A 72,089-nucleotide genomic window follows, 5' to 3' on the forward strand; every position below is an offset into this window, starting at 1 on the left:
CTATTTGTACGTATAAATTGGTCGTGAATTTAATATATATATATATATATGCTCATCTAGTCATCTGGCTAAAAGTTTTTATAATAATTGAAACCAGTTAACTTGTATATATAAACAATAGCGATTGAATAATAATAATAACACTAATATATTTTTTCTTTGATTAATTAGTAGCTTGAGTCACCATGTATATGCAAATTAAACAGATACTTTCTATATGGAGTGTTTGACGTTTGAGTTTAGACCGTGTCTTACCTTTGAAACAATCACATGAATCTTTCCTTCCAATTAGTCGTTGGTTAATTAATAAGCATGTCGACCAAGTATATACTATTCATGGATATTGTAGGGGTATGGTACTAAACTCGGTTTTACGACCCTAAATTTATTATGTTTGGCTTATTTTATTATATGGACTAATACAATGTTATTGGGCTGAGGGGGTTTTGTGGAGGTAACCCTAACTGGGCTAGGCCCATTAGGGTACCATGATGGTGGCCATGAGACTCTCTATATAAGGAGGTCTCCACCTCCTTATTAAGGGGTCATGCTCAATAAGAGCCACCACCACTTTTTTGTGTCTGTAAACAAGAGATCTTAGGATTTCTTAGCAGTCACCTCCACACCCCCGAAAAACCATTGCAGGTCTCAAGCAGCTGGAGAAGAAGATCAAGACGTGGTTCGTTCATCTCGAAAATCCGTGGAAACATCGTCATGGATCAGGTCAGATTTATTTCGTGCTTCGACATTGGCGCCATCCGTGGGACGGCAACGAACTACCCTCCGATCTTCATCTCGGCTGTCAGATCTCTCCCAGGAAAAACCCAGATCTGGAAGTTTACAGAAAAAGGCTTCAAGGCTTGTTCTATTAAAGCTCAAAAAGATCCATAGATCTAAAGGAGGCTTCTAGATCTGTGCAAAAAGAAACTGCCGGACTCGAATGATCAAATCTCCGGATCTGTGATGGTTTTAAATCTGCTCCGAGCTGCAGATCTATCTAGATCTGATTTACAGATCTAGATCTAGATACCAGACCTGGATTTTAGGTTTAAAATTGCAGGTCTAACTCTTAAATTGCAGATCCAAAATTTACCAGACTTCCGCCGCCATGTACGCGCGCCCGCGGATTCTCATTCCGCAGTCGTGCATGTGCCACCGCGGAAACCACCATGTGGGTTTTGCGCAAGAGACCTCCGCCATGCACGCGCACTCGCGAGTCACCACTCCATCGCCGTGCATGCGCGCATCAGGCCTCACGCCAAACTTCAAGGTTGGGAATCCTCATAATATCCCATATGGCTACGCGCCAAACTTCAAGGTTGGGAATCCACATAATATCCCATATGGCTACGCGCCAAACTTCAAGGTTGGGAATCCTCATAATATCCCATATGGCTACGCGCCAAACTTAAAGGATGGGAATCCTCATAATATCCCATATGGACACGCACCAAACTTAAGGGTTGGGAATCCTCATACCACATGCTCACGCATCACATATGCTCACGCATATTACACATGCTTACGCCTCACATGCTCACACATATCACAGTCTACGCGCACGCGCATGCAACATCTGCGCGCGACGCGGGACATAAAGCCTACGCGCACGCGCATGCAACATCTGCGCGTGGCGCATAACACAAAACCAAAGTCTACGCGCACGCGCATGCAACATCTGCGCGTGGCGCGGGACATAAAGTAGCTCGTAAGCCGCCTCACGCGCAAGCTCCACTATTATTACAGCTCATCAGACGCCTCGCGCGCAAGCTGTTATTATTCTTATAGCTCATAAGACGCCTCGCGCGCAAGCTTTTATTATTCATACAGCTCATAAGACGCCTCGCGCGCAAGCTGTTATTATTCTTATAGCTCGTAAGTCGCCTCGCGCGCAAGCTTTATTATTCATACAGCTCATAAGACGCCTCGCGCGCAAGCTGTTATTATTCTTAGAGCTCGTAAGACGCCTCGCGCGCAAGCTTTATTATTCATACAGCCCATAAGACGCCTCGCGCGCAAGTTGTTATTATTCTTATGGCTCGTAAGTCGCCTCGCGCGCAAGCTTTATTATTCATACAGCTCATAAGACGCCTCGCGCGCAAGCTGTTATTATTCTTATGGCTCGTAAGACGCCTCGCGCGCAAGCTGTTACTATTCATACAGCTCGTAAGACGCCTCGCGCGCAAGCTGTTATTGTTCTTAGAGCTCGTAAGACGCCTCGCGCGCAAGCTGTTACTATTCATACAGCTCGTAAGACGCCTCGCGCGCAGGCTGTTATTATTCTTACAGCTCGTAAGACGCCTCGCGCGCAAGCTTTTACTATTCATACAGCTCATAAGACGCCTCGCGCGCAGGCTGTTATTATTCTTATAGCTCGTAAGTCTCCTCGCGCGCAAGCTTTATTATTCATACAGCTCATAAGACGCCTCGCGCGCAGGCTGTTATTATTCTTATAGCTCGTAAGCCGCCATGCGCGCAGGCTTCATTATTCTTATAGCTCATAAGACGCCTCGCGCGCAGGCTTCATTATTATTACAGCTAATAAGTCGCCTCGCGCGCAAGCTTTATTATTATTACAGCTCATAAGTCGCCTCGCGCGCAAGCTTCATTATTCTTATAGCTCGTAAGTCGCCTCACGCGCAAGCTTTGTGTTTCTTACAGCTCATAAGTCGCCTCGCGCGCAAGCTTCATTATTATTATAGCTCGTAAGCCGCAACTCGCGCCAGCTTCATTATTATTACAGCTCATAAGTCGCCTCGCGCACAAGCTTTATTATTATCACAGCTCATAAGTCGCATCGCGCGCAAGCTTTATTATTATCACAGCTCATAAGTCGCCTCGCGCGCAAGCTTTATTATTCTTATAGCTCGTAAGTCGCCTTACGCGCAGGCTTTATTATTCTCATAGATCCGTAAGTCGCCTCGCGCGCAGGCTTTATTATTCTCATAACTCTCAAGCTGCCTCGCGCGCAAGTTATGTTACATTATTGCCAAGTTGCGCGCTCCATCTTTTATCAGGCCTCGCGCCACTATGATGCGTGCTATATCTTATTTATGCCAGGGCACCATCATTATCACAAGGACCGCAACATGTCACCATCATGGGGAAAACCTCCCAAAACTCAAAGATAATAAAGACAAGGCCGAAGGAAAGGGAAAAAACCGCCCCATGACCTAACACACCTCATAAAGTCCAGCGCTCCACCTAGACGCTTGCGCGCCCAGGAGCAACGCTGGACTTGGGGGGCTTGTAGGGGTATGGTACTAAACCCGGTTTTACGACCCTAAATTTATTATGTTTGGCTTATTTTATTATATGGACTAATACAATGTTATTGGGCTGAGGGGGTTTTGTGGAGGTAACCCTAACTGGGCTAGGCCCATTAGGGTACCATGATGGTGGCCATGAGACTCTCTATATAAGGAGGTCTCCACCTCCTTATTAAGGGGTCATGCTCAATAAGAGCCACCACCACTTTTTTGTGTCTGTAAACAAGAGATCTTAGGATTTCTTAGCAGTCACCTCCACACCCCCGAAAAACCATTGCAGGTCTCAAGCAGCTGGAGAAGAAGATCAAGACGTGGTTCGTTCATCTCGAAAATCCGTGGAAACATCGTCATGGATCAGGTCAGATTCATTTCGTGCTTCGACAGATATATTTGGCATTAATATATTTTAACTTATTCCTGGCTATAATTTAAAATTTGGGTTGAGTGATTTTATAAAGGGTAGCAAAAATGTGAAGGATGAGAAGCTATAGTTGATTGTTATGTGTCAACTGTTAAGTGGGGATCAAAATAAGAAGTGCAAAAGAGGAAAAAACACATATTTTCTCTAGTCACATGCTAAGCACATATCAATTCCTCCATCATTTTGAAACGCTTATAATATTTTCGTACAAACATTTCCTTTTTTTTTTAAGTTCACCTTAATAATAAACGTTTTTTATCTTTAATATGAATATGGCTTTGTTTTATAAAATAAAAATTACGTCATTGTGTCTTTCTGTTTATCATTGTGTCTTATGTTCATCTTTGTGTCTCTCTATTTATTATTGTGTCTTTATGCTTATCATTGTGTTTTTTTTTCAAGAGTGATGAAATCTGAAAATTGTAATTGTGAATAACACTGTTGTGTAATTTTAATACGTAAATATAATGATAAAATAACAACCATATGTAATACATAAAACACAATGATTAATGCATATTATACAATAACATACAACTTAAAACACAATGGTGAATACATATATTACACAATGATCTGAAACGTAAAACACAATGGTAAATGCATAATACACAACGAACTTGACATAATACATAATTAACGTAATACACAATGATGAGTATAAAGACACAATAACGAACAACGGACAAAATGATGAGCATAAATACACAATGACGTACATTTTGTTTTAAATTTAATCTTTAATATGTGTATCGATTGAAAAACACAATAACCATAACCTATAACACAATATAGAAAACTCAATTAAAAAAACACAATGACAAACTAATAACACAATGTATAAAAACCCATTAATTTTTTTTTATTTTTTACAACAATATGTGTACTCATATTAAAGATAAAAAAACGCTTGTTATTATGGTGAATTTACTTTTTAAAAAAAATTGTCGTATGAAAAGTTTATTGACGTTTTAAAATGATGATGAAATTGACATATGCATTGCATGTGTAGAGAGAAAGTTAACAAATATGGACTATTCATATATGCCCTTTCTATCATTTCTTTTATTCTCAAATTAATCACAACAATTTAAATCAAAGATCAATATACTAGATTACTTCTCACACTTTTGATTATTTATTTACTTTTACTGCATTCTAAAGTTTTTTATTTAAGGGTTTGAAAAAAAAAGATAAGAAAATTTTTCTTTTTTCATTCTTCAGTTTTTTCGTTAAAAGAAAAGAAAGAGAATGAAAAGAAAAATTATGATTTTTTTCCTCCAAAACTTTTCAGCCAAATATGGCCTGATTATGAAGTATTGTACAATATTACTAATTTATCATATCTTTTTCTTCCTATCTAACCCAATAATGAGGACATGATTGTAATGTTATAATTTTTTTCTTATCTAACTCAAGAATGTAATTAACACTTTTTTTTCTATTCTTTTATTTTAACTCGAGAATATATTTTAAATATGTAATTTCTTTTCCTTTCTTCCCATATTCAATCTTATCATTTCTTTTCCTTGAATTTTAAACCCGAGAATGCAGTGTTTGTATTTTAACCTAACCCTTAAAATTTAGCTTTATATATATATATATATATATATAGGAGAGATATTTTGAGAACCTTGTTGAGTTTTAAGAACTTAAGAGCTCCATTCTTGGCCACACATTTAATTAAATGAATTGGATTACGTGGTTGAGATTAAATCTGATTAAAAAATTAAATATAAGAGAAAATAAAGATGTAAGTAATTACACTAATTTTTACGTCCGTTACACATATGTAAAAAGTCGACTCGGTGCGTAAAAAATTCTGTAATTTTTTTAGGTATATGTAACCTACATATATTACGCATGCGTAAAAAAAATCAAAAAAAAAATTGTTACATCGAGTTCTTTCAAGTTCTTAAAACTCAAAGTGGTTCTCATTTGAAATCTCCCCCAATATATATATATATATATATATATATATATATATATATAGGCAAAGTATAAAATAAAAACCCACTTGAGTTGTGAAAACTCTAGAAACCCATTCTCAACCATATATTTTTAATTAATGTTTAAATCTTGTGGTTCACAATTAAAGTGAATAAAAAATGTAAATATAAATATAACATTTTCTCTCTCCTGAAAACATATATAAAAATTAGTAAAAAATGTTAAAAAATAGCAAAATATTTTTTTTTATGTTTCGATGTTTTTTATTAAATTTTACAACATATATTACATAACAAACTATTTTAAATATGTACGCATCTTTCTTGAAAACCCATTACCTGTTTTCTCCCAACAGTCTACTTTTTAGAGTAAGATCAACTTACTCTCAACTATGTTGTACATGGACGGCATCCTTGCGTCAATGATGTTAGGTCATTTTTCATATTCGTTATAGTAGATTCTGGCCTAGTAACTAGTAGGCTCAGTATATTCCACTTATAGCACTTTCTCATTTTGTCATACTTCATGCGAAATCAGTATTTCTCAGGCTCTTGACAAATTCTACTAGACCATCATGTTTGGTGTTACAACCGATTATTGTATAATCTCAGTTTCCAGCTCGATCAACAACTCTTTATTGTAATGATAGGTTAAACCTTGGGTAGGATAATTTGTGGATCTTGGATCTCCTCGACATCCATGTCAATACGGTTTCTTGTTAGCCTATCATGAGAACAAGTTTCTTTTTTAGAAAATCATCTGTGATTTGCAATACTTCATTTCATCAAGGCTAAAGAAATTGTAATAGTAAGGGATATGCGGCCTCAGGGAACTCAGAAGCATTCATTTGAATGCAAAGCAAATGACAAATTTAAAAAAAAGTGTTAAAATGGAACAAACACAGAAGGTGGTGCATAAAAAATATATTACTGAAACAACATTTGACATCTGCGAATTCCGATCCCATCAAGCATATATCAACTAATATAAACAATAACTGTGTAAGACTAAGCGAGTAGTGTAAATTCAACTTGCACCACATACTCATTAAGAGGATCATGCAAGCATGGGAAATTTAGATACTTTATCATGACGTTTGCATATACTAACCACTTTGATGTCCAGTATAACAGGAATAACTTAATGCTACTCAATTGTCGACTAACAATCTATCACACAAAACTGTAATTAAAAATTAAAATTCTTACAGGAACAACCTAATCCACTGAATCAAATTCATTTTACAACTTGTTTTCTTTAGTGAATCTCTTTAAAATACATCTACTAATTTCCGAGCTCAGACATATGTTAACAAACATTTGTTGGATTGCTACCTAGACATAGACTTCACCAAACATTAGCCATACAAAAAGAATCAACAATTTCCTTTAAACTGAGTTCATTTGCTTCATTCAATGTCGTAATCTGACTATACATAATCATAGAAAATTTTATAAAAGTAGTAAATTTGGAAGAAAAGCAAAACCTTCTTTCATTCTTACTTATAATTTTTATAAATTATAATACATTTAAAGGTTAGAATGGCTTACGTACCATACCGAATGTAACATGTTGATGACCTGCAATCCCTTTCGTGTTCCTGCTGTGCCAAATAACACAAAGATCATAGTAATTAAACATGTTATATTTTGTCTGATCTCATCCAAATTCGTTCAAAAACTGTCGAGGAAGAGGGCAACAGACTATGCAATTAAGAAAGATGGGAAAATACATACTCGAGAGGAAGAGAGTGCAGAGAGCTCGGCCATTGAAATTAACCTGCTTGCAAATCAACGCCAATCTCAAACATGGACTTGAAACCCAAAGCTGACAATGATATGAAAAAGGGAGGAATCGGAAATAGTGAACGCAATAAAACGAAATTAAATAAAGAAGAAACAAACCTGCGGGCGAAACAATCATACTTTGATTTAACAAAAACAGAAAAAACTATACTTGTCGACGGTGTTGGAAGAAGTGATGCCGGCGATTCTTGACCGGAGAAGACATTAGGGTTAACAGTGGTGTTCGTAGTATCAGGCGACGGCCAGGGCTAATCCACAACAGCAGATGGGATCGATTTAGGGTTCTTGATTAGGATACACAATGAAGACAAACGCTTGGTATTGCATCTAGCTTAGCACGCGTGTATGACACGTATTCATGTTACAGCAGGAAGATAGAGTAACTGAGAAAGTGATAAACAAAGCAGAAGAGGAGGTAATAAAAAGGGAAAATAGCCCAAAATAGCTCTTTTTTCCGAATTTGGACTTTCAGGACGCTTAGGGAAAAGATAATAATATAGGAGTAGCAGACCAAATTTCTAAAGAAAGTAAGGGAGAAGACCAGATTTGGAAAAATAATGAAGGAAAAGTCCAAATCTTTTTGAAATCTTGAAGTAAAAGTTAAGATTTTTACTAAACTTTTTTTCTCAAAAAAACCGTTTTGAGACACTGTTTTTTTATATTTCCTACCTTTCCCGTCCATATTTTCAAATTCTAGAAAAAAGAGATTTTGAAATCTCGTCTTGAGAGACGAGATTCTACCACCACCACTCCCACCCACCGTTCGCCTTCTACCACTGCCACTACCCGCCACCATCCACCACCACCCACCGTTCTCCACCACCACCATCATCATCATAATAACAACCAAACCTAATACTTATTAAAGGCATCCAAACCGGCCACCGTTACACCACTGTTCATCATCTCCGGCGACCACCGTTACACCTGTAATATACGAAAATTCGAAAGAAAAAAAAAAACCCTAATATAATAAATACGATAAAGTATTGCGACAATAGTTATATCGGATCTTTAATGTTTCGAATGTTAGACGGTTGATATTAAATCTAGAGTCTAAATGATACACTAATGATAACAATAAACAAATATAAAACTTTAAGGTGTGACAAGTAAATAAAATATTTGAATTTGTTTCAATTAATTAAATCAATATGGAATGAAGAGACTTCATAGACAGCCGACATAATAATAATAATAATAATAATAATAATAATAATAATAAAAGGAAAGAATTAATATGGAATTGATTTCTCAATTTTCCTCATCATTGTTGTTCCTTCCAAAAACTCCCGATGGTTTGTGACACGGCCTTCTTTAATAAAACCTTAACAACGCAAATCACGGGATTTGAATCTTTCTTTCCAAGAATCACTTGATCATATGAATGAATAGTTTCCAAACCGATTTACACCCCATAAAACCTTTCCAAAAAGTTTATTTATTCTCTTCTCTCACCACCCTCTGTTCATCTTCAAGACAACCGGAGAAACCGCCGCCAACGTTAGCTGCTGTTGCCGGAGACAACCATAGCCAGCCAGAGTCACCGCCGCCACTGTAGTAACAGACCGCTGCTCGATAACCGCTTTCCGCGCCACCGGGAAGGTAACAAGTTTACAAACGATATTCATGTTCTTTGTTTTGTTTCTATTGATTTGAACCACGAGTTGATAGAAATCTGACTAATTAATCGGTTAAGGGAGGAAGTGAAAGATATGTTTAAAGTTTTGGAAAAACTAACTCCATGGTTATTTCTCTGGTCATGTGCTCTTGAAAAGAAAACTAAATCACTCTTTTGCAAAACAAAAAGATATTTCTTGGAAATGAGTTGTGGGTGGGGCCTTTTCCATGAATCATAAGAGTGGTGTTTGACCAGTGTACCACACCATAAGTTTACTTGCAGATTTGCCTTTCTCTGTTTTATTTTCCAAGTCATATTCTTTATTTCAAAAATTATAATTAATGTTTTAAAGAGTTTTTGAAACTTGAAACAGAATCAAGGATAATTTAAATATAGAAGGATGTTTTATATGAACTAAAAGTACTTAAATAAAGCTTTAAATAAATAGCTTGAAAGCACTGTTAGATAATCGATAAATTAAAGTGTAAATTATTAAAACACTTAAATGTGGGTACATACTTATTAGATAATGAATGCCATCAAATCTTAAAGCAATGCAAGAATACTGAATATACCGAATAAGTAAATAATCCATCTTACAATAAATATTTGTAGGTTCGTGTGCGACTTAAGGACTACTAATACCTATCGTATTTTTGCTCATCGAAAAAAGTACGGATTCTGTGGTATTTAAATTATAGCGTAAATATTGTTTTCATCGATCTCATAGTGTATGGGTTTCGTGGCCTTACACTGGTAGCGTCATATTATGTCCTTGTTTTCGTAATATATCGTTTCTTGAGTTGTCAGTCGTATCATAGTTTTGATCCGTTTCATAGTATCGTGTCACTGCCATCCTTATTAAGTCGTTTCTTTATATATTGCAAATTGTTAGATTGTATTGTTGAATTGATAACTGAAATGCATGCAATATAGTTTTGATCCGTTTCATAGTATCGTGTCACTGCCATCCTTATTAAGTCGTTTCTTTATATATTGCAAATTGTTAGATTGTATTGTTGAATTGATAACTGAAATGCATGCAATAGAATATATATTTTATTGCGATCATTATTGCATGTTCCAAATAGACCATTGTACATTGACTTATTGTTATTGAGACATATTATATTGATATTGGCCATTGTTAGTGTCTTTTATTTGACCTCAATACCCGAGCATTTATCCACCTATGGGGACATAGGGCATCAATAGAGGCACCTTCGACGTACTCTATCCGTGGCGGAGCGATTAGTCCACAGCGTCTTTATATTATTGTGCGACGAGAGCACTTATTGATTTACTGATTACTGAGAGGCGTATGGATCGATCCTAGATAAACTGTTAGTGGAGTGAGATGGTTAGGTGTGTGTGCCCACATTCCTATCTCACTTAAATTATTGGTGCATTAGTCTGCAGCTAATGTGCATACTGTTACTGTTACTGGCTCACATGGGTATTTCCATAGATGTATTGTTATTGTATTGATTCATAACTGATCGTTCAGCGTATTGTTACTGGCTCGCGTACTTTATTGGCTTCTCATTTGATCGTTCATTGTATCGTATTGTTCTTCATCGTCTATTGTTATTGCTATTGTTCCTCCGTTACTTGCCAATTTTTGGCTCAGCTGTGTTTCTTTGTTTTGTGTTTTCTTTTATTTGTTACATGTACTCATGGGAATCAGGGGAATGTATGATAAGAGAGTAAAAGTAAAAGGCTAGAAATGGGAAATCGAAGAACTTAATAAAATTTCTTTTGAGTTAAAGAACTTTATTTTTGTCGAGCAATTTAATTTGAATGTTTTTGGACCGTTGTGCGATTTTAAACTAGGGTTAAGACTTTAATGAAAACATTTTTAATGTCTATAAATACCGTATCGAGTGACACGTCAGCCCTAACCGGGCTGGGGTGTTACAACACCATTGTTCTTCATCATCATCATCAGAATTGTGCTGTCTGTTTGTACGAATTTGTCGCCGGAGATGAGGTCCGGCAGCTGATGAACTGCGGCATGTGTTTCACCGGAGCTGTGTGGACCAGTGGATGGACCATGGTATGAAGACGTGTCCGCTGTGCCGGACGCCGTTTGTTGGTGATGATTTGCAGGAGTCGTTTAATGAACGGCTGTGGGCTGCCTCCGGCATTGGTGGTTATTACGGCGAGTCTCCGGTGAGTACTTGAAACAATGAGTGGCGGGATTGGAATATTATAATTATTTAATTGTTTTCTTATTTTATTTTTTAGTATAGAAAGACTGGTGACGAATGATGATATTTTATTATATAGATTTGTATAGTGTATATGTAATATATTTTAGTAGCAACAAGGAAATGAAAATCCATCATCATCATAATAACCAGTGGTGTAACGATGGCCGGTTTGGATTGCTTTAATAAGTATTAGGTTTGGTTGTTATTATGATGATGATGATGGTGGTGGTGGCAAACGGTGGGTGGTGGTGGTGGATGGTGGCGGTAGTGGTGGTGTAGAAAGCGAACGGTGGGTGGTGGTGGTGGTAGAATCTCGTCTCTCAAGACGAGATTTCAAAATCCCTTTATCCTAGAATTTGAAAATATGGACGGGAAATGTAGGAAACATAAAAAAACAGTCTCTTAAGACGGTTTTTTTGAGAAAAAAAGTTTAGTAAAAATCTGAACTTTTACTCCAAGATTTCAAAAAAAATTGGACTTTCCCTTCATTATTTTCCCAAATCTGATCTCCTCCCTCACTTTTTTTAAAAATTTGGCCTGCTACTTCTATATTATTATCTTTTCCCAATGTGTCTGGAAAATCCAAATCTTAAAGAATTTTGAGGAAAAAAAAGGCTATTTTAGAGACTATCTCTTTAAAAAGGCTATTTTGGAAATTTTCCCTAATAAAAACCGTAGATAACCATGAGTCAAACCTACGTGTCATGCAGGAAACCACAAATTCCATGAACAGTTAATATTGTGAGATTGACACATTTTGGTTTTTAATATATATATAATAAATAAAAAATAATTCGAGCAAAACAAACCGAGCGACGCTTTGCTCGTGCTTGGCTTGTTTTTAAATAGAACCGAGCCGAATGGCTCACTTCCAAACCAAGCCAAAATCAAACAAGCATTTGTCAAGCAATTTTCAAGCGAGCGACAAACAAGCGGGGAACAGTTTGGCCAGTCCTACTCCCTTATTATATAAACCGTTTCTTTTTAATAATAATAAACTTTTAAAGAAAATACTTATTATACTAATAAAACATGTTTTTTTTTATTATTCTTTATTTTAGAAACTTTGAAATCTAATTATATAGATTTTGTTTTCTTTTTCAAATAATTAATGAAAGTCAAATTGGTTGTAACTAATGTATTCTTCGAACTCCAAATATACATTAATTTTTACATTAGATTTTTTTTTAAATCGTTTACATATGCAATAAATGTTTTTCGCATATAATAGGTACAAATGTTTAAGAATTTTATGTATTTTTTCTACTTCGTGTAATATTGGTATCTATGCTAATGTGTGTGTATATATAGGAGTGGGTTAAAATAAAAATAGATAGTTTTCTAAGAAAAGTAAGAATAAATCTAAGCCCTTAAATACCAAATAATTTCATAGGATTTAGTCTTCATAGTTTCTTAGATAGACTCAAATTCTTAACTTCAAATTCTATGTCATTCTTATTATTCCTAAGAAATTATTTATTTTTATTTTATATATATATATATATATATAAATTTTAAAGAGTGAGGGAGTACCAAAAGTATGGATGGGTAGAAAAGAAAGCGAGGGACTAGAGCTACTAATCTTTTTCTTATTTTTAGTACGGCGAGCCTTGGATATTAAGGATCACTCTAGTAATGGATCACTATTACATGAATATCAAAGATCACTCGAGTAATGGATCACTATTGCACCCGAAGAATAGAACGTGATGACTTGGGCCACCAATTCAGGAGCAATAAGACCTTAAATATCGGAAATTCTACAGCTGGTATTCATCCAAAATACTTACAAAAATACTTAAACTTAAAACAGTTCATTCCATTAAAACAACCAATTCAGAGTATAATTCAGCGGAAAACCATAATTAATAAAATAAGTTTCCAAAACCCGGGAATTATGCCCAAAACCAATTTAAATGTATTTGATAAAACTTTAAAAAGAAATGTTCAATATTTAAAACATCTGTCTACGTATGTCCTTCACCGTCCAAGTAGCTTCGTGCACGTCCAAGCGGTAATGCATCCTCCTCCTAACCTGAAACTCACACTAACATGCACCCAAAGTCAGCTTGAGCTGAGTGAGTTCAAGTTTTAATAAATAACATCAATAATAATAATCATAATAGTCATTCCAAGGGTTTTAAAATAAAACGGGATATAACAGTTAGGCTATCATCAACAACAAGTAATCATCATTATATATATACCTATATATATAAACATCCTTATAATTACATCCCTGTATATATCATCCAAATAATAACATCAGGGTCGAGCACACGTACAACCCAAACACGTAACATCTCATCCAACGTATGCAAACACAAAGCAGGCATACGTAAACATCTTTAGTCGATAACGACTAATAAACATCGCCAATTATTGGCCATACAATAATACATACAAACATACCATAATATCATCCCAAGGCCTACCCTATACAAGTAAGCCTATACAAAATAGTTTAAACAGTTCATCAAGCAAAATCGCTTAGGTGTGCATGCTAGCCCAAAAACTTAAAAAGGGGCATCATGAACTCACCTGACACAAGGCACGAGTTCACCACGAGCTAGAGAACTCCTAAGTATCCCCACAACTCAAACGCATGTCGGTTTACACACAATCATTACTAATGACATCGAAATGACTCGTTTATCCTACGAGACGTTCTAACATGGTTCGAGTTGCCTAAAGCCTCGACCTCATCAAACTCAATCATAACAGTCCCCTGGGGCCTTACATTCACCAACCCAACCCAAGGATACTCCCGGGGATAAAAAATTCCCAAATTGCCCCCGGAAGCACTAGGTGACACTAGCACGCGCGTTTAAGAGTTGTTTAGGGGATTAACATTCAACTCAGCCCCGTGTGGACCCAATATGATAAATTCACAGCCAATAAGTCCACACGACGCTACACAAGTCAAATGGGTCGGTAACTCGCAAGTATAACGCACCAACTATTCAATAAACACAAAAATGCGCGTTGTACCGACCCATTTGAGTAACCGACAACCAATTCAGCCCCATAACTTATAAAAATGATTTTTCCACAGCCCGTACCTCAAACCGAGTTCACCCGAGCTGAATTGGTCGTTAGTCACTTCAACCCTCGCGTAAACGCAACAATCTACAATTCTAGTCAACCGAACACTAGCATTCAAACTACAACTAGTTGACCAATCAAACGAACACCAATGAACATGATTTTAAAGCATGTTATAATAGACATACCTAAGAAGATTTTGGCGCAAAAACCTCAATCAAAACAGTTCCGGAAAGGTTAGAATTGACAGCCACCCGGTAAACCTACAACACGAAATTTAACGATCAATACACGTGATATAATGATCAATTAAGGTGTAAAAGACTTGGGGAAATATAGAACTAACCTTCAATTGAAGTTTTGGACCTTAACCTTGGCTTCACAAAAGAAAATCACGGGGGGGGGGGGGGGGGGGGGTTCTAGCTGCCGATCGGACTGCAATGGGGGCTAGGGTTTAGGTTTTTTTTTATGATATCATAAAACATGTTACACTCTAGCCCTTCTAATTTGAGGATATGACAACTTGAAAGGAAAGTTTAGATGATTTAACATATCGGGATGATGAGAAAGTTTCCGAGAGATGTCAGTTAAATCCCGAGAAACATACATACTTTACAAGCTTTGAATCTTGAACCGAAAATTAACGGGTGTTACATCCATCAGAGGTGGATCTAGAAATTTTCGCTACGAGGGGCAAAAAAATGGATCGGGTAAAAAAATGGGGACCGGGTCAAAAGGGACAAGGCCGGCCGCATCATTTTGTAGGTCAAAAGCAGAGTGAATTTTCAAAGCCGACCTTTTCTTAATTTCATCATTATAAGTGATCAACACTGCTATATAACAGAATAAAAAATAAGCACCTTGTTTTTGTTTTACTTGTAAAGATATCAATAATTCACTAAACGAGTAAATGACTAAACAGATAAAAGAAAATTTGACAAAAAAAAAAAGCAATATCGTGAATAAAGATTATGTAAAAACTCATAGAAGAAAAATAAAATTTGGACACACGTCGCACGGCTGAGTTGATATAAGTCTATAAATTCATCAAATATTTAACTAATTTGAGCCTTGAGCTTGAAGTTTTGTAGGTGGACAACTAAACTAAAATAAGAAAATTTGGTCGTTAACTATACTACGAATATGGGTTAGACGCCAGTACTTGAACTAAAATAAGAAAATTGGGTCTTCGAGCTTGGATTTTTGTAGGGTGGGCACTTGAACTAACATAAGAAAATATAGCTGTCATTCTGGTAACTACACCATAAATATGGGTTAGACACATATGAACGGTGGGCCATATTAAGCCTTGTGTCCACCTATGAAACCCAAAACTATGAAAATTCCATGGCTCAACCCAGAACAAATTGTTACATGCGAGGCTCGAACATGACTGGATCGTCTATAAGGCAGACCTGCTATAAAAAAAATGTCATGAGTACAGCTACTGTATCAAATCTAGATTGAAAGGGTAAAACCAAGTTTAGGACTTTCTCACCAAACCTAACGTTACGTGAATATTATATCAAATGTTCATAAATTCAACTTATAATTATTATGTAATGTAAAAGTCCATGGCGCTGACTATATGTTAATTTATATAAGTAACTTGATATGGTTGACATTGTGCTCGTCAAAGGGCTCGTTTAATGGTAAGGTTAAGAAATTTCAAAATGAGGAACAGTTCTTCGATGTGGAGCAACCGACAAATAACTATCGCCATAACTAAAAGGTAGTTGGTACAATTGGACTTTTCTTCTTTTATAAATAAAAATTTAATAACGTTTGATTTAAAAAATGTTAGGTTTTACATAAATCTCAATTTTGAATCAACAATTTGAAATTAACGCAACAAGTTTATGTAAAACACTAAACTGTGTTTAAATATGATGTATCAAGTTAATAACTTTAGTCTTTAGATATAACACAAGTGTAACACTACAAAATAAACGACAAAATGTTACCCATAAACACATTCATTGTAAGTCTATAAGTGAAAGTGTGAAATGTAATCCGTGAGCAATCTATAGACGCAACGGGATCAACAACGGAGAGTATCACTGTTCACCAATGGATTACCGACCATATCAACGAAGTCTTGTTTGGTCATTTGCCAACAGATTGCCATCAAAATATGTCAAAAATTTACTCATTTTAAAAGAATAATGTTAAGCTTATTCCAATTGCGTGCGCGCGCGCACACACACAAAGAATTATTATACAAAATCTAAACAAATTTCTTTGATAGAAGAGATAGCGCGCATGAGTTCATATTATTACTTTTTTTAATGACCAACAAAGTATACTGTTATAAAACTAGCAATGTGTTAGATACTCGAACTTACAAAAGTCATAAAGCCCGAGCCACGCGATATTTACCACCTGCTACACTTGTTTAATAAATTAAATTAAGATTTAAAGCATATCATCTCTCCCACGTTAATCCTGCCAACTTTGATCTACTATTCACCCACAAGAAACTTAATGCTTTTATCTCTCCAATCCCCCGTCCTAAACATGATGGCTTCTACTCAAATACCACCTCGTTCCTTGTTCGCCCAATACTCCAAATTGTTGTTAAACATACCGCATGGAAATCCTTCGCCATTCGCTTAGGAAGAGACGAAGACTTGCACAACTCAAGCAAATCCCAAGTTGAAAAAGCAAAAATTTCCGGGATACCTTACACCAAGTCGAGACAATACTCCATACCGGTATCCTTTCCATCTCCTTTTTCCACGCTCGGTTTAGGCATATGTTATGCGGTAACTAACTAATAAAACCCTATTATTTAACCAAAAAATAAAAAATAATAATAATCAACTCATGTATAGAAATTTCCTCGGTACACATAACGACTCTAATTGAACATTACAATTACCTGATGCACAAGAAAAAAAATAACTTATCACATGGCAATATTACTTACCCAATTATAGGAGACTTTTAAGTTAAAATTAGAGTGTTTGGATGTCTTACGGGGTTGGGATTCCTTATGAAAGTAGGAGACCTCCTAATGTTAGTAGTAAACTCTTTTATAAAGGATAGTGTGTCATTTCAACTAAATGTTGTAATAGTTTGGCAACTAAACGTACGGAAATCATTAGTCTACTTTCGGAACACTTTCATAAAAATTAAAAACTGATCATAAACTTAAATATACAAATATAATGTATTCAAGTATATCACTAGTAGCGTATTAATACTAGGAAATGTTAACACTTATTGATTCATATGTACGTTGAAATATTAACACTTATTGATTCATATGTAACTCTTTTGTAATATTATGCTACCGATAGATATTGCGTTTATAATATTCAACTTACAGCTGTACTGAAGATGCTAGCTACTATGATTCACATATATATTCTAGTTTGTGATAAATGGTGGCTACGTAAGGATGTATGTATTTTACATATATTTCTTTCTTTGCTAATAAAAGTGTGTTTTTAGGATATTCTTTCAACAAAAAGGGTTATAAATTGTGGGATATTGATTAAAAAAACGTGTTCTTTTCTAGGGATGTGAAATTTTATGAGTCTGTTTTTCTCTTTAAAGATAGTTCGTCACTACAAGATTTTGAAACTGTTTTTGACAAAACTGTAAACAATCTAAATTTTTTTGATTTGTATTGTGATATTGACAACCAAGGTGTTTTTAATAAAGTCCAAATGATGAAGGATGGAGTGTTTCATATGACATGTCAGTTGATCAGCCACCTAGTGGAAACTCAGGTGTTGAAAGGAGGGCTGGTGATCAGCAACCTTCAAAAACTATGGGGTCTACTAGTGAGGTGGGTCCTACTTGTTCAAATGATGAAACCAACCCAACTGAGGGCACAAATCTGAATGTTCCTTTTGATCCTAAAACTGTGAGGAGATCCATGAGGAATTCTAGTTTACCAAAAAGATTAGATGATTTTATTGTTGAAGGGAAGGACAGGTATGGTCTAGAAAAGGTGTTAAATTACTCTAAGTTGTCCAAAGAAAATTTCAGTTTTGTTTCTGTTTTAAATAAAAGTGTTGAACCTAGACATTTTAGGGAAGCTGTAACTGATAATAATTGGGTTATTGCTATGAATGAAGAGATGAGTGCTTTACATAGGAATAATACTTGGGATTTAGTTGATTTACCTGGTGGGAGAAAACCCATAGGGTGCAAATGGGTATATAAAATAAAATATAAATCCACCGGAGAAATAGAGAGATATAAGGCTAGGTTAGTTGCTAAGGGTTTTAATCAAACGGAAGGGGTTGATTTTGACGAAACTTTTTCTCCGGTAGTTAAAATGACTACTATTAGATGTGTTATTTGTTTAGCTGCACAAAATGAGTGGCCTTTGTTTCAATTAGATATTAATAATGCATTCCTCTATGGAGATTTATATGAGGATGTATACATGACTCTACCTGAGGAGATATTTTTTCAAAAAATGAAACTAAAGTGTGTAAATTAAATAAATCCTTGTATGGTCTAAAACAGGCACCAAGGATGTGGAATGAGAAACTTGTTAATGTGTTATTAAGTATAGGTTTTGTTCAAAGTTATAATGACTATTCTCTTTTTATCAAAAGTGACAAAGATGTGTTTGTTGTCATGTTAGTCTATGTAGATCGGATGAAATAGTTTTGACTGGTAATTGTTTAAGTGAAGTTGACAAAGTGAAAAGTTTGTTGAAAACTAAATTTCTTATTAAAGATTTAGGTTTTTTGAAATATTTTTTAGGAATAGAAGTTCTAAAAAGGGAGAAAGGTTACCGTCTTTCTCAAAGAAAGTATTATTTAGATTTACTGAAAGAGTTTGGCTTGACAGCGTGTAAACCTGTTAATGTTCCAATTGAACAAAATTATGTTATTAATGCTTTAAGTAAGAAGAGTGAAATTCCTTTGCAAAACATCACAAAATATCAAAAATTAATTGGGAAATTAATTAACTTGTCTCATACACGCCCAGATATTTCTTATTCTGTGCAACATCTAAGTCAGTTTGTGCATAATCCAACAAATGTTCATTTGAATCTTGCATTGAAATTAATAAGATATCTAAAGAAATCTCCTGGTGCTGGTGTATTGATAAGTAAAACTGGTGGACTAAATCCAGTTGCATACTCTGAATCTGACTGGGCCAAGTGTTTGGTCAGTCGGAGGTCAGTAACTGGTTATTGTGTTATGCTTGGCTCTTCCTTAGTGGCTTGGAAGAGTAAGAAGCAGCCTGTGGTTTCAAGGTCTTCAGCCGAGGTTGAATATCGGGCCATGTGTGATGCTTCTGGTGAAGTGACTTGGGTGGTAAAGTTGTTAAGGGAGTTGAAAGTAGATGTGCCTTTACCGGTACATTTGTATTGTGACAATTCAGCCGCAATATCTATTGCAGGAAATCTAGTATTCACGATGAACCAAACATTTTGAAGTGGACTTGTTTTACTTACGTGAAAAAATTGCTGCTGGTTCAATTAAAGTGGTACAAACAAAATCAAATGGTCAACTGGCTGACATATTCACGAAAGGTTTGTTTCCGACTCAACTCTCTGTTATTTGTGAAAAGTTAGGTTTAATAGATTGTTTTAAATATTGAATTGAGGGGGAGTGTTAAAAATGACATATATTTGTATCAATTCAATATTTTCTAATGTACTTTATTATTTGTGAGAGGTTAAATGGGCTAGCTTTACGTTTGGTTACTCAAGGCCCGTTTGGTTACTAAAGACCCGTTCGAGGGTGTGCATTGGAGATGTATAAAAGCCCATGACAGTTTGGTGTTATAAGGAAGAGAGAAGCTGGTTATTTTGATGGTTTGGTATATTTTTTTCTTTTGGGTCTTTCTGTTTGTTCTCTCAACCTTACATATCTAGATCTTAGGGATTGTTCTATTGTTTTGTTCTTGAGAGTTTGTTAGATAATCTGATCGTCTGTCTCTGATATTATTGGTGCTGTAAATTGGCGTATTTGATTGAAGATTCTTGATAGTTTTTTGGGCAATTGTTCTTGTTAATAAACAAAGTTAGATTTCTGACAAAACATTAACTTATATTTTCAGTTTGTTGTTACAATTAATGTCTTGTTACAATAAATAAACTTAGTCGCGCCATAACTTTTTATACTATTTACATATAAGTAATAGCAATTAAACCAATAGTCAAAGTAGCTGTCATTAATAATCAATTCACTAAATTTATATTCATTACAAGAATATCACTAATTATACGTATAAATTGGTTGTGAATTTAATATATATATATATATATATATATATATATATTGGCTAAGTATAAAATGAAAACTCACTTAAGTTATGAAAACTCTATAAACTCATTCTCAACCACATATTTTTAATTAATGCTTGAATCTTGTGGTCCACAATTAAAGTAAATAAAAAATGTAAATATAAATATAACTTTTTCTTTATCCTGATAACATATATAAAAATTAGTAAAAAAATGTTAAAAAATAGCAAAACATTTTTTTTTTGATGTTTCAATGTTTTGTATTAAATGTTACAACATATATTACATGTAACAAAAAAAAACGATGTTATATAGGGTTTTTGCGTGTTTTCACAACTCAAATGAGTTTTCATTTTAACTTTACCCTATATATATATATAGGGTAAGGATCCTAAGAGAACCATTGGCAAATTGAGAACTTTGAGAACCATTTTGGACCACTAAAAAAAACCTCTAAAAAAATATTTAAAAAATTATAAAACAAAAGAAACGAAAATTTTAAAAAAGTAAAAAAACCAAAATTCTTATAATTCATTCTGGTTTCATTAAAAAAACCCGGAATTTTTTTTTCTTTTAATCCGTATTATACCTATACATATATGTATACTTTCATTTAATCTCTAGTTACATAATGTACACATATGTACATTATCATTTACCTTAAATTATACATATGTGTATAGGAAAAAACATGTGTGTGCATATTATACATATATGTATAATAAAAAAAAACGATTTTTTTTCTTTTTAATTCGTATTATACCTATACACATATGTATACTTTCATTTAATCTCTAGTTACGTAATGTACACATATGTATATTATCATTTACCTTAAATTATACATATGTGTATAGGGAAAAAACATGTGCGTACATATTATACATATATGTACATGCATGATTTAGCTAAACCGAGAATTTTTTTTTTTTAGAAACCGGGATGATAAATAAGAACTTTGGTTTTTTTACTTTTTTTATTTTTGTGTTTTTTTTTTGTTTTATGGTTTTTTTTTATTTTTGGGTTTTTTTGTTGTTCAAAATGGTTCTCATAGTTCTCAATTCACAAAAAGTTCTCACATGATCCTGATCCTATATATATATAGAGTAAGGTTAAAATGAAAACCCATTTGAGTTGTGAAAACCCGCGAAAACTCTATGTAACATCGTTTTTTTTTTGTTACATTTAATACAAACATCGAAACATCAAAAAAAAATGTTTTGCTATTTTTTAACATTTTTTTACTAATTTTTATATATGTTTTCAGGATAAAGAAAAAGTTATATTTATATTTACATTTTTTATTCACTTTAATTGTGAACCACAAGATTCAAACATTAATTAAAAACATGTGATTGAGAATGAGTTTCTAGAGTTTTCACAACTCAAGTAGGTTTTCATTTTATGTTTAGCCTATATATATATATATATATATATATATATATATATATATATGCTCATCTAGTCATCTGACTAGAAATTTTTATAATAATTGAAAACAGTTCTTGTATATATAAACAATAGAGTTTGAATAATAATAATAATAATAATAATAATAATAATATATTTTCTCTTTGATTAATTAGTAGCTTGAGTTCACCATATATATGCAAATTAAACATATACTTTCTATATGGAGTGTTTGACGTTTGAGTTTAGACCGTGTCTTACCTTTGAAACAATCACATGAATTTTTCCTTTCAATTAGTCGTTGGTTAATTAAGCATGTCAACCAAGTATATACTATTCATGGATATATTTTGCATTAAAAATATTTTAACTTATTCCTAGCTATACCTTAAAATTTAGCTTTATACTGTTAGGGTTGTGCATGGTTTCGTTTGGGTCGGTTTTGGCTAAAACCAAACTAAAAAAACGAAACTTTGGTTTTTGGAGTTTTAAAACCGTTCGATTTCAGTTTTTTGATTTTCATTTTGTTTACGGCTTTTTCTATTTTTGCCATCTAAGCTTGAAAACGTTAGGCCTAAAAGAAAAGTTAGGCCGAAGATATTGAATTTATGTATAAATAATTTTATTAATTATTAACTAATTTATTATTATACATTTGGCCAAAAAATTTGAGTTACACATTTAATAAAGTCATAGATTATTTAAAATAAAAAATAAAAAATACAAAAAACAAAAATATAGATATTCGGTCCGGTTCGGTTCCGTTTTTTCGGTTTTTATTAATTCAAAACCAACACTGAACTGTAAGTTCGGTTTTACAAATACGTAAAACCAAGCCGCTGGTCTCTGTCTCGATTCAGTTTTTTCGGTTTGTATTTTTGTTTTTTTTTTTGTTTCGGGTCGGTTTTTCAGTTTCTTGCACAACCCGAGGCAGCGTTTGATACGCATGAATAACAGGTGGAATGGACTGGATTATTATGAGGGAATGAAAAAAAGGTTGTTTGGTTAGCCAATGCAATGGAACTATGGAATTAACGATTACACAAGATATATTATTCTATCAACACCATTTCATTTCTTTTTCACCTTATTTTCTAGACACCATCACCTGACCACCACCATCATCGCCGCCTTCGCTACCAGTACTGCCACAACCGTTGCCACCGCCACCGCCTCTGTGCCATTTTATTTTATTTATATTTTGCTAAATTTTCTTTATTTTAAGGTATTGGTATTTTTGTCACTATGGTTGACTTTGGCTGGTCTTGGCTTTATTTTCAGGTATGTCTTGGAATGGCAAATCTGTTACAATTATAGCATTGAGGACCCTTAGGCCGGTCTTGGCTTTATCCTGTACATCAGCCTTTGAATGAACCCCTCCCACGACCTCTACTGCCACTTACATTATCCCATTCTGAACAACGTGTAAAGCTTGTTCATCTAACTTTTATGGTGTTTTATTTGTTGATCTGCGATTTAATCTTTCCTTTTCGGTGAAAGGATCCAATCAGCTTAACATGAGTGAGAAGAGCCAGATCATGGGTCACTTTTATGGATGGCACAACGCAATCACACTTAGGAGTTAAACTTCTAAGTATCTTCTCCGACACTTTCTAATCTTCTATGGTCTCTCCATATATCTTTGTTGACTCATTATCCCCATCACCCTACAGAAATAGTCACCAATCATCTCTCATTCATTCATTTGTAGTTTTTCAAACTCCGTCCTTAAACCTTGAAGTCTTGCCTCTTTCATGAATATCACCTAGGAGTCTCCTTGGAACTCTACACAAAGAGTATCCCGTGTTTCTTTGGCAGCATTAACTGCTATTATGCGAGAGAAAAGACTATCATGAACTCCTTGTTGGATAAGAGCCATGGCTCTTGCATCTATCTTCTTTTCCTCTCGTAGCCTAGCTTGGCCAGCTTCCTTACATTGATCCCACAGTTCTTGAGATCTAAGAATGGTCTTCATCCTTATATTTCAATATTCGTATCCTTCACCTTTGAATATTGGAATCACTTGTGGGGTCGTTGGGGCTCTATACTTATCGGCCATTGAATGAAGAAGGTTTATAATAACTGGATTATGAAGGCTAGATATGAATTACCAAAGCTCTGACATGAATATGTTGGTATTTCAAACTAGGTAATGAATGAAAAATAAGGTAAATAAATAAAGAATTGTTTGAATAATAGAAACAAGAATGTTGGCCCAATCTTGATCTTTGATAATGAATTGATAAAGAAAATAGATGCACAATATGATATGAACAACAATCTATGATTGAAACTTGAACTTGATTGAATGATTTAAACGATCTGATGCTGCCCCTATTTACCAAAAGGCATGATATTTAGGGTTGCAGCCTTTCAAGAACCATAAGACTACATACACGTGTTTTTACAAGTTACAATAGACTTTACATAATTGCTCAAACAGGATCTAAACTTACATTCAACTATTTACACTACGACCCTTGTACTTCTTGATAACGAGTGATTAATGCTACAAAGAACAAGGGTAATTAGGGTTTATCAAATGCTTTACTGAATAGAGAATTGTCGCCTACATATAATTGAATTAATCACAAAGCTGCTTAATAGAAAATAGCAATAACTGACTAACTAGTCTTATGCATAACCAGGACGTACAACCGGTGACTAACGACTGTTTATTCAGACTTCAAATTTTAACATAACAAACTGCACATGCACACTCCATACAAAGCCATGATACCGTAAAGTTTGAGTTACAATTTCAACAATTCTAAGTTAATCCTTTGACCCAAATGTGTAGTAGTGAGTTGTTGAACACATGATAAATAATCATGTATGCTTGTATTGATTTCAAATGAGAACTTACAAAGAAGCTTTAAAAGGTCTCTGCAAGTGCTTTGTTATATAAGATTTTTAAGTATGTTGTCGAATGAGCAAATCTCATGTCCTATTCATATCTACCGGTAAAGTGTTGGTCCAGATGGTTCAAAGCTTGACACATCTAATTGTTGTGTATATGAATTTAGTCCAACATCTCTAACAAGATCTGATGATATCTAGAGACTAGACAGTCCTCCTTGAGTCTTCATGATTTTTCTATACTTGGACTAGATCCATGATTGTGTGGAGCGATCTAAACTCCAACCAACCATGATTTGTCTATATCGGCCTGGAAAGTCTAGATTTTGAGACCGATAATTAAAATTTGAGCGGGTCGTGACAGTATGGACCATTCTAATGCCAGAGCACTTTAGTCTCTCGTCTAGAAGTCTTGGAATTTCTATTTTCTCACAAATTATCTGAACCACTTCCAAATAAATCAAGGTTAGTTATATCGAATATAATGAACATGAAAATTAAGAATATCTTTCACTTGAAGAAATCATCTAAAATATTTAAAACAATTCCCGATTAACAATTCAATCTTTGATCTTATTTCATATAAAAACAAATCACTACATATTTCAATGCAAGTACATGCTATTAAAAACAACTTCTGAATTGTGTTAAACTGGCCAACCAACTTACCAACATTCTCATCAGTTGGTTGCAGTACATACTCTACGAATTTCACCTTGTCTCCTTGTTTTCACTTCAATATTACCCATCTTCACCATCGCTCTTCCAAACTCCGAGTTGAATCTCGAAGATTGCCCTCTTCCCCCTAGAAACCTTTGTACAAACCGTTGTGTCCTCCGGTCACTCCATAGTTTTGCATCGGATTCAATAACTCCCCGCCCATTCCTCAAATTTTCATAGAATGAATTCCCAAAGCTATTACTGCTTCCTGTATCAAGGGCTACACGCCTTAATGCGTCACCACCGTTGGGACAAAGTGCTCGGAGCTGTGGTAGGAATGCTTGGTTTATATCAGGGTCGGGTCCATTGGTATTGTTAAAGTTGTACAACCTATAGCTGAATAATGCACAAGCTGCTGTTCCAATTGTGTGTCCACCTGGTAAACAAAATACAGCAATTTAGTTAATAAATAAAGCAATAACATTTTATGTAATATGGTGCAATTTTTGTGTTCTACTTACCCACAAGAGTAACGAGATCTTGAGTGTTTAGACCTTTATCAGCAAATTTACTGATTTGGACACTGATAGGGTCATTAAAGGCAGGCAAATTTGCGGTATCCGATGCTTGTGAAACCAAACCATCTCTACGTCCTAATGGTACCTGCCAACTACGCCCGCCGGTCTGCAAAACATGTCATAAAAATGATTAAAGATGACGGCCTAGCGTATAACTACAATTTGTTAATTAATGTACAAACACTTACCAGGACCACAGAATCACGGGCGGCTAGGGCAACAATATCCGCACATGAGACCACTCCAGGGCAGGTGGTTTCGAGCTGGGACTTCGCAGCATCAATAACTTCAAATCCTCGCAACAGAGAGTTTGGCCCTGCTGTCTTCTCGGTTGATGTTCCGTTAATTAGTATAGATGCATCACAACCATTGACAAAGCAATCATGGAAGAACATTCTTAGTAAACCAGGTGCGATTGTTGGGTTGGCTCGGACCGCAGACCGAACTGCTGACTGAACAATGGATTCGGCTCTAGGGCAGGTGGACCTATAGAAGCCAACACGAGTGCCTCCGCCGCCACCACGGTTGCCTTGGCCTAGTGCCAAGGTTGCCAGTGTGGCCAATAGGAGAACCAATAAGGCAACCATTTTGCTAACCGCCATTAGTAAGTACTAACAAAGAGTGTTAGAGGTGTCTAAGATTTGTCTTCGAGGTTATATAGTGTTTTCCGTAAATGAGATGGTGATGTTTCGACATATTAGGGAGGTATTTATAGTCATTATGTAAGAATTAATGCCAACCATTTGTTATTGAAAAAGTCATATTCAAACTCAACATGATGCAGGTGCAAGGAAGCTAGCATGCATCAAGACAAACTTGAAACATTTAAAAACATGTTGGATATGAGCCACGGACACAGCTAGCTGTACTTTAAAGACAGTTTCAATATTCAAAATGAACGAACTATCACTGTTTATAAACTTTATATAAACTCTCTTTTAAATTGTATGTCATCTGAAGGCATCAAAGATGATGAATTGAAAAGTCGACTTCATTATTTACAGCAAGCCAAGTCAAAGGAGCACACCAATCCACTGAAAGAATTAATGCATGCATCTCAGGTTTAGGCAACGCTAAATTATTAATAAAGAAAATATATAGTTGTATTCAAAACACAGTTGCTTGTGAAACTACCTTCGACGTTCATGCTACTATGCTAGGATTCGTGTTTTTTTTTTCTTTTTTTTTTCTTGTACGGCTAAATATATTACACTCTACAAGGATTGATCTTCATATTGACACCCTAACCGGCTTACCGTCTGGTCAAAGTGAGAATGTCGGGATTCGTTGTGTTACGTACTGTGTTACAATTATATGTTTAATTGAAGCCGTCAAAAACGTGTATATATGATGGCTAATTTTAATATTGTCTGACAGAATAAAGGCCGGGTCGAGTCACGGGTAAAGCATCTCAAACAAGTTTATGTAGATCTAGCCAAATTAACATCTTGTTAAATATTTTTTTTATTAAGTAGTGCAAGTGCCCGCTATCATTGTCCATGGAGACATTTGGAGCATTATCCAATTTCAATATTTAGAGAGTAAAAAAACAACAAATTAACATATTTAATGTATTTAAATAAAAAACCGTGACAAAAATCAAAAATACACGCACGTTGTGGCCTCGAACTAATTTGAATTCGTTTGGAATCGACGGACAAAAAAGGCCACGGCGAAGCAAACCACATGTTACGAGCGCAAACTGACACGAATTCGGTAAAAAAATACCTGTGTTTTACAAATTAGAATCAAAAAAATAAAATAAAATAAAAAAGCTGATCAACCATGTGAGGCCACATGGACCAATCACGTGATTACGTTGCCAAACTTCTCAACTATTATATATAAAATAATATATTGCTAAATGCTATAATTAAAACCAGAGGTTGACATTTTAAAACACATCTAGCAATATATTACTATTATTATTATTATTAAAACAATATGATTGAAATCAGCTATCGTCTTATATTGTTCTTGTTACTTGCTTTCTTGTTTAAGGCTCGGATTGGCCGTAAGGCAAACTGTGATGGCCATAAGGCCACTCTGACCACTGTAAGCTACGGCCATCTGGACGGCAAAACTCGTTTTTCTGGGGCATTCAAGGCCCGGTTTTACATTAGGTCAGAGCTGCTTGATACCTTATCGATGTCGAGAGGTCAGTTAAAAGCATTTATGAAATTGCCTTTACTAGCTAGGGCAAAAAGGGTGTCGAATCCACATGGAATAAGTGAAAAGTGCTAATTGGACTCACGACTTATTAGTTAATAAACTAAGCGGGCAAATGATGTCAAGCAATTTTAATGAACTAATTATGAGAACAAGATTACCTTACTTGTAAACCAATTAAAAGAAAAGTAAACAAACTCCATGTTTTAGGCTGTGAGGCAGGTTAGACAATTGATTAAACCTATTAGGAAATCTCTTTGTTTGAATAAATAATCAAAAGACTAAATATTTGGCTCTGCTGATTATCAGAACTTAATCCGAACAATTGATACAACTGAATATCTAATTGATTACTAGTTTAAGGTTTTGATCAATGTAATTAATTCAATGGTTAAAGATAAATAGGTCAATAACGTTAAGAACTTAATCCTAAATGTTAATGGCCACAAATCAATTAATTAACAAATTCTCAAAACATTCAATTACGAAAAACTGTTTAACCACCGAAAAAAACATAAAGATTTAACAAGCTGAATGATTAACCAAATCCAAATCCAAATTTAAGGTTTAAATTAACAAACTCCAACTATAAACACAACCCTATGCCCGGAGATAGTCACGACTCACGAGTGGTTTAGCCTTGCATCTTGATATAAATATCTTGATTAATTGTTGAGAGAATGATAACATCGATGAATCTTGTGATTGGTGAGGGTTGGAATGATGAAAAGTGCTCCCCAAGTGTCCAATAATCAGCGGTAAAGAAGGGGGGGCTCGACTTAGGGTTAAAGCCAACCTAAATGTGGAATAAAATACCAAAACCCGACTTTTTTCGTTAAGATCACTCACCATTGGTGAAGACGCGTCTCTTGTTACATAATTCTCGAGCTTATCCTGGTAATCACGTAATGTGCTTGAGCAATAGCGGAGAAAAAGTAAAAGTCACACACATTTGTAGTAGAAATGAAGAAGCATCATCTAAGTATGATGATGAAACGCCATTGTTACACACAAACTTTAAACTAGAAAAAAATGATGGAAGCAATGTCTACGGCGGTTTAAACTTGAAATAGAAGATCAAAAAGTGAGATGAAAATAAAGGATGATTTTAATAAGAGTTTATTAACGACCAATTAGAGCATCTACAACAAGCCACACCCTCTAAGGGCTTGGCGATGTGGCAAGGAAGCATACATAATGTGGAAATAATCCACCATTGTGGTGCCAAGTCCATGGATGCAAACCTACTGTAGACTTGCAGTGTAAGTCCCGTCCCTCTTACACACACATTTAATATTTTTTAATAAGTTTGTAAAGGTTTATTGTTATGGAAGAAAATACGGATTTTTAAGAAAAATTTGGAATATGACGTGAGTTTCGGTTTATATGAGGTTGTTTTTACTTTTTTTTTTTTCGAACTTTCTCGCGGCTAGGCATTCAAAGCCCCAATTTGCAGCGGCAGCAACTAACACACCAGTCATTAGCAGCAGCTATGAGTCTGTCTTTGATACAGGGATATTCATCTTCCGAAGAGGAAGAAGAAGATAATAAAGAGCAACAACCATACCTCACATCCGACGAAGACGAATACGAAGATCCAGACAGCCGTGAGCGTAGAACCACCGGCAACGATTTTAAAACGCCTTTGTACCATCCACCAAATCCTTCCGCATCTTCTTCGCTTCCGTCGGCACTCGATGCATTCTCTGAAGTAATCTTATCTTATTCATCAATTAATTACTGTTATAGACCTGGGTTTGGAATTTGAGTAATTTTAGGTTAGGGTTTCATGAAATGATTTAACTAGTTTATTAATCGACTTGTTCTGACCTGTTTTTTCAATTCCGTCAACAAGTTTACCAAGCAAACACATTATCTGTTTTTCAAACAATCCATTTTATTTCCAATTTTAATTACAGTTTTTTTTTTTTTTTAATTCTGCCAATGGAGCGTCCCTTGGTGTGAAAGACTGAATTATTAGCAGAGGTATAAATCAGCTGTATGTTTAATTTAGTGCTAGTTTGATATTCAAATTTTAGTTTTTTTTTATAAGCTGAAGAGTGTGATTGTATATTTTTGCATATATGATAATCTCATAATCTGGTATCTGGTGGAACAAATGTCGGGTTAAGAAAGTGAAAGTGAAAGTGTTCATAGCCCACCCTGAGAGACCATGGGACTAACCAATAACACCGTTAAGCTGTGACCGATATGCCTAGTGCTACTAGCGCAGTGGGAACAATTTTAATTACTGCTCTGGTATAAATAAAGATCTCCAGCATTGCTAGTTGTGGTACATAAATTTAATACTTTTAGGTTCTTTGCTTCTTTTATGGAGTAAAAGTTTTAACTTTTTTGAGAATACATATTTTTTATGCAAGCATAATAACTAGTAAATAGTAATTGAAGGAGTAGGAGCAGACTAGCAGTGTTGTAATGATTCATACCAATTTTACATGTGAAAATAACTAAGCTTTCATACAAAAGAACCATAATGATGATATTTTGTAAACAAAGGCAGTAAGTGTCTTTTTTATATTAAGGGTGCCCTTTCAGTTGAGCCGTAAAATGTTAAATTCAAAATTTATGTGACTTCTGACCTGTAAACTTTGGAAAGCGCTTTTATCATCTTGTGTAAATAGCGGTGGCTCCTTAGTGCTTTTGGGTACCCTATTTAACTTAATGAAAATAGGGATGGTTTCATGTATCCTCTTTAAACTTGGTTGTTGGTATAGTAGGTATAGTATCGTATTTACCCAATAAAAGATCACAATATCAAATATAGCCATTTTCGGTTTATGGCATTTATATATGCGGATACCCTTCCCTTAAAACTTGCATTTGGATATTGAGGTTGGAGCGTGTGGAGAAAGGGAAGGGTAGTATTTTCAATGGATATATTTGATTCTGGTTTTTTGGTTTGGTAAATATGATATGATGCTTATGTTCTATGAAATTGTCCCATTTAAGCATTCATGAGGTTTTCATAATCTTTATCTGCATGAACAAGTAAAAGCGTTTTACCATGCCTCTCACTTGAAACTTATTATACTTATTTTTGAATTATTGGAGATTTCAAGACCGCCACAGTTTCTGAACAACTCTGTTGGAGAATCCGCATCTGCAGTAAAAGATAATGATGGTCAGCTATGGCGGCATGGTCATCGCAGAAATTGTAGAGATAAAAATGAAATACCTGAAGGTAAGATCTCTCTTTTGACAATATTACAACCATTTTTTGTGCATATTGGTAATATTGCAAATAACTTGGTCACTATACATTGAGTCTTTGTAGATTTTATTAACAATCATCTTGTTTTAGTTTACAATATGAGACTTCATTAATGTTTTTTTTATGTTATAGGGGCTGTAGTGCAGGCTAAAGCTCAATTAGTTGGAATTCGTGACAGAGTAAGCAGTGATGCCTCTAATGTAGCATCAACCGAGCCTCGAGGATCTGCAAAACGTGTCATAACCGCAACTAATCCAAATGCAGAAGATGCTGCAGATCTTTTGAGGTGTTATTTCAAAATATTATGTGAAATCAAATTTGATGTTTGTAAATTTTATATGCCACAACTTCTTTAAGGTCATCCTAATGTCCCACTGGTTGGTACGGTATTGGTGGGGTCCGTGAGTTTTTCATTAACAACATTGTTTTTTTTCCCACAGGATGTGTGTGCAGTGTGGGATACCGAAGACGTTTTCTAATGCACGAGGGATGGTATGCCCGGTGTGTGGGGACCGCCCTGTCAAAGAGACGGATGACCTGAAGAAGAAAGGGTCCATGATAAAAGACAAGGAAAAGAATAAACGAATGAAAGGTCAGTCATCACACGCCACATGGAAAAGTGAAACAGAAATGCAGCTGCGACAACAGTTTGATTGACATAAGCTGTTTCTTGAATTTGTCGGCTTGTCATGTATGATCTGTTTTATAATCGAGGTTCTTTTGATTTTAGAACTTTTATTTAATCAAGACTTAGTTGCATGTACTATTTTGTAACCTGATTGGCAATGACATGATTCTACTTTATTCCAACACTTTTCAGCAAAACAAATAAACTTGAATGTTTGTAGAACTTTTTACATCAATGTTAAATTTTTTTGTTTAGGTTTTTTCATTTGACTTCATTTTAGTATTTTAATCATTTAATAAAGTTAATTCGTGATTTTAGTTTATAGATATTAAAATTCGTCACCTGACCAATCACATTGAATTGTGACCCAAATCATGACTTGTTTATTAAACAGATTAGAGAATTGTTTAACCCAAAACATGACTTGTTTATTGAACAGATTAAATAACCCAAAATCTGTTTGTTTTCTTATCCTTTTAATTTTGCACCACAATCAAACCAACCATAGACTGCTGCTCAATTCAAACATATTATTTCATCACATCAGCAGCGTAAGAATACTTTTTCCAAGTTACAACACTACTTACAGAACCAACAGAGCCCCGCATTTAAAACGCAAAGAACTAGGGGTCATTATAAAGGTTATACACCATGCCGGGGCGGCTGGGCCTCTTGGATGATTCTATAAAAACACAAGGATATACACCAAGAAATTGTAAAAGCCTGACCCATCGTATATGTTGTAAATCCATGACGGATCGGGCGGGCTTCTTGGATGATTTTATACATTATATAACACAAGACTATATAAACAATAACTATGTCCTAATTTCTGTCGCAACTCCTCGTGTCATTTGATCCACTTGCAGCTTTTTCGTCACAAACTCGGCTCTCTGTTAATATAGACCCATGGTTCTGTTCATCATGAAGATAGTAGTTTTATAACGATCGGGCACATATAATCTTATATTTGTTGGAAAACAAATTTGCTAGAAAGTATGTTTTATTTACCAGATTATGCTTCTGAGGAAATGTAGGCAGCTTAAGTGATTCTGAAGGCCTATGAAACAATAGATGTGCCACTGACCGATCTATAGGATTTGTATCAGTTTCCATATCTATGAATCCACTGCACCTATAATCAGAATATTAACCAGATTAGGAAAAAAAAAGGCAAGTTAAGCAAATGAACTCATGAGCCCCTTCCTGCAGAAAATAGATAATATTTAAGGTGAACTAGTCATGTGCTATATTGAAGATAATTATTAATTAAAAATTAAATTATAGAGAAAGTGATGTACTTGTTATTCCTTTCAGACATTAAAGGCCCGCCAAGATCATTAGCTTCCGTGGCACCGCTACCTAGACTTGGATTATTATTATGTCGCTGCTCTGCACTTCTAGCCAAACGGTACAAACTGTCCCTAATGCATAACTTGGTTCTCAAATCCAACTGAAAAGCACACCGGTTAAAATCAAAACAGCTTTAGAAATCTGATCTGGACTATAAAAAGGAAAAGAAAAAAAAATCATGTGAATCCCACCTGGAAAAAGGCACATGTAAGATCAGATAACTGGTCAAAACAGGTTGTTTTAAAAAAGTATCAATTTGTTTCAGGTCAAAGCTTCTACCTTTTGTTTAGAGATTAGAACAATCCTAATAAAATTAACTCACATGCTAAACCTCATATCATATAAGGAAATAAAGCTTATAGCCTGAATTCTGTAGTCATAACCGCGTGTGTTGTTATTAGATAGCTAACGTGCTCTGCGCACAACCATTCTGCTTTTGTTGCACACAACCATTCTGATGTTCGTGTGATTCAATATCTACCTCACAAACATAAAATCATCTCATTTCTATAATACCAGCTTGTGTAATTTATGTTTATCATAGCTCATGGGTTTGACTCAAATTATTGCGTACTCTGTTTGCTAAGGGTTAAGTTAACTTTTGAGTTCAATTATATCTATCTATCATTACATTAGTTTGGGCCGCACATCAATTGACATGATGATCAAACTGACCCACCCAAGACCATTGCTTGCCACCACCACTTATCGGTCATCGCCTCGTCTAAACCGCCAATGCAGCCTCCACCACCACTGGCGGTACCACCCCAACTGGCTCCAAAACCACGGCAAAGCCACTGCCTCCTTTCCCGAACCACCACCGGCTATATCATTACCGCCAATACCTGTTGCCAGTTGCCACTAGCCGGCATAAAATATCATATATATATCGGGTAAACCTATTTTGATACTTCTGTTTCTAAAACGACACATTTCAACCCAACCTAGTTTTAGTCCGACTCCATTTTGACACGAAGAAAGTGATATTTTTTTTAAATGGTTTGTTTTGACCCAAATTCATTTTCGCTCAAAACTGTTCTAGCCCAACACCCAACCCACCCACTTTGCCAGGTTTAGTCACTAGCAATTGTAATGAACTTAACTAAAAACCAATGGATCATAGAGATTATCATGAATATAGCAATAGCATCATACCTGTTCCATAGCCTGTTTTAGCTGGCGGAAACTAGTGGCTTCAAGTGAGATTTCATTCAACTCAGAACTAACAGAAGAACTTTCCGATACATTTAACAAACCTATATCCACTTGTTTCTGATCTCCATCAATACCCCTTTGAGTTCCATGTTCTTTAATTAATAAATTACGTTGCTTTTCATCAGAAACCAAGACATCTTTTGAAGACTGAAACACCATATCCATCTGTCTCGGGCTTGCAACAGTTAAGGGCTGAAATCCTTGTAACCGTTTTCGCTCATCAATTGAAGGTTCACCAGAACTCTGGTTAGATGCATAGGATGACCCCATTGGGGAATGAGACTTAAGACCCTTTTGTTCAGATTTGATGTCAGACAACATTGGAACAGAAGTAGTTTGATGAAGATAATCTGGAGGTAGATAACACGTGTTGCCCTGAATGTGACCAAAGTAATCAAACTGCTGCCAGTTTTGGTCAGATTTATTGTTTGAAGACAGCCGACTGTCATTACTTCTGGGATGACTGATTTGATAAAAAGAACCTTTAGCATTTCCTTCAGTTTGATTATTATGTTTTGACTGCTTTTTCTGCATATTGATCTGCCAAAAGTATACACAAACGAAACTTTAAGGTTGTTCAAATGGTACGAATTAATGTTTATCAAGGTTTTTGTCACAAAAAGAAAATGCACTGACCTGATCTTTGAAATTAAGGTTATCTTTGCTTTCAGAGATACAACTAGACCTGTGATTATTTGATTCTGGAGAATCATGATTCGTGTGTAATATGTTCTTTAAACCACTTGGCTCAGGAAATTGGAATTTATAATCCATCTTTAATGCTTCTTCAGTACCCTCAATTTGATCTGATGTAAACCAGCCAAGTGATGAATCACAACTCCTGTGTATGCAAACATATATAATGTTATAAACTATTGCATTATTTTGAGTAAAGATAAGAGAAACATTTTTTTTTTAATTTAAAGTAAGATCAACCTTAACATCTTGTCAACATCCTCAAAGTTTCCTATATCAGACCAGTTGTAGTATAAAAGTTCGCCTGATTCCTTATCCTCGCAATTATTGTCAGAAAAACAAAGATCTCCTTGGGAAACCTGTGCTAGTGGATAACTGTACGAGTTATTATCACCTGTAGCTGATGTGGCATAGCTACTTTTGAAGCAATCATCTTCCATTCTTATGTCATCGGATGCTAAATTAGGCATGTCTTTTACAATCTCACCGTCACACGAACCGTTAAATACACCATGCGATGCATGAGATGGTGATTCCTTTTCCATCATTTTCTTTTTCTTATCTAATGGCTTAAAATCTTTTTCTTCCTTTTGTTGGCAAATAGTATGGGAAGCATCAAGGTTTGCAGTGGCACTCAAAACAGTTGTTTCGTGCTGAAGTTTTCTACAGTTGTCTCCTTCAGATGAATGTTTACTGGACCGAGCATTAGTAGGGTGTGGTACTATATGGTCATCGCCTCGGTCAAATTCATCCCATGCAATATCTCCAAGCTACAAAAACAGTCAGAAAAGTAGCTGCAATAACTAAAGCTTCAGAATACTTCTATTGAGTTTTATACAAACTGGAAGAAAGTCAACAACTACATGAATTATTTCATAGTTTAAATGAATGGAAGGACCGATAGCTTCTAGACATCATGGCAAATAAGACTTCTAAAAGGTAAAACTAGTTTTTTTATGAATTTGTAAATGCTCATTATGCCTTTCTGGTGAAGAAAAATATGATGCATCTGTCACTTTCATGCTTAAGCAGTTAAGCTGTTCTTTTTTGCTGTCCTCAACAATAATATGTTTATCAAAGGCTAAGCTAATCAAAGCATCAAATCCTTCTTAGTTGTACTTAATATTTAGGAAGATATAATGATATCTATTATCTACAACAAACAAGATCCCTACTAATGCTGTAGTATTTACATGGCTTTACTTGGTACCAATAAAATCATGGTTTCAATTGATACAAGTAAATTAAGATTAGAAATTGTGATAGTAAAATTCAATGATTTAACCTCTCATGATAAAGTTAGCTACTAGGAAACGGTGTATCTCGTGAATTTATAACAAAAAATTCTTCCATACCAAGAGATGAAAAAGAACAGCTAAAACTTCTTTGAGATATTAAATAAAATAGTAACATTTTCACTCTCTTCTCATATATTCAATGGAAAAAAACATGCTACAGTTGATCAACTAAACAGGATGAACTAATGTAAAGTAAAACAAAGCAAAGAATTAAAAAAACTACCTCATACAAAGACAAGTCTGACATTCCTTCAAAATCTTCTATCCAGTACTGATAATACAGCTCACATCAAAATCAAACCTCACAATAAAGCAGACCTCCCTTTACCTTGAATCAAAATAAATTCAAGGTTCAAATTATTTCACATCAAATCAATCATACTTTGAATCAAAATAAATCAATACTCTACAAGGCCACCTGTTCACATAACAGAGACTTTACCTCAAATGCATGCTAAAACAGTTATAAGCTTAAATCAAAAGAACGCGAAACTGATTAAACAAAATATTTTTTGGAACAGCAACTTCCATTAAAAACAGCAAAACTAGCAAGACGCTAGAGAAGGCGGAAACAACAACACAGAAACTGATATAATTGAAGTCACAATATATTTATTTCATAAATAGCAAAACAGATCCAAAAAAACGATATGACAATTAACTAATTAAACAATTTCACAGTCGCAATCACAAAAGTAATTCCAGTCATATATATAATCAATTAAACACAAATCTCAAACATCAAATAACAACAACAAATCAAATCACCATATCAGCAAGTAAGATCTAGATGAAAACTCACCAGAACGTTAACAAAACAACGAATTGCTTCACTAAAGGAACAAATTTCCGTAACACGCAACGACAAATCTCGTGAGTTCTGCTGCTGCTACAGAGAGAGAAGTGAGTGTGTGAAAGAGAAAGTGTGTGTGAGAGAGAGAGAGACTGGGGTTGTGAATAATAATTAAAAAAAAAATAAAAATTGGGGGAAAAGTTAGGGGTAACGAACGAGAGACACGTGGCAAGGAGATCGGTGGGGGTATCTAGTAATTCGTGGAGGAGGACGCGGGAGACAGGTGATCTGTTACTACCATGTGATTGGTCCACGTCAACCGTCACGCGCGTACATCACCCGACACGTGCTCTCTTAGTCTTAGTTTGGTTATTAAATTAATCTGTTGCGCTTAATTATATGTATGTATTTTTTAAGGGTTAAATTGTTAGTGCTTGCCGACCTTCCTTTGCTTTATCTTGTCATGAGTATGCATACTCGTCGATTCACTACATTATTTTTAATGTTAACGTTTTCAGACCCTAGTTTTTTTTAGGGTGAATATATTAGAATGGAAAAAAAAAACGGGAATCTTTTAGCTGGTAGCTAGAAGGAATATCTAAAAGTCTGAAAACAAGCAAACCAAGTCCAAACAACTGGAATAACAATGATTATAAAGGAAATTCTAAAAAATTAATCATGCACCAAATTTCTTAATCCAAAGTGAATATTTTGCCTCAGTATAACTTTTAAAGTTGGATACGAGTCGGTATGAACTCGCTCGAGTTATAAAAAGCATTCCAAATAGCTCAAAGTAATTACATCAGTGGCGGAGCCACACTTTCACTACCGGGTTCGATCGAACCCGGTTGTTTTTCGGTTTTATATATAACCCGTAGTGTTGAATTAACGAGCGAACTCATTCTTTTTCGGCGAGCGAACCCAGTATCGTTTTAAAAAAGTATATTCAAACCTATTGATTATAAAAAGTGTAGTTATATTATTTTAGTAACGAATATTCTTTTTATAAAATATAAAAAGCTGTTAAGAAACTATATAAATTATTAACAAACATTACATGTGGGTCAATAACACCCTATTACCCCATATATATAGATTATTAAAAAGCACAAAATAATCATTGAACGGATCAATAAACCCAACTCAATTAACATTCTTAAATATAATACCTAAATAAAAAATATATAAATAAACAAATAAAAACATCGGCCATCGACTCAGTAACCGATCAGCTTTTTTCTATTGACCAGATGGCCATTGCTTCATCGCCTTCGCCGTTTGCCTCAAGCTAGGTTTCAACCATCGCCAACAACCAATACCTGTAGGTCTGTCGTTTGAGAAATGTTTTTCTTTAATGAAGCATGTGAAGTCGGATTTGCGCAATCATTTGGGTGACAATTATATGAATGATGCTTGTATTGTATTTGTTATTTTCAGAATGAGTTCTTTTCAAAGTCGCGATTGAAGATATTTTTTAAAAGCATGAAAACACGTAAGGAACAATTATAATATGCAATATATTTTCATTTAATGACTTTGTATTTTATTGAATGCTAACGATATATTTTTTTTGTTATAATAGTGATATTGCATTTTATTTATCTAACCGAATGATCGACCTAACCCGACCCATTCGGGCCCGGAAAAAATTAAGCATAAAAAATTCCAAACCCATGGAAAAAAGTTTCTAACTCCGCCACTGAATTACATCATATATAAGTGTGCCCAATGGCCAACACCCCTCATCCCTCTCCCTCTCCAGTCTCCTCTCCTCCTTCCCTCGGTCCATGAAGCCAGAAGCTCTATTGATTTTGTCAAATCCAAATTGAGGGGGAATATATTCTAGATAGTAGTGTTTTACTTAAATTGTCATGGACACTTACCTTTGCATTTTAGTGGACACGTTGTTTTTAATATATACTTATTGTAATAAGTCACATCATAAGTTATGAGTTAACTCTGTCAGTCGAACGGACGAACAGTGGTATGTGTGTGAGAGAGAGAGAGAGTGAGTTGGTGATCTCACGATCACGCTACGTCTGCCATTGTGAATGCTCTTGAATTGAAAGCCTTGTAACATCATAAAGTAAAATTATATTTATTTCTATCACCAAGTTTAATAAAAATCGGTTAAAAGGCAACATATTATTGTGTTTATAAAGTATATCTTTTATAAACTAAAGAAAAGTTGTGTAGTAGAAATTAAGGTTTGTAATTGTAAACGAGGAATCGTTGATATGGAATTAAACACACACTTAGCCATGTAAGATGGTTTCCATTTTCCAACGTGTTTTTAAGTTGTGAAAATTAAACACACACTTTGATAGTTGATAGTTGACACAACACTTTAGCATTGGGTTTTGGCCCAAGTTCTCGGCCTACAATCATGTTTGAAAATATTTCCCAAAAAGGTGATCAACTTTGGTGATTTTTGATATGTAAATCCGTAGTCAAATGGTATTAATGTGTCAAACTTGGAATCATTTTCATTGATCTTCACCTTCTGTAACACATATAGACCATATTATATGTATGTATACTCATCTGTTACATAATGATAATACAAAATAATTACAACTTAAAATATCTTAGCTATAATAGGCCATATCTTCTATCATGTCAAAACTAGAGGTTCTCAAACGCTAAGACAAGTTAAGTATATGAGAGAGATTGCGTGGTGGAACATGAAGAACTTATTGACCGCGAGCTACGTTCTCAGCTTCTCCCCAAAAAAGTGTACACCCATCTCAATATGTTTAGTGCACTGATGTTGCACTGGGTTACCAACCAGAAAGAAAGAACTAACGTTGCCATGAAAAACAATGGATTGACTATTTACCGAGCCAAAAAATATCAAAATGTGAAGAGGTTGAATGCTTTCAAGGTCCGCATTCGATTGCAGATGAAACTTGTTTTTACACTAGTTAAGCAAATATTCATCGGACATGACCCACGTTAAAGTTTATACTAAAGTAACGGGTGTAGTTGAGGGGGGGCTCAATCTTTTCAAAGGTCAAGCGGAATAAAACGAAGGTTTTCTGATTTTACTGCTATAAGCATTCCTTTATTCAAGCTTAGAACAAATAACAAACCACATTTTCTCTAATTCTTATTAGAAGCCTAAGATAATACAAAAATATTCGTGTGCATAAAACTTCTAATTTATAATACAAAATTTTGAAGTCCTACTCCTAGTGCGGTGACTTTAATTTGGTTTGCAAAAAGTATTAAAGTTTTTCAATTTCAAGATTTTCAACTTAACATGATACATAAATCAAATATAAAAACAGTTAAGCTAAAAAAATAATAAAAAAATAACAATAAAAGCCAGACAAGTCAAAAGTTGTCTAGAATTTAATCTTTAATACTTTTAAACTTCTAATCATATTATCCCAAATGGAAAATCCAAAAGCTACATAGACAACATAAGAGGAATTACATCAACATTGTCACAAGTTTGCAAGCAACCTGAACCCAAAAATTTCTTGTATCTATGATCCCCAGAACACGATTTGTAAAAAGAAAATACTGTTCAAAGAGTACACGAGCGGTTTGCTAAGATGCCCCGCCCGTTATAGACATAAGAAACAACAACATTACCATTACCATCATACAGTCAGTCACCTCCTCAAAAGCTTGTGGGAGAAAATCCTCTTTGAATACGGGCTGTTTCGTGAGATTGCCTTGTGGGATTCTATCACATTCACCAACGCGTTATGGAGCGGGCCCTGTGATTAGATTTGGATTTCAATAGATTAGCCGGCCCGTTCCAACTTATTTACTTAAGAGTGTGTCAACTCAGTTTATAAAACAGATCAAGCGAGCCAAAAGTCACCAAACTTGTGTTTTTTAATGCATAAAACCCCATAAACATCAATTTATTCAAATACTTATTATTGTATAACTTTATGATCACATATAATTAGTGTTGTTCAAAAAGCTTGAAGTGTGCTCGAAATCAGCTTGTTTTTAAAATAGTTGAGCAGACTCGGTTTGTGAACAGCCGAGCCCAAGCCAAGGTAAGCTCGGCTCGTTGGCTCGCTTGTTTAATCAAAGCCCAAATTTTTTATACATATTTATAGAGTATTACCCAAAATCCAAATTTTAATATATAAACATATATTATCAATGTGTAAAAATATACAATTAACTATTTTTAAAAATAAACGAGCTGGCTCAATGAGCCACAAGCCACCTCGAGCTTTTTACTAGCCAAGCTCGAGCTCAACATTTCAGCCTGTTTATATAAACGCATCGAGTCATGACCCAGCCCAACCTGGCCCGACATGTTTGCACCCTGCTACAAAACAAGTCATACCACTTATACAAGAACCACTTTAGTGAAAGATTACAGACCTCAGAAACACGAAGAGCCGTTTGAACAACATAGTTAGCATGTGGATCTTGAAGCAATTGCTCAAACTGAGTAGCCGAGATCAGTTCCCGAATAATAGTTGACCTGATTTGACCATCTAACACAGCTAAACATTTCTCGACCACATGGCTGCTAAACTTTTGGGTAGCAAGTTGCACATAATTGCCCTTAAACTGAGATGTCAACTTAGACACAGCTGATGGAATCTGCAACTCGAGAATATATTGTACAGCATAATTTCTGCGTTGTATGATTAAAAAAATTAGCCAAACAGTTATAAAAAAAAATACAAGAATAATGTGAGTGGGCTTCATTATTACCCGTATGCATCTTGTGCAAGAAGGATCCCATTTTTTGAAATTTCGGAGACTAGTTTTTCACGGTACATGCCAGTCGAATGATTGATGCATTTTTGTAACACACAACAACCGTGTTGATGGGTTGCAATTTCAACACAGTATTTTGTAGCAGCTTCAAAGATGAACTGTGATCAATGAAGAAATGGGTCAAAATGGTCAAACCTTTTTAGTTTTTACTTTGCAATTTTATTCATAGAAGAACTGTAAAATTGGAAAGCTAATGTTTGACCTCTAAAGACAATATCAGGGGTACCAATTGGGTGTAAACAACGAACATTTGGCCTCTAAATTCAAGAGAAAGGATACCGCTTGAGATTTAAACGAGCCGATCTCGAGCTCATCTAGACTCGAGCTCGGCTTGTTTAAAGCTCTATTTCTAAAGCTCGGCTAGTGAGTAGTTTTTCAAGCTCGAGGTTAGCTCGGGCTTGGACTGTTTATTAAACAAGCTTATTTTTAGGCTCGAGCAAAGACTCAGGCAATCAGGCTCATTTGTGTTTAATAATTGCCCCATTATAGACGTATAAGCACGGAGAATTAAGCTTATAATTCTGCTAAACCTTAACAAGTCCAAACCTTGTTATCTTCATTGCTGAAACACTGCAAGCACCGCTGAATAACATGATTACCGTTCAGATCCTTAATTAAATCAAGAAAGCCCGGTTCGATAGCAGAGATAACAAGCTTAATTTGCTGCCTAATCTTCAAAGTCTCTATAACCTTCTGTACCACCCTAGTTCTATAAAAACATTTTAAATGTCACAAAACATTATTAACACAGCATTAAACAAAACATAAACATAAGTTACCCATGAGTATTCATTGAAATCTGAACAAGCCCCCTCGGTTCTCGAGTAATCGCGATCAAAACACGCGTCCTCTGCTCTTCATTACACACTTCCAGAAGCTTCTGGATAAAGTAATTCCCAAAAGGGTTGATCATAAGCTCAACCACATGCCCTATGATCTCATTAAACACGGTTTGCACATGTTGCGGGTTCCCTTCATCGAAAATCTTTTGTAGAAGCCGACACCCGTGTTGATCTTTAGCCATCGCGAAAACCCGTTGACCATTCGTTTGACCATTTTCGCAATGTCGAGTCAACTTCTTCCATACTCGACTTACATCTTCACCTTGAATAATCAAACTATCCTCACCCTCGAGCTCAAGCTCGGCCCCCACACGAGTGATTCTTGAACTGCCAGCTGGCATGTGGAAACAGTGAGGGTCATGGGCCCGAGCCCGAGGCCCCCACAAGTGATTCTTTAACCCGAAACTCGGCTGAGACGACACATTTTGGTGAACACCAAAATATGGTGGATTGATTTTAGTATCAAGATTTATGGGGATTCTTGAAAGATAATCAGAATCCCTAAATGGGGTTTGATTATGAGAATGTAAACCCTGATTTTGATCATGATTTATAAGCATTCTACTAATTTCATCAACCAAATTTTGATCAACTTCCTTCCTAAAAGATGATTCTAAAGAGGGATTTCTTGAAATTAAGTAGGGGTTATGTGATGATGATGTATGGCCATTAGAGAACATATTTTGACTGTAACCGCCATCATTACACATACCATACATCATCATCATCCTGTTTTTCATTGTTGGATTACCAGTTACCAAATGATGGTGTGATGTTGCATAAGGGATCTCACCCAGCAACATTTCAAGTTCTTCATCATCCATCACCAACAAAATCTTGGAAGCAACACAATAAAAATAAAAATCAAGAAAATGATCAAGAACCACTAGAAATGAAAACCCATTTAGATTAGCCCCTTTTTGATGTGGGTTTTGAATAATATGGGTTTTTATCAAGTTATGATGCAAGAATCATGATATTTTGATTTGGGGTTTTGGGGAATTTAGAGTTTGGTGAAGCATGCAAAGATGTATGTATGTATGTGGTAAGGTTTCATGCCATAAAAGGTGGAGAGAGGAACAGACTATCACTCTCTCTTAATTAATTCTCTCTACAATATACACACATATATAGCTGCTAGTGAAACATTTGCTTGTTGAGAATGTTTTTTGATCTTTCATATCAAACTTTGCAGCACAATTTTTTTGTTATAAGTTATAACGTTAACAATTACCATTTTGATAGTCCAAACTGTAACATATGTAACATGAATATTATTCTCGAATACTAAATTATGGTATGAATTATTAACTATTATTCAATAATTTGGTGTGATGGTAAAGATGAGTTACTTTTAAAATAATGATCAGGGTTCGATCTTCATTAGAGGTGGTTTGTAAATAACGTATTCTATTTGGTTGTTAGAAAAAACTATTATTTAATCAATTTAACTACTCTTTTGCTTTTTTTCTCTTTTTAATTCAAGAGTGTAATTGTTATTTACAAGCAAGCCCCCAGCGAGCGAGCAGGTAGCTCACATGATGACTCGGAAATTTGGCACAGCGAGTCAACGACTTGGTTTCTTGGACAACGACTCGTGAACATGCCCCCCCCCCCCCCCAAAACAAGTAGGCTGCTTGCACAATATTGGGATATTTGGCCCGGCGATTTCGTTTCTCGAACACCGTCTCCTTAGTGACTTGGTTTATTGAAAATATATTTATTTTAAGAGGTAGCGGCGCAGCTTGTTACCCGCTTAGCGATGTAATCTGAATACTTTATTACTGATAATAGTTGAATGTTTAGTTGAGAGTTTGAATAAAAAAAATTATTTTAACAATACTTTTATTACTTTTTTGTAATTTTCTTGTGTATTGCATTTATGGCGCACAAGTACATATGTTTAGCAGGCGAAATTTAAACAAAAGAGTATGATAATGTAATTTGATAGTGAATAGAATGCCCTGTGTATGTTAAATGTTAATATTTTTTACAAAATGTGACATTATTACAATCTTTAATGAAAAATTAAAATAGAGTTTGGCAGGTTAACGATTGAGAATCTATTATATATGGTATTTTATTTAATTTTAAACTGTTAGCTTCGAATCACATTGAAAATTCTTCCATTTAAATAAAACAAAGCCGAGATTTATTTGAAATAAAACTCAATTGATTTAAAGAAACAATATCTCAAAATTAATTCATTCTTTTAACGCGCTTTGACTTAAGGAATGACCGAAAGAAAAGGAAATTACATTGATAGTGTGTTGTTGTGTAACATACTAAAACAGGCAAATTTAAGTTTAATTTGAAGACAACAAAAATCATGTATCTTTTAAAGTTTTCTTAAAAGGAGTTTGAAACTATCGGCAAGACGTTTAACCATCATCATTTTTTCTATATAAGTTGAGAACACTAAAAACCATACGCATTTGCATTAATCGTTCGTAGAAGTGATTTGTCATGTCATTTTAAACAAGCGATTTTGACAGAGGTTAATATAACGTATGAAGTATACCTTGATGTTTGTTTCATACTATAAACTACTCATTTAAGTAATTATTAAACGAACATATACTTGTTTTAAAAATATATATATATATATATATATCTCGCTCAATAGTGAACTATTTTAAAAAAGTTATGCACCTCGTTTTGCGGCAAACTACGAGTAATGTTTGGATGATTATCTTTATAAACTTTATTTATTTATTTTTATTTTTACTACAAATCTCTTTTAACTTTGTTGTTTTTTATACTTGAATCAAACACCTCTCAGACTCTCTCAATTCAAGATGTTTAAAGGTTCTATCTTTACCAATGAACCACCAACCCTATAACAGTAAAGTATTTTATACCTGTAATATAAAATATTTAAATTGCTATGGAAGTTTATATCCTAAACTTAAGGAAATATCCATGTCGAATGAAGATTATAAAAAAAAATTAAAAAAAGAAAGAAAAAAAAATCTTTCAAGGGATAGTTTTGGTATTTGCAGGCAACAGTAAATTAATGAGGGATGTTTTGCGTTACCATAAAGAGAAGGTACCCTTTTTTTGGACCACACAACCCTTTCCGGACTCCTGTGAGTCATGGTCATGCCATTGTATTGCATCCAATAATATGAAGACACGTGTCCATCTTCCAACAAACCTATATGACTTAAAAAAAGTGTAGTTCTAGTTTAAATAATTTGATTATGAATATGTAATTTTTTTTAGGGAAAATTCCCAAAATAGCCATATTTTAGAAAAAGATTTCAATTTTATCCCCCAAAGTTAATAATTCAAAAAATGTCCCCTTCAAACTCATATTTGACCATGCGTTAGGAAATCTAACACGTCTTTGACGACGTGTTAGTATAACACGTCGTCAAAGACGTGTTAGATTTCCTAACGCATGGTCAAAGATGAGTTAGGCCCCCAAAACACATGGTCAACGACGTGTTAGCATTAAACTTATAGTCAAAGACATGTTAGCCTTTTGTTTGGTTCTTTTTTAAATATTATATTATTATAACTAATTTTACTTATATTTGTTTTTTTTTATAACTTCTAATATAAAAATTTTTATATTATTTCGAATATACCGACGAGACATGCTTATTTTTATCTACGGACCGACATAAACTTACTCCAACTCGAGCCGTGTCAAATTAATATCGAAATGTTCAATAAAATTTGACCCCGCACGGTTTTAAATAAGATTTTTGTCAACATATAGATAAAAATACGCATGCCTTCTCGGTAAATTCGAAATAATATAAAAAAAATTTATATTAGAAGTTATAAAAAAAACAAATATAAGTAAAATTATTTATAATAATATAATATTTAAAAAAAACAAACAAAAGGCTAACATTGCTTTGACTATACGTTTGATGCTAACACATCGTTGACCATGTGTTTCGGAGGCCTAACTCATCTTTGACCATGTGTTAGGAAATCTAGCACGTCTTTAACAACGTGTTAGAGTAACACGTTGTTAAAGACGTGCTAGATTTCCTAACACATGGTCAAAGATAAGTTAGAATGGGATGTTTTTGAAATTATTAACTTTAGGGTCAAAATTGGAATCTCTTTCCAAAATATGGCCATTTTAAGAATTTTCCTTTTTTTTATGTGAACATTAATAAAGTGTGTAAATTGTATACTTATGTGCTAACTTAAAAAAAATAGCTAGTTTAAATAATTTGATTATGAATATGTAATTTTTTTTATCGAACTATATGAATATAGTTCTATCATCTCTCTTTTTATTTTATGAAACTAATTAACATACTTAGTCTATACTATATATTATATATATTAAAAACTAACTTTTAACGCACTCACAAAACTTACTATTCATCAAAATATTAAATATGAACCACACATTTTTTAAATTTGATAACTACACGATTATTCACGTCGACTCACTGTAGCAACGTCTGGGATCGACAACTTTCTGGTTTTACTAATGACTGCGTTTTACCGACCTTTTTGTTTAGTTTCGGTACCGTCACAAATGTAATCGAAACAAACCCAATTCTCACAGATTCACCGTGTTTTGTTTTAGTTCTGATACCGTAACGAAAACATACCGGCTGCCCATTTTATTTTAGTTATGTTATCGTAACGAACGTGACGGAAACCAACCGAATTTGCATAGACTCGCCACCTCAACGCCCGAAATCGACAATGGTCGGTTTTACCAGCACTCGAGTTTTACCAACCAACGCAACCTCCATTGGTCCGTCTCAATTTTTATAATTTTTTTTTGTTTTATAACGCACGTAACCAAAACCGACCGAATTTGCATCGACGTATCGATTCAACACTTGAGTTTTACTATCGTCCGGGTTTTACCGTCTATTGCGCCGGGTAAAACACTAGTTAATTATCAAAAACCAACCGCTGCGCGTAATGTTAGTATACTTGATTTACAACTTTTCTTGCATACAACCCGCATACAACCATTCTTGCATACTTGATTTAGTGTAACTGGTTGTCGGGAGAACCCAAAAGGTTTATCACCTAGATACAATCCACCTTACCCGAGTTTAAAACCTAGAACAGTGATGTTCACCTTTGTTGCAATCGAATCGGGACCCCCAAGAGATGTTACCATATAACATTTGACAAATGCGTGGTTCAAACCCGCTACATTTCCATTGTCTCACAGTTAATTAACCTAGCTAGCATTTGCCAACAAATCCAGATATCATTGGCCGTTATCTCTATCGTCATAGTATAATAGAGAATAATGATATTATTATTATTAATTAAGTCTTAAAATTTTATGAAGGACCATTTATATATCTGGAACAGATTCTGGACAGTAATAAATGGCACCACAATTATTGAATAAACTCTCCAAAGACGGAATTATTCTTTGCCAGTTTATTAAAGAAAAATGCATTAAAGGCAAACGGTCACATGCTGGAAACCACCCTCTGGTGGGACTGCTACCAAATGTGTTTTAGACCAATCTTTAACATATAATATTATTCTATTTAAAAAACTGCATCATTGTTTGTAAATTGTAATAATATAGTTTATTTACCATAGTCCATAGTTATAAATTAAACATCAACAAAACTCAAATATTTCGATTATTGACATGCTAACTATTGATAGTATAGGAAAAAAAAAGTTTTTGTTGATCAGCCCACCCAACTCAGCTTGTTTCAAACAATAATAAAAACCGACCCGACCCGACCCGTTAATCAACATGGTGTGCAGGTCGTTTGGTTTTCTTCAACAAGATAGGGAAACATTCTTTGTATATTCTAGGATGCAAATTTAACAGTGAGTTGGTTTTACAAGAAAATGATTTTGCAACAAAGTGAGAATTATGATTGAGAGTTAAGAATCTTTTCCTCCGAGTGTCTGAATTATAGCTTCTAGAAGTTTAATCTCGTTATCCCGTTTCGAAATCTCGTCTTGCTTAGCTCGCAATTCTTCCATGTGCAGTTCAAACACTTCTGCATTCAGACCCGTAACAGTAATATTAATCACATCATTAAAAGAAATGTCAAATGGGCCAAATTAAAGAAACTAACTAAATTGAAATGGGTGGTCAAACGAGTTAAAGTCATCAAAAGTCAAAACTTCAATGCATACAACCTCTCAAATTATTTTATGCAATGATTTTCGTAGTTCTTGCAATACCGTTATTGTAACTATAAATAAAATTTCAATACGAGTGAAAAATAAGACAGGCAAAAAGTGTTTGCAAGTCAGCCCAACGCCACTAAACAAAATTTAGGTCAATATGGGTTGCGTTTATCTCAAAAAAGTCAAACGGGTCAAACTGAAGAAACTAACTAAACAGGAAATGGATCAAACGAGTTAAAAGTCATCACGTGTGAAACTTAAATAAAGCATTCATTATAAGTAAAAACAAAGCTTTCATTAAAAAATAAAATTAATTAAAGTGGGCAAAAAAGTGTTTGCAAGTCAAGCTAGCCCCACCCAAATTAAAGTTTGACCAATTTCAGCCCAAATATGTTTTGACCCGTCCCTCAACCCGACCCAAGACATACATGCATGTACACATACTTGTGGTGTTTTCCAGCTCCTTGGTGATTTCCTGAGCCCGTAATTCAGCAGCCTTTTGTCCAGCTTCAGCCTGCCTTTTTTCCGTACGAGCTCGGGCTGCAGCTGAAATGGCAGCATCCAACTCCCTTTCTAAAGTCCCTACCCTCTGTTCGAGAACCTGCACACAATAATACTCGTTCAAAAAACAGTCATTCTTGTAATCACTTAGCAAGCATCAACCTAACGCTATATTAACATTACAGAACAAATCATATAACCCTTTTCGCCTAATAGTGTAATATACCAAGTATATTGATGCAATGGCCAGATAAATTTCAAAGCTTTATATTGCTTGATTGAACTTGTATTCAATGTGAAAAATCATTTTCAATAGATGCAATAGACGTCTAGAAAGGACTTTATTTTTTGATTTTAGTATTATAATTTACTACATTTTCATATTCAAACTATAGGAAGGGTGTATAGAGGAATGGTTAACCGGAAGCCGCAAAATTCTATCAACTGTCTGCAACTGCAACTAGCTTTTGTTCACTGAACCACCAGTTACAACTCCAGATATTTCCCATACCTAAGTTTTGTCAGATTTTTAACATAGTTTGTTTTCCTAATCATGAGACAACCAAAATAACATAAAGAGTAAATACAGCAATCGTATTGAGCAAGCCCTCTATTCCACTAATAAAAACACGTTTTGACTTCAAATAAGTTCAAAACAATCGTATAGGCAATAATTCAAAACATCTAAAAAGCACAACTTAGCATAGAACCAGTTTTCACTTCCACTAAAGTTTAATCATTCTATATCTATTTAAAACCCTAAAATCTGATTGATAATTAAGGCTCAAAATCACCCTCATCATCCAATTACAAATCAAATTAGGTCAATCAAACAAGTAATACAAATTGATCAAAACCACCAAAATCAAAGCTCAGATAGCTCAATTCCAATCACAACCCACTTAATTACAACAAACCCACAACCCAATTTCGGTCAATTCGACCAAATCAAGCTGAATTTCATGAAAACTATAGAAATCGGAGGTCAACCCAATAGCATAGATGATGCAGTTTAGCTGGAAATTAGACCTTGATAGTACGGGCTTGATCGGAGGTTAATGAGGCTTTGTTGAATGAATCTTGATCAACGTATACAGCTTTCTTGTTCAGTAGATTTTGGAGGGAATCAAGATCGTTGGATATCTCGGAGAGATTGGCGATCGCAGCGCTCCATCTCTCCTTTCCTTTCTCCTCCATTTATTATTATTCCCACTTTGTGTTCAATCATCCTTGTTTCTTCGTACGTCCATAATTTATTTGTTATTATTATTAATCTATTTATAATATTAGCTCACTAATCATTTTATTAACAATGTTTTGTCAAAATACACAAATTTGTACCGTTTTTAAATTTATTGCAGATGGCTACCTCAGTTTTCTAAAACTTGCAATTTTAGTACTTTTTTCTAACTCCGTCATTTTTTGTCTAAAAGAAATATTTTTGGACGAAATTCGCAAATATGACCAAACCTCTGGGACGATTTTGGCACTTCACTCATACAATAAAGAAATAGTGAAAAGACATGTCTACCCTTGACTTAACGATTAAATTTAACGAGGTTAGTGATTTGAATGCAATTGGTAAGAATTGAGAAACGTGGAGGGTCCATATGCAAAAAATAAACTTTTTGGACTAAATTCGCATTATTTGCCAAACCACAAGGACGAAAATGGCCCTTTACTCTTTAGGTTATTTTATATATGCATTTTTTCTTTTAAATGCCTTCCTGTCACACCCCGACCAATGACGGCGGAAACGTCGAGGCGCGACATGATTGCTCATTGCACAATGACACTATAAAGTTACAATATTTAAACAACTCATTTAAATCCATATCATCGTAAATAACACAACAATTGTTCATACAAAATGCCAAATAGATAGATAAACAAATAACTTGTTCTTTTATTTTCTAATATCCTAAAGCCAAGATAATAAGTTTCTTCAAGTAATCCAATCAAGCTAACATCAAACCTGTAACATTGCATAAAATAGAGTTTGTCAACACGAAGGTTGGTGAGCAATTTTTCATAGTTTTGGACAATAAGTATATAGTATGAAATCCACAACTAGTATATGAAAACAATAAATAATAGCAACAATTTAGATAATAAAACCGTCAATAAGAATACAGTGACGACAATAATGAAATCGTCAATAAGAATACATTGACGACACCTTTCTATATGGGGATACCATATATACTCGGAATTAACATATGATCATACTTTGATGAGGCTACCCGCCTTAGCATTCAAGAGGTTACCCGCCTTAGCATTCAAGAATTTGCACATAATCATGTAAAGCATATAACACCAAATCAAGCATTTATTTAAGTAAACATATACCATATGTGTTGTGGTTTAAGACTCAAGTATAAATCATTTGAATTTGAATAAGTATGCAATGCCACCCCAAAATGAAAGATGGAAAACGGGGGATGAAAAAGTACTCACATTAACAAGTAACTTGAAAGATAGTGTAGTGAATAATTGGAGAGATCGGTTTAACGAGCAAGACCTATATTAAACGGGTCTTGTGTTAGTAAGTAGTCTTGGAAGGATTTAAAATAAAATACATGACAAATAAAGTAAATAAATAAAGTTTATGATTTAAAATGTAAATATTTGAGAAATTAATAAACGAGTTTTGTAAAATAAGTTACTCGAAACCGGGTCTCGGTATTCTATTCATTAGTTTTTTTCTTTTTTTACTCAACCTATGTTAAGTAATAATGTGGGTTAAAATGCGATATTGTAAAAACCTTGGTTATAAGAATACCCAAAACGAGGTTTAAACGAGTGTTTGGGTTTGTCGGTTCGAGACTTGATAATTGACCAAGCTCACAGTTAACTTTCCAAAATAATAAATGTTATGAGATAACTCAATAAAATCAAAATAGACTTAACCAAGTATGTAGTTCTATTGTGAAGAACCTTAACGTTCGTTAAACGAGTATACGACCTTATCGGTTCGAACTTGTTATAAGATCAAGTTGGTTACCGACATGCCAAGTATGTTAAGAAACTAACTAAAATTGATTTAAAATATAATCTTGAAGAAAAATATGAGTTTTGGTGGCTAAAAACACACTTGTGTGTCTTAAGCGAGTGAACTCGGTTTAGTTTGGTTTTTGGTTCGGTCCTTGACTCGGAATAAGACCAAGGATGGTTACCACATACCCAATTACCATGGAACTTGTAAAATAACTTATAAATAATAATACTCAAGTTTTACATTCAAAAAGTTAACAATAATGCTTTTAAACAAAAGTTCGGTTTTTTGTTCGGTTTTCAACTAGGGATGAAACCGAGGCGAGTCACCACATACCCAATACCATGGAACTTGACAAATATAAACAATAAACTAAAATATGTAGAAGTTAAGCAAATATAACAAGTTATATGGTTAGATTTGTTAAATATATAAACAAGGACTACAAAGTCTTCCATGTAACCTTGCCTTACTAGCCCGACATTTCAACCGGCCGAGACCGGAGAAATGAAAGACCAAAGGTAAACAAGGAGTGTATATTATATATATGTTGTAACATCAAGCTTTAAGTACTGAGAAGTTAGTTAAAATGAAAGATTAGCTTATGAAGAACAACCTTAGAATTCAAGAATTTGAGAGAGAAATGAAGAAATGAGCAAGCACAAATGAAGAAGATGGGTGTGTATATATAGGGTAAGTTAAATGGGTCTTTCATAAAGGGTGTTTCATGAAAATGGGTTTGTTATAGACCCAAGAAAACACAAACTACAAATGGGTCATTCAAGTCTCCATTTTGATAGTTTTAGTCCTTGGAGTTCGTTTTGAGCGTTTTCGGGGAATTTTAAGAACCGAAAAGGGTGTTTTTTTTCCAACAACTATAAAACAAATATTTAACATACAATTCATCATTTTGATAATATCGAAATGTTCGGGATTCAAAACGGGTCGGATTTACATTAAGAATACAAGTATAAAATAACCCGAAATTGACAAATGTCACACCTCCCCTTTGTATAAGTAAACTCCTAAATCCCCAAATCATGGCATCAATCCAAACTCAAAATCCTAAATGAAGCTCTTTCTCCTCCATGGATCCTCGCCAGAAAAACGTGCGCAACCACTGTCGCACCCACCTTATGTTCGCCAGAAAAACCACCTCCTGTTCACCGGAAAAACCACCTCTTGTTCGCCGAAAAAACTCACCTCCTGTTCGCCGGAAAACTCACCTCCCGCTCGCCAAAAAAACGCACCCAACTCTTGCCCGCCGCACCAACACTTACATCCACTATGTTCACCCACCTCGTCATCTCCATCCCCGTTGCACCATCTCCGTCATCTCCATCATCTAAAAAAACGAGTTCCTTTCACTACCAGTGGCCACCGCCACCTGCAATCACCACTATAGCCACAAGCAATTTCAAATGGTAGATCCAAATACAAACTGAAATTTGAGGTCGCCGGAACGTAGGGTTCAAATTTGTTAACATCAAAAAACACCATTGTTTTTTAGGTAGTGTTGAAAGTCATTGTTTTCTTTTAAACGAAGTAATTGTTTTAGGTAGGGCTACTTGTGTTTATTTAATTCTCTCTTTTTTTTCTACACAATGAACAATTGTGTTTTTGGGAAATGGAGGGATGATCTGCACCTTAGTGTTTTGAAGATATAAAGAGGGGAGTTTGTTTAAAGGAAAAGAGAAAATAATGAAATTACAAAATTATCCTACTGATTAACAGAGTTAGAAAAAAGTACTAAAATTGCAGGTTTTAGAAAACTGAGGTAGCCATTTACAATAAATTCAAAAATGGCACTAAAGTCGCGTAATTGGACAAACCACAGGTACTAAAACGGCACTTAACTCTAAAAATAAAGTGAATCTCTTCTCGCTTGTTGCCTACTGGTAGGATGTTTGGGTTCTTCAATGAAGACCTAAGTTCGATCTCCGCTTGTGACACTTTGTGTCGACTGGGTAGATATTAGCAAAGAAATGTACGATGGCCTTGCGAGGTTGTCAGTTCGAATCCCGAGCTCACCTGGGTTTTAGTCTACCGTGTGTTACGCCAAAGAGTTCTGCTTTTGTGCTGACACAACGACTGTCAAGTATGGTTCGGTGAAACGTCCAAGCCAAACTCTGAAGCCAACGTGGGCCTCGTTAAGACAACATAGTCTGACAAGAGTGGGATAACGAGGCTCTCCAAATTGAAGAGTGTGGTGACCTAACACATAAAAAAGTCGTCGTTCTAAAAAAAAACTAGCAAAAAATTGAAATTAGATAACTAGTACATATTTCAAGCGTGGCTAAATAAATAGTCTTAGTTTGCTAATCAATCCATAATTTGATTTGATGATATATGCTATATAAGGTATGAGATATGAAAGTGTACGCTTGTATACAAGATTAAAAAGAGTTTGCGTTTATATACGGAAAGTATTTAAGAAGCACAAGCATGTATAGCGGGCGTATACACACACATACCAAATTTGTAAGCCGACACAACGATAACTAGGGGTGTATTTTGATGATTTCATGTCTTTCTAAAAAAAATCAGTCTTTCTATATTTACGAAATAACTTATAAAATGGATTGTTTATTCCAACAGAACCGTCGAGTTTTTAAACGCAAGTGTCCCGTACCATATCGACTAAAAAAAGGTTTATACATGTTATAAAATATGTATTCTCCTCACCCACCCACCCAAGTAGTTACAACTTACAAGTTATAACATAGAAGTTAGTGGGGTTGGAGAGTCCACCCGGTCAAAACGGATCCTTATCCACCACCAGTCAAACACAACTGAGTCGACTCATTCATTCATTCATTCTTTCTTTCTGTAATCCGCCCAATTCCACCGCCATGCGCGTTATTATTATTATCATCATCATCTAGGTAAGGTAACCAGCCGAGGCTAATTCTCTACAATAATTGCTTTACTTTGTTCCAATCGAGCCTCCGATTGGTTCCTGATTAGTTATCATATCTGTTTGAAATTTGTGTTTACGGATCTGCTTTAGGTTTATGGATGAATTGGGTATTTTAATTGGTTACTGATTTTGCAAATCATCTTGTAATTTGATACATAGATCAGATTATTTTATTAAGAGGTATGAGTGTGTTGTTTTCTGCTAATCATCATACTTGATTTGTGGTGGAAGTATATCAAATTTTAATCACTGAATTGCTTGTTATCAGATTGTAAGACTCACGCCCACGCGTGTGCATGTTTATGATGAGTGGTACTTGATTAGCTGCTGCGTTTAGTGTCGGTTTTGTTTTCAAGTAAATGTTACTTGTTGTGCTGGTAATTTGTTGCTGGAGATGGTTATCTTAATTATTTGCAGAATAATCCGAGTTGTTATACGAACTGTGGTTATAACAATCTAGTGTTCAATTCTTCTATATAGTTTTTATTTTTGTTCAAGTAAATGTGGAAGGAAGTTGCTCAAAGATTCTGTATTCTTAAAGAAGGGAATTTGAGAGCTTTTTTCTGTCATATTGGATGGCTCTTGTCTTTTTCAAGAACAAAGATACATGAATCATGGATCATTCTTGGTTGCTATTGTATTGGACCCCTCTTGAGTCTTGTCTTAATCAATAACAAAGATGCATGAATCATGGATCATTCTCAATCGCTGTCATCTTTCTGTTAGCTTTTGTGTGTCTACCTTAGATGATTATCGTCATTTTTTATTCTCTCTATCAGATATTTTGTTTAAATCTTCTCTAGATAAAGTTTCTCTCCCGTGGTTTTCATATTCACTCTGCTAAGCATTTTTCCTTTTCTGGATTACTTTATTTGACGGCGGGCTAAGTGAACAGAGTATGCCCTATATCTTTCTCTAGATAATGTTACACTCATTAGTCTTTTCATGTTCTTGAACCATAGATGCTTTATATTGTGCCAGGCTATCTTTTTCTCTTGTTGAGGATTTCCTGATTTGAAATTTGTCCTAGTGAATAATAATGTGTTTTTAACTTTTTATTCTACTTCTAGTTATGTGTGATTGCTGTATTAGGCATAGTATGCTACTCTTTATCATTAATTTATAGGAGACGCGTTGAGCGTTAGTTAATTAGTAAATTGCTTCTAGACATAATTGTCAAGTTATTTATCATGAGTCCGATATAATTGATATCCTTGTTCCGTGATTGCAGAATACATCCGATTTTTACATCTAAGATTCTGTTAAATACCTGTCACCAAGAGCAATGTCGAGTGGCGGGAACACACATTGGTGCTACCAGTGCCAGCAACCAATCCGTCTTCGTAGTCACAGCCCCGTGTGTCCGTACTGTTCAGGTGGATTTGTGCAAGAACTAAGTGAGGTGGTAGAGTCAGGCCCACAAGACATCAGGCCCACTCACGCACATGGGCCTTATGATTATGATGATTACATGGACCCGTTCCCAGTCCCAAGAAACCGGGTGATGGACGTTTTTTCCGAGTTAATGAGGCAAAGAATGTCCGGAAGAAACCCAAACTTTGAAATCAGAAGAAGATCCGGGCTTGTTCCCGAACATGGTGTGGTTCCATGGTTCATATTTGACGGTCAAGCCCCGGCTCGGATGTCTTCCAGTGATGGGTTTGAGTTTTTCTTCAACACTGGTGCACCGGGTCCGAGACGGTCTAATAATGTCAGTAATATTTTTATGGGTCCCGGGTTACAGGAACTAATTGAGCAACTGACAGTGAATGATGGTAGACAGGGCCCACCGCCAGCTTCCAGGTCAGCGATTGATTCTATGCCGACAATTAAGATTACAAACCGACACCTGAACTCTGATTCTCATTGCCCGGTTTGTCAAGATAAGTTTGAGTTGGGAACCGAGGCTCGACAAATGCCGTGCAACCACATTTACCATTCGGGTTGCATCGAGCCATGGTTGGTGCAGCATAACTCGTGTCCCGTGTGTCGGGTGGAGTTGCCGGCTCATGGTACAAGCAGGGGAAGCAGTAGCAGTGGTGGTGGTGAAGAGGGCAGTGGAAACAGTCGGGGAAGGTGGAACCTAGATACAAACTTTTAATCCAAAAATATGTGAATATTAGGGATATTCATACGATGTATCTAACTGGATATTTATATCACTTGCAATCTAAGTAATGATTAGACTTCAGATACTAGTACGATATGTGAATCTTATATATGATACATCTCTCGATTTTCATATTGCATGTTGTCAATCCAGGTTCGGTAACTGCTAGCTGCACAACCTTTGATTTCATTAGTCAATGATAGAAAAATGCTAATGGACGGATGAAGAAATTTTCTCATTTTGAAAATTTTGCATCGTTTAGGTGTAGCTGATACTCACTGAATTTCAAATCAAGTTGAACACGATGAAGACTCCCAGTATTTGGACCTTGAATTCAGACCCCCCAAACACTGAACTTTGAGCTCTAAACTACAAACTTTAAACGTATGGTTTGATCGGTAACTAGAGATTATATATTCTCTTCATAAGAAGAATAGCCGTTCTCTCTATCTGAACAATCACACCGATGAAACATGAAGGGAGCATGCCATATTAGCAGTTTTATTGTCCATGTGTGTGTGCGTGTATAACAATTAGGGTGATAGGAAAGCCTTAAGATGTTGAAATGATTAGCTTAAATGTAGACACAATACTCCTAACCAAGACCTTATATACGGAACCTTAACTGTCAAAATATGTCAATGCTCTAGAAAGATGGAGACAGTTATCATGCGTTATTGGAGAGATAACTTATAACTATCCAATAACTTCGAAATCTAGTAAATAGGTATTTGTGTTGAATCAAACATATACTTATATATACTAGTAATGACATACACACATAGATCATACTTCGATCGTGTGTATGCTCAATTCTACTTTAGAAGCCCATGAAAACACTGGTTAAAGAAGATCACGCGTATACAATTCCTACATCACGCGCGTAAATTTTTTGAAACCTAACTAACACATGCGAGATAACCTATACGCATCAAAACTTTCTTGTTAATATAATAACATGATCTTTCCTCCTTAATGCATTCTTTCCTAAGCGTCTATGACCTTACTCTAGGTAGCATGCCCATGTCACATGAGAATGTCGAAACCCTGAAGATCATGTCTTGTACTTCAAATTACAAAGCACAAGGCTATAAAATTTCATGGACTAATGGAGCAACTGTCTCTTGTTAAAAAAAAATAATCAATTAGGTTACGTTGATATTCATCGTAAATTACAATTAAAGTTTTCCTGCATCAAGTTGATCGCGTTGTTGCCCTCCAAACTTCAACATTAGAACTCTCAACTTGTCCGATCAACACAAGATATTACACTTTCTCACCTATAATAGTTTTTCTCTCTAGCCGACCTATCACACCGATAAAATAAGGAAAAAACGTTCAATATTAGAGGTGTTACTATCCATTCAGTAAGAGAATGCAAAAGGAATCTGCATATTTAGAAAGAACCGAATGATAAGAAAACCACGAGATGTTGAGATGATTAACATACATGAAAACACAATAATCTCAACCAAGCCCTTCCGTATTTAACTCGAATCGAAAAAATACGGCGACACTCATTTCTTCACACATGGACGATAGTATGCACACTCGATTATAGCTAAGAAGCATAAAAAAATAGTGGTCAAAATAAGATCATGGGTACAAAACACCTCCAACATCCGCGCTCGCGCGCGCGCGGGGGGGGGGGGGGGGAGGGGTACTATCTGGTTAAGTGGCAATATGTAAAGCGAATGTGTGTGTGTTGGAAGGAAACAATTAGGGTAAGAAAAACTTTGGGACGTTGACACGAATCCTAACGAAGACCCTTTATATGAAATCCGAACCGCCAAAATATTTAAGATGTCAACGCTCCTGAAAAATGGGGATGGTTATCCTCCATTCTTTGTAACATTACTTATATTTATCTGATTAACTTTAAAAATCTAATGTGTAATTATTTGTGTTAATCAATTATATAATATCAATTACTAATGACACACACATATGTATCATACTTTGAATGTATGCCTGCTCAGTTCTACTTGGAAAGCCCATGAAAACGAGGTTGAAAGAAGATAATCAGTGTGCAACATCTATATCATGTTGTTGATTCATAATTTTTTTAACCTAGCTAACACATCTCAGATCACCTATGTTGATCAAGACACCCTTGCTAATATAATAAGGGGATTTTCCTCCTAAATGCATTCTTTCTTAAGCGTTTATGAGCTACTCTAGGTAGCATCTCCTTACCAAGATCTTATAATAAAGGAATAAATAAGATCACGGGTACACAACGCCTCAACATCTCGGGTCTAGCTATATCCAGAGGTGTTAATATCTTGTTAAATGAGAATAGCGTAATTGTAGACGCAACTCCTTACCAAGCCCTTCTATATGAAACCCAAGCTGTCAAATATGTTTACGCTCCTGAAAAAATGGGGATGCTTATCCTTTGTTCTTCAAGATAAATTTTTATTCTTAGCCAATAAATTTGAAAAACTAATAAATAATTATTTGTGTTAAATCAAGTATCTACTAATATCTACTAGTAATGAAATACACACATATTGATCATACTCTGATGGAGTCGCGCCTGCTCAATAATGAAAACGTCTAAAGAACATCACGAGTATACAACACTTATAATACATGGGTGATCCTTAAATTTTCTTTAACCTAGCTAACACGTGCTAGATAACCTACGCACACCAAGAAATCCTTGTTACTATTATAAAAGGATCTTTCCTCCTTAATACATTCTTTTCTAAGCGTTTCTATTATCTTACTTTACGCAGCATGCTCATGTCGTATGAGATTGTCCAAACCACGAAGATCATGCCTTGTACTTCAAATAACAAAGCATAAGGCAATAAAAAGTATCGGAACTAATTAATGAAGAAATTTTCTCTTTTTGGAAAATTTTTAATCAATTAGGTTTGGTTGATATTCATAATAAGTTACAATAAACTCTGCCCCCCCCCCCCCCCCCCCTTCCCAAAATCAAGTTGATCGCGATGTAGAAATCCAAATTCCGACCTTCAAAATCTAAACTTATTGTTCGGCCAGTACATTAAATTTTATATTCTCTTCAGTAAAAAAGTCTTTCTCTTTGGCTGACCAATCACACAGATAAAATAAAGAAATATTGTGCCATATTAGAGTTGTTACTATCCATTTAAGAGAATGCAAAACAATGTGTATATTTAAGAAGCAACTGTACGTTAAGAAAACCACGAGATGTTGAGACGATCAACTTAAAGGAACACACCATAATCTCAACCAAGATCTTTTGTGTTTGGTCCAAACCATAAAATATACGCCAACAATGTGTATATTCAGGAAGCAACTCCATTTTTTTTTTGTTTACATTTGAGTTTGTCTATTGCACTATACATCATTTTCAAATTCAATTAAAATCCATTTCATAACATAATGGATTTATTAGACGTAGGAGTGTGGGGCTCGCTTAACTCACGGGAACCCGAGCTCAAAACGTTTCGAGCTTCGTTTCTAAAGCTCGGGCTTGGCTTTTGGGTAGCCTTTTCAAGCTCAAGCCCACTTGGAGCTTTGCTCGCTTACTCTTTTTTATTTAATTAACACATATTCTTAATTATATATATATATATATATATATATATATATATATATATATATATATTATATATAAGGATTGAGATCGTGTGAGAATCATTTGAAAATTAAGAACTTTGAGAGTCATTTTAGACCACAAAAAAACCCTTCAAGAAAAAATATAAAAATTTATATAACCAAAACAAATGCGAAAATACAAAAAAAAAAAAGCAAAGCGTTTATCTAGCATCCCGGTTTCATAAAAAAAATAAAAAATTCTCGGTTTTGGTATTCATATATTTATATTATAATTTATTCTCCAGTTATCTAATATACATATATGTGCATATCATGTATCTTAATTATACATATATGTATAAAAATAACATGTAATATACATACAGGTATATACGTGTTTGGAAGTATTATACATATATGTATAAGTTAACAAAACCGAGATTTTTTTTATGAAAACCAGGATGATAGATAAATGTTTTTTTTTACTTTTTTAAAATTTTTGTTTTTTTTTGTTTTATAATTTTTTAAAAAAAATTTAAAGGATATTTTATGATTTAAAATGGTTTTCAAAGTTCACAGTTTTAAAATTTTTTCTTAAAATCCTCACTCTGTATAAAATTACAATTTTATATAACATATCATATACTATGTCATATGGGTGCCGTGACCGTCAAAAATTCATGCAAATGACGCACCTCCACCTATAAATGGTATAACTTAAATGCTTATTGTCATGCTATTTAAGAAAATGTTTTTTTTTCTTTTCAAAAGGTCACGCCTTTCTGTTGAATAAATAAAAATTGACCGAAGTTCACAAACCATAATAATAACATAGATAAAGACAAGTTTAACTTTGTAAATAAAGTGTTCCTTTAACCAAAAATAGATAAAGACAGGTTTAACTTTGTAAACAAAGTGTTTTTCATATGAAAAAGCGCATTAGCCACATATACATTTTTTTTAATCTATTAGTGATAACGGAGGCGACTCAACCTATTTTGTGGCATAAATTGAGTTAAAAGTTTAAGCCTAGCTCGTTTAATAAGAAACTAGGTAACACAACATGTTGTGTTGCGGTGGCACAATGATGAAAATTTGGTCAGTATTGGTTAAGTTTGTCACAATACTAACATTAACTAAATCAAAAAAATAAATCTGTAAGCGTCCAAAACAATATTGGCACATGTACAACTTATGATTAAAGCGACACGAATTTGGTTATTATCGGTTAGATTTGTTACGGCACCAACACTATGCTCAAAAAAATAAACTAATAAATGCACATAATGACATCAGCACTCGTATAGCTTATGTTACAAAAAATAACATATATTTAAAATGATGTTTATTTGTTCGGTAAAATCTGAGCGTTAATAAAACCTAGACGTTACTGCGACAAGTCAACACAAATTTGGTCAGTTTCAGATAGGTTAGTTCTGGTACCAAAATAAAGCCTAATAATAAATTTGTAAAATAAACGTATTTAAAAAAAATAAAATAATAAACAATATAAAACAAATAAAATCTTAAAATAAATGAAGCTCTACCAAAATCACACCAAAGAAGGAAAAAAAATATGCCCAAAAACAGTTTCATATGGGTTTTGAACCTTTGCCCGTAATTAACCAAAGCCTCAAGAAAATCTACAACATGTTTAATATCAAAGTGATCTAAATAAAAAGCATAGTTACAAAATTAATAAAACATTCCAAAAAAATTGTGGCACCAACCATTAATATTTATTAAAATAGATGTATGATATAGAGAAGTTAAACTTCTTTTTTATTTCAAAGCATTCATAGCATCTTCTTCATATGATAATTATGTGAGTGCGTTTTCTATATTTTATGGAGTAGTTGTAAGTAGCTGTGATTAGAATATAGAGAAAAAATTATTATTCATTAGTAAATTTGCAGAAATATTGTTCACTTTCTATAATTTTTTAATGTTTTTTGAAAGTTGTCGTGAGTGGAGAATAGAGAAAAAGTAATGATAAAAATATAGAAATATTATTTAATTGAAAAAGAGAAAAACTTTAGTATTTTTTAATGTAGTTATAAAGATGGTATATAAAAAAACTACTAAAGAATGCTCTCAGAAGCCCAAAATCAAATCTCTATCAATTATATTGTGTAAAAAATAGAGGAAAAAGAATAAGTATTCATGAGTATGACAAAGACCGAGATAGATATAAAGAATTAGAAGTGAAAAGGTTTAAAAAATAAGGAAATTTTAGATATTTTTTAATTAAATTATATAGATAAAATTAAATAGAGAGGTGTAAATGTGTAACTGCTCTTAAGGCTACGCCATTATCACAAACACCACTCTTCACCACACCCTTTTTCCTTTTCTTTTTTGATTTTTTTTAATTTAAAATATAAATAAATGATAGTGTTGCAGGATGCTGGAAAAGTTGAGATGGCGTAGATGTGATGAAGGACCTAGAGTGGTGAAGTATAATGCAACCTAATAACTTTTCTTTAAACTGCTATTTAGATCACTGATTAGCCATTAAACCACCTGATCATATTCGTTCACCAAGTAACCCGGGGAACCACTTAAAAAAAAACTCACCGTAAATGTATACTCTTGATAACCATATACTAATTAATATGTGTGTTAAATGTGTTTTGATCGCTTTATTTAATGCAAATTGTTTGATAAAATTTTTCTAATATCAATCAACTAGCTTTTGAACCCGTGTATTACACGGGATTTGTCAAATAATAAAAATTAATAAGTTTGTTATTTGAAATAAAGACACAAAATTAAATGAAAAATATAATGAATATATATTACAAACAATAAGAAGTTTAGAATCTTAATTTTACAAATCAGAGAAAATCTTTTTATATAACATTTGTAGTTTTATCATGATTATGTACTATTTAGTTATTAGGACTATAAACATAATCAACATTTCTTATTTTATGTTTTTACTTTGTATCATTTTTTTGTTTGTTTCAAATAATTAATTTTATTAATTTAAACAATGACATATCTCGTGTATGACACAAGTTCTAGAGTTAGATGAAACAAACAAATGATAAAATAAATTTATTTAGGTTTACATTTATAGCCTAATGTTCCTCTTAATTCTCTAAGTTATACCCTTTTTGGCAAATGGTTTTACCCATGATCCATAAATAGCTAGGATGAATGAGGTAAGAGATTAGAAAATTAGGAAAGAAATTTAGGCTAGGAATAAATATGGTTAAGACACCTAAACATTAGTATTTTTGTTTATTAGAAGAGTAAGATAAGATAAGATAAGATTTAGTTTTTCTTTTAATGATATTATTTATTTTAAGTAACTAGTATTAATTTCAGCTTTGGAAAAACGTTTTTCCTAACAGCATATGCATATTTACATATGGTATTAAGAATAGTGTCACCTAAAATATCAATCTCTCTTGAAGTATTTAAATAATATTTAAAGACCTTCTTAGCAGTTTTTATATATATAAAAAAAAGCAAAACAAATATAAGTGACACGTCATCAGCTTACTGACACGTGACTGCATTGAACATTCTAATTTTGTAATTGACAATCATCATTCATCAAGGCTGATGTGTTCGAGACCAGAATTGGAGTATTCAAGACGAAAATGTTGACCTGATTATTTTGGTTTGTTGGTAGTAGAAGCATTAAATTTTATTCCTTTCTTTTTAAATGGCAAACATAAATAACATTATAATATTAATATTATATTATTTTATATGAGGACACGTGTAGAATCAAGATCAAGCAAACTGAAGGCTTGAACTTTAGAATGTGGAAGACTGCGTATGGTATGAAATTGCATATATACAGGCCTACAAGAAGTATATAACTCAAAGTTTGAATTTTGTAGTCAAATAAATAACATGCAAATTATTTTTTTAATTATACTTGATCAGATTGCAAAGCAAAAATAAGACTGTTGGTAACTCGTTCTAAGACTCGGGTGTTGCGGCAGTGAGTGGATTCGAATTCGATAAATTTCAGTTACGCTTGTTATGATACCGGAACAAAAAAAACATAAAATTTGAACTGGGCCAACGTTGTTCCTTCACTTGGCCCAATAGAATCTATTGTTGTATCAAAATGCACATCTAATCTATACAAATAATTGATAATTGATAATTCGATCAGTTTCGGTTACAGTCATTAAAAAAACGAAAACCAAAGTGGCCATCACCACTTTGGTGGGATGGTAAAGGCTTTGGCCTTTTGGTGAGAGGTCCAGGGTTCGATTCCTGGCATTGGCGGTATAATGTAAATAGTAGGAGGAAAGATTGAATGTTCAAAAAAAAAAAAAAAGGAAAAACATAATGGTTGACATGGGTTAAAAGGGTCCCGCCACTAGGTCCAATAGAATATACTCGAACACCAAAATTCAGATTAATTCTATATTTAATAATTGTAATAAGTTGAGTGTGGCCATATAAATTTTCATCTAAGCTTATAAATTAATTGTTCACTTTGAAATTTTTTTTATCACTTTAAAGTTTAATAAAATAAAAATTATTTAATTTTTTAAGTAACTTCAAATGTAAATTTTTTACCAATTTTTTTTTAAACAAACCAAAAAGTCTTATAGATCATTTAATTATTTTAAAAATCACATTTGTTATTAACATTTATTACAACACTTAACTTAATATATATTAACATCATGACTTGCAACATTTAAGTCACTGTTATCGTTTTTTTACATAATTAATTAGCAAAATTTTAGAAAGTATAAAAAGTAGAACGCATAGAAGTTGTTAAAACGAATGACAATATCATATAAAAGTTTTTTACGTTCAATCAGCTTTTTTAAATGTTTTTAATTAGAGTTTATACAGCCATTGTTGTATAAATCGTTAGGCTGCGGAAAAGGAGAAGGCCTTCAAGGCCCTCGAGGTTGAAGTTCAGGCTCGACTCGAGGCCCGTTCCAAGGCTGCCCAAGCTGTTAATGAACAGCTTCGGCTGGCTAAGGAAACTGCAAGGAACGCAACCGAGAGGGCCACCAAGGCTGAAGCTGTTGCTGAGCCTCTACGCGTGGAGAATAAAGAGCTTAAAGCCAAATTAGAGGCTCTCCAGCAGGCTCATGATGCCTTGGCGATGGAAGACGCCAAAAAGCTCCAGGAGATCTTGGACCAGAGGGGGGTGCTTGACCATACTGAGCGGAAGCTAAAGGGCGTCGAAGAGGCTGCGGCTAAAGAAGTGTTGCTTGCCAACCTCAACAAGAGTGAAGCCGAACGCGCCCGTAACGAAGCTCAAGCTGCCCTCCAAGAAGCTCTGGTTGCCAAGGAATGGCTTCTTCGAGAAGCGTTGTCTCAGGTATTGTTTTCATGTCTTTACGCTTTTCTGTGTAAATAGAAAAGGTTTTGACACTTGTATATTTTCTTGTAGGTTGTGCATCGGGTCTTTGCTGAGACCTCTTATGATGATGCTATGAGCGCAGCCCTCAACGCTTCTCACGAGGATGGGGAAAAGGCTGGCTTCCTGCTTGGTCTAGGGTTCGTTGAGAAAGGCATCCCGCCTTCCAACTTCCCTTTGTACAATGTTGATACTGAAGCTGTTTACGACCAAGCAGTGAATCATTACGCCGCCTTCCCGCATCCGGTGGTGGAGAAGGTGAATCAAGTTGCTGCCGCTGATGATGGGTTAGCTATCCTTAAAGCTTTCCTTGAACTGCCACGATCTACTGATGGTGCTGGTCCAAGTGGAAGTGGCCCTGAAGCTTGATCCTGAAGATCCCTTCCCACTGCTAGGATAGATTTATCCTGTATAGATTTATTTTCTTGTAGGCGGGTAGTTACCCGGCCATTTTTGTAACGAATCATTGTGAAATATAAATCTTTTTGCGGGTAAGACCGCTATTGGATTCCTTGCTTTGTAAACATTATATGACTTGCATACTTTAGTTTAAATTAGCAATTTTCCAAGTGTAGAATAAGTTAACCTTTGAACGTGGTAGATAATAGGTTGAAGTTTTGCTTCCTCTTTCGTGATAGTGCGGGTAGGACCGTCACTTGCACTTAGTAGGATGGCTAAACTTTACCTACGTCTGACCTGCGTGTAGGTTTTCCTCATCTTTTATGAGGATAAGTTAACCTTTGAACGTGGTAGATAATAGGTGTGAAGTTTTGCTTCCTCTTTCGTGATTGTGCGGGTAGGACCGTCACTTTCACTTAGTAGGATGGCTAAACTTTACCTACGTCTGACCTGCGTGTAGGTTTTCCTCATCCTTTTTTGAAATTTCTAAGTGTTTAGGATAAGTTAACCTTTGAACGTGGTAGATAATAGGTTGAAGTTTTGCTTCCTCTTTCGTGATTGTGCGGGTAGGACCGTCACTTGCACTTAGTAGGATGGCTAAACTTTAACCTATATCCGACCTGCGTGTAGGTTTTCCTCATCCTTTTGTTAGAAATTCTGTTTTGAATAACCGTTCGACGCGCGGTTGTTAATAGGTTAGTGTTCAGTATCCTCTCATGATTCATGCGGATAAACCGGCACTTTCATTTAGTGGGATAACCGAACTTTTCCCCTTCAACTGACCTGCGTGAAGGTTTGTCGTTTTTTGGGTTTATGCGGGTTTTGCCGCCTTCCCCATGCAACGACTTTCCACGTAATTATGCGTTGAAATCCGGCATATTAGTGTTAAATAAATTAACCGTTCGACGCGCGGTTGTTAATAGGTTAGTGTTCAGTTTCCTCTTATCATGATTCATGCGGATAGACCGGCACTTTCATTTAGTAGGATGACTGAACTTTTCCCCTTCAACTGACCTGCGTGAAGGTTTGTCGTTTTTTGGGTTTATGCGGGTTTTGCCGCCTTCCCCACGCAACGACTTCACGTAATTATGCGGTGAAAACCGGCATATCCGTGTTGATAGTTCATAAAGTATAAATGTAAAATCATCAGCGTCGATGTTCTAAGGAGAATCATTTCCATTAGAAGTGGCTCTTGGCCTTTTCTTTACAAATTTGGAATTGATTTACATGCAAACTGTGTAAATGAGCTCCCTTCCATGTTGTTGGGATGGGAGTGCCATCGAGCCGATACGCACCTGGTTCGGGATCTCGTTCTTTACGCAGCATGTAGTCTCCACATTGAAGCTGGAATTTTATTCGTGTTTTCCCCAGCTGGGGTTCTACACGCATCAGCCTGCTCAGCGTTCATTGCGCCACGAGGTGCGCGAGCGTCCCATCTCTGACAAATGCTTCGACCATGTCCTTTACGTCTATGCATTCTTCGGTGTTGTGGCCTTTTGTCCTGTGAAAGTCACAGTATTTGCTCCGATCAGCATTGTGACGATGTCGGATTATTGTAGGCTTTGGCCATGGGAGCTCCTCAGTGGCGAATATCTCGGTGACGCTTTTGGTGAGCGGCGTCCATCTAGAGTTCTGGTTCGACCGTACGTTATCCCTTCCGCTTAACCGATGTTGCAAGCCGGATGAGGTGTCAAAGTTCACCCTTGACTGCCAAATGCCTAGCTTTCGCTTTTTGTTTAATCGGGCGGTAAGAACGTTGTCTTCCCTTGTTTTCTGGGTGTAGAGGTTTGTGCTCTGAGGGAGATCTCTACCCAGTTCCTTCTCCGTTTCCGCAAAGCGTTTAGCTGCTGTCATGATGGCATCCCATGTGGATGGCATGCCATCCTTACCCGTTAAGGTGCGGATGACCTCTGGGTCGTTCGCGCCCTGGATAAAGGCAGCGCGAACAAGATCTTCGCTAATGTTACCCAGACTTAGCTTCTTCGAGTTGAAGCGAGTGATGAAGTCTAGCAAAGATTCATCTTCCTCTCGAATGCATTTGAGGATTGTCCATTGTTCCTCGGTATACTTTCTTTGCTGGCTAAAGTGTTGGCTAAACTTCTGTTGGAAGTCTGCCCAATCGTAGATGTGGTTGACCGGTAGACGATCGAACCACGCTCTAGCAGCCCCAACAAGCGTCATTTGAAACATGTAACACCACGTAGGTTCCGTCCAACTACTGACGGTTGCCCCTGCTATGAATCTGTTCAAATGATCATCTGGGTCAGATATACCATCATATGTGCCTATGCTGGACATTTGTTTGGCACTTTTTGGTGCAATTGCTTCCGCAATATCCCTTGCAAATTTGGACGTTCCCCGCATTTGCAACGTTTGGTCTGAATGTTTTGGAGAAGTCACGTGGACTTCCACCTGTGTTTTTTGGTTTGAAGGATTCTCCAAAATGCCTTCTCGGTTGGGAGTCCGTTTCCTTACGCTTCCCTTTTGCCCTATGGCGAGGGTTCGCGTCGGAGTCGGATTCCTCCGAGTCATCGTCTAGGTATTCTTCGAATTCGTCAGCCTGTTGGACGGAACGCAAGCGTTCGTCCAACTCAGCTTGGAATTCCTTTTGACGTGCCTCCGCCCATGCCTTAACTTCATCGAGAGTTTGGCGGGGGAGTCTTGTTCGTTTTTCAAACTGGGTATCAGTGAATCCCAGTTGGCGATTATTTACTGCACTTGCCCCAGCTTGGGTAACTGGGGTAGTGTTCGTAAAATTTACTTCACTTGCCCCGGCTTGGGTAGCCGGGGTAGTGTTTGTAAAAACTGTGTTGCCGGTATTCCCCCCAGTAGCTGGGGTTGTGGTTACCGGAGTTCCTTTAACCATCTTAGAAGTTTGAAAAAACTGGAGAAAAATGTTCTAGCTTTATGCACGGATGGCGCCAATGAAGAAACACTAAGTGGACCCCGGGCAGATTACTGGTAACCTGGGGGTTAGATAGATGTTTCCCACGAGGGGTTAGACCCTGAGAAGATGGTTCTTCTGATAACCTGCAAAACAGACACCGTGAGCTTGTCACTGAGAAGGGGGGGGTTCCTCCTTGTGACCACCCTCCGGCGTGAGAATCAGACTAGATTGCTCTTTAAATATAAATGTATATTAAGAGATTGCTAGAGCAGATATCAGGTATAATATGATGATAATATGTTAAGATGAGATGGTCATACCATTTGTGGTATTTATAGCCGAAGGTAGGTTTCCAAGGAGCTGTGGCCGGCTGCAACAGTATTCCTGTTCCACCAACAGTGGCCTACGCACGTGCCCTGCTGATAGTTGGTGAGTAGGCAGCGGCTGATAGTGACCAGGCCTGCTGTGTACTATTCCTTTTCCACCAACTGCTGGCTATGCACGTGGTATGGCAGTAGTTGGTGAGTAGGCAGCGGCTAATAGTGACATACAGTATAGGAGCATGCTGCTCGCCATACTGTTGTCAATAAGCTGTCGTATCTTTAGTCAGATCTTTTGCCCATACCTCGTCAGGTACAGTACAGAAGATCTTCCCGTATCGTACGGACTGGCTTATTTGGGCGGGAGTATTCCCCCTCCCGCCCTTGTGCGGGATTGTTCCCGGCTTTGCTCATTCCTTCTGGTGACACTGAGTGATTGAGAGCTAAGTGCCTTGTGCGTGTAGCCTTGCTGCGCGGGTGGCCTTCCCTGATGGCTTGTATCCGAGGCTGCGGGGGCAGGCGGAGTCCTTCACCATTGGGAGGCATTTCCTGCGGGAACAGCTTGCGTACTGCGCGTAAGGACGTCACGTCTCTGAGCATGGTTGGTCCTGCGGATCCAGTTGGTTTCTGCGCAGACGTTCCTCTTCCAGGTGAGTCTTGCGGGTCCAACTTTGTTCTGCTGGGACCTACCTCTTCAAGTTTATACAGCCATTGTTGTATAAATCGTTAGAGTAAGTCGGGAGGTGGGATAGTGAGTAGCTATTAATCAGATTGAAATTTATATGCCATTTTAAAAAATATACAAATTTAGACCAATTTTATATATACAATTTTCAGTTTTAATCGATACGTCCAACTAGCGATTGATCGGTGACTAGTAATCGGGGATAAATTGAAGTCTAGGCGAGATTTTTACAACCCTAAAATTAACTATTAAAACCACCTTAACGTATCCACAATAAATAACCATTAATTAAGGTTGTTTATTTATAATTATGATTGATGAACTTTGTAAAAAATTTGTTTATATTTTAAGAAATAAGAATTTGCATTCTTGATGAACATGTTCTTATCTTTGAAAAGCATTGTAAAATGCATGTAGCAGTGAACGTCACTTACTCCTTTAGGATTAGGACGACTTAACTCACACACATAGGGGGTGTTTGTTTTTTCTTCAAACATCTTCAAGGGAGCTAATGTCTGCAGGCGCGCAGACATTACCCTTGAAGACTGTTTGTTTTTTTTCTTAAAACAGATCTGAAGTTATCTTCTTTCATCTTAAAAGAAAAGCAAGGAAATCTTGCTTAAAACATCTTCACAAAAAAACCATACTCTTCTCCCTTTGCAGCCACCCTCTCATCCACTGCTCCTACCACCGTCCGCCAACACCACCACCCACCGTACGCCGCCACCACCACCCCCGTACCCCGCCGCCACCGTCCACCACCATCCACCGCCACCACCACCGTCCACCACCCACCATCCATCACCACCACCGTCCACCACCCACCATCCATCACCACCACCGTCCGCCACCACCACCACCATCCATCACCGCCACCACCACCATCCATCACCCACCACCACCACCACCATCCATCACCGCCACCACCACCGTCCACCACCCACCATCCATCACCACCACCGTCCACCACCCACCATCCATCACCACCACCGTCCGCCACCACCACCACCATCCATCACCACCACCGTCCACCACCCACCATCCATCACCACCACCACCATCCATCACCGCCACCACCACCATCCATCACCCACCACCACCACCATCCATCACCACCACCGTCCACCACCAACCAAAACCATCCATCACCACCACCCATTGTCCACCACCGCCACTACCCACCGTCCGCCGCCACTACCACCATCCACCACCACCACCTTCCACCACCCACCAAAACCAAAT

At 35.4% G+C, this 72,089-nt stretch overlaps 5 protein-coding genes and 1 pseudogene across 8 annotated transcripts; 2 read left to right on the forward strand and 4 right to left on the reverse strand.

The window, feature by feature from the left end:
- Window positions 1-25,496: 25,496 nt before the first annotated feature.
- Window positions 25,497-26,655, reverse strand: LOC143635797 (peroxidase N1-like). Its single transcript, XM_077103538.1, has 3 exons — window positions 26,243-26,655; window positions 25,998-26,160; window positions 25,497-25,912 (listed from the first exon to the last, which is right to left on the reverse strand). Exons 1-3 carry the CDS (start codon window positions 26,639-26,641, stop codon window positions 25,497-25,499), a joined length of 978 nt encoding a protein of 325 aa, XP_076959653.1. The 5' UTR covers window positions 26,642-26,655.
- A 3,060-nt stretch (window positions 26,656-29,715) lies between these two features.
- On the forward strand, window positions 29,716-32,112 carry LOC143635803 (uncharacterized). The gene is made up of 4 exons (XM_077103545.1): window positions 29,716-29,934; window positions 31,296-31,425; window positions 31,588-31,741; window positions 31,896-32,112. The coding sequence occupies exons 1-4, from the start codon at window positions 29,716-29,718 to the stop codon at window positions 32,110-32,112; spliced, it is 720 nt and encodes a 239-aa protein (XP_076959660.1).
- A 497-nt stretch (window positions 32,113-32,609) lies between these two features.
- Window positions 32,610-36,953, reverse strand: LOC143635798 (protein LNK1-like). Of its 3 annotated transcripts, none has more exons than XM_077103540.1 (7): window positions 36,869-36,953; window positions 35,588-36,117; window positions 35,288-35,492; window positions 34,592-35,191; window positions 33,385-33,536; window positions 33,095-33,212; window positions 32,610-32,998 (listed from the first exon to the last, which is right to left on the reverse strand). In XM_077103540.1, the coding sequence occupies exons 1-7, from the start codon at window positions 36,890-36,892 to the stop codon at window positions 32,909-32,911; spliced, it is 1,719 nt and encodes a 572-aa protein (XP_076959655.1). In that variant the 5' UTR covers window positions 36,893-36,953; the 3' UTR covers window positions 32,610-32,908. The 3 variants fall into 3 exon arrangements, with proteins under 3 accessions (XP_076959655.1, XP_076959654.1, XP_076959656.1); XM_077103539.1 differs by having other exon boundaries at window positions 33,095-33,218; XM_077103541.1 differs by having other exon boundaries at window positions 33,095-33,218; window positions 35,588-36,141; window positions 36,869-36,938.
- Window positions 36,954-40,931: 3,978 nt separating this feature from the next.
- Window positions 40,932-43,865, reverse strand: LOC143635804 (putative pumilio homolog 7, chloroplastic). Its single transcript, XM_077103546.1, has 5 exons — window positions 42,979-43,865; window positions 42,746-42,908; window positions 42,134-42,297; window positions 41,795-42,053; window positions 40,932-41,166 (listed from the first exon to the last, which is right to left on the reverse strand). Exons 1-5 carry the CDS (start codon window positions 43,863-43,865, stop codon window positions 41,059-41,061), a joined length of 1,581 nt encoding a protein of 526 aa, XP_076959661.1. The 3' UTR covers window positions 40,932-41,058.
- Window positions 43,866-48,792: 4,927 nt separating this feature from the next.
- Window positions 48,793-50,856, reverse strand: LOC143635792 (uncharacterized). The gene is made up of 3 exons (XM_077103534.1): window positions 50,674-50,856; window positions 49,588-49,744; window positions 48,793-49,010 (listed from the first exon to the last, which is right to left on the reverse strand). Exons 1-3 carry the CDS (start codon window positions 50,839-50,841, stop codon window positions 48,892-48,894), a joined length of 444 nt encoding a protein of 147 aa, XP_076959649.1. The 5' UTR covers window positions 50,842-50,856; the 3' UTR covers window positions 48,793-48,891.
- A 4,626-nt stretch (window positions 50,857-55,482) lies between these two features.
- On the forward strand, window positions 55,483-57,660 carry LOC143635805 (putative E3 ubiquitin-protein ligase RHC1A pseudogene; annotated as a pseudogene). The gene is made up of 2 exons (XR_013154126.1): window positions 55,483-55,524; window positions 56,791-57,660. The product of XR_013154126.1 is annotated as a putative E3 ubiquitin-protein ligase RHC1A pseudogene (transcript).
- The last annotated feature ends 14,429 nt before the right edge of the window (window positions 57,661-72,089 follow it).

This window comes from Bidens hawaiensis, unplaced genomic scaffold, assembly GCF_021521415.1.
Source record: "Bidens hawaiensis isolate Kalapana, Puna unplaced genomic scaffold, B.hawaiensis_p1.1 tig00007719_1, whole genome shotgun sequence".
Taxonomy (NCBI): domain Eukaryota; kingdom Viridiplantae; phylum Streptophyta; class Magnoliopsida; order Asterales; family Asteraceae; genus Bidens; species Bidens hawaiensis.

What these genes read in the sequence shown, in the direction of transcription:
- LOC143635797 (XM_077103538.1), bottom strand. Translation starts at nt 26,641, where the DNA reads ATGGTTGCCTTATTGGTTCTCCTATTGGCCACACTGGCAACCTTGGCA. An exon ending in CCCGTGATTCTGTGGTCCTG is followed by an intron (nt 26,161 to 26,242) that starts GTAAGTGTTTGT and finishes CATGTTTTGCAG; the next exon opens with ACCGGCGGGCGTAGTTGGCA. An exon ending in AGATCTCGTTACTCTTGTGG is followed by an intron (nt 25,913 to 25,997) that starts GTAAGTAGAACA and finishes TTTGTTTACCAG; the next exon opens with GTGGACACACAATTGGAACA.
- LOC143635803 (XM_077103545.1), top strand. Translation starts at nt 29,716, where the DNA reads ATGAGTCTGTCTTTGATACAGGGATATTCATCTTCCGAAGAGGAAGAA. An exon ending in CACTCGATGCATTCTCTGAA is followed by an intron (nt 29,935 to 31,295) that starts GTAATCTTATCT and finishes GAATTATTGGAG; the next exon opens with ATTTCAAGACCGCCACAGTT. An exon ending in GATGCTGCAGATCTTTTGAG is followed by an intron (nt 31,742 to 31,895) that starts GTGTTATTTCAA and finishes TTTTTCCCACAG; the next exon opens with GATGTGTGTGCAGTGTGGGA.
- LOC143635792 (XM_077103534.1), bottom strand. Translation starts at nt 50,841, where the DNA reads ATGGAGGAGAAAGGAAAGGAGAGATGGAGCGCTGCGATCGCCAATCTC. An exon ending in ATCAAGCCCGTACTATCAAG is followed by an intron (nt 49,745 to 50,673) that starts GTCTAATTTCCA and finishes TATTGTGTGCAG; the next exon opens with GTTCTCGAACAGAGGGTAGG. An exon ending in GGAGCTGGAAAACACCACAA is followed by an intron (nt 49,011 to 49,587) that starts GTATGTGTACAT and finishes GTCTGAATGCAG; the next exon opens with AAGTGTTTGAACTGCACATG.
- LOC143635804 (XM_077103546.1), bottom strand. Translation starts at nt 43,865, where the DNA reads ATGGATGATGAAGAACTTGAAATGTTGCTGGGTGAGATCCCTTATGCA. An exon ending in TCAGCAATGAAGATAACAAG is followed by an intron (nt 42,298 to 42,745) that starts GTTTGGACTTGT and finishes CATTGATCACAG; the next exon opens with TTCATCTTTGAAGCTGCTAC. An exon ending in CTTGCACAAGATGCATACGG is followed by an intron (nt 42,054 to 42,133) that starts GTAATAATGAAG and finishes CATACAACGCAG; the next exon opens with AAATTATGCTGTACAATATA.
- LOC143635798 (XM_077103539.1), bottom strand. Translation starts at nt 36,892, where the DNA reads ATGTCAGACTTGTCTTTGTATGAG. An exon ending in CAGACTTGTCTTTGTATGAG is followed by an intron (nt 36,118 to 36,868) that starts GTAGTTTTTTTA and finishes CTGTTTTTGTAG; the next exon opens with CTTGGAGATATTGCATGGGA. An exon ending in ATGTCTGAAAGGAATAACAA is followed by an intron (nt 33,219 to 33,384) that starts GTACATCACTTT and finishes TTCTGATTATAG; the next exon opens with GTGCAGTGGATTCATAGATA.